The 53,066-nt window shown below is 37.6% G+C and overlaps 1 protein-coding gene and 1 long non-coding RNA gene across 2 annotated transcripts; both read right to left on the reverse strand.

Annotated features, from left to right (window-relative positions):
- Positions 1 to 10,828: 10,828 nt before the first annotated feature.
- Positions 10,829 to 16,108, reverse strand: LOC134802257 (uncharacterized). Its single transcript, XR_010145822.1, has 2 exons — positions 14,336 to 16,108; positions 10,829 to 11,580 (listed from the first exon to the last, which is right to left on the reverse strand). It is a non-coding gene; the product is annotated as an uncharacterized LOC134802257 (long non-coding RNA).
- Positions 16,109 to 17,743: 1,635 nt separating this feature from the next.
- Positions 17,744 to 43,276, reverse strand: LOC134802256 (uncharacterized). Its single transcript, XM_063774841.1, has 5 exons — positions 42,522 to 43,276; positions 36,972 to 37,142; positions 28,650 to 28,777; positions 23,594 to 23,753; positions 17,744 to 18,085 (listed from the first exon to the last, which is right to left on the reverse strand). The coding sequence occupies exons 1-5, from the start codon at positions 42,689 to 42,691 to the stop codon at positions 18,013 to 18,015; spliced, it is 702 nt and encodes a 233-aa protein (XP_063630911.1). The 5' UTR covers positions 42,692 to 43,276; the 3' UTR covers positions 17,744 to 18,012.
- Positions 43,277 to 53,066: the final 9,790 nt, after the last annotated feature.

Genomic DNA, 53,066 nt, shown 5'->3' on the forward strand with positions numbered 1-53,066 from the left:
ACTAATGCGGTGCTACGCGACGTAAGCGCCGACCGCCATATTCAACGTGGTTTGTCACATAGTACCCTGTAAAGGTATGATTCCAGGGATAAAAAATATGTTATAACGTTATCCAGCGTATAATGGAATTCTTAAAAGTTTTTCTTTATAATTACTACAAGTAAATTTGTTCATATTTGCATATTATTAAAAAGGTATTGAAAAGTAATTGAGTAATTTAATTACTAATTAATGTAATCACAATTGCAAATTACACAGAAAAATTAATTACATGAAATTAAATGTGACGTCCCACGGTCAAAGGTACCTTATGGCGGGTATGGAGTTATGCATACCCCAGTAATCTACAATAAATAAGCTATCGATAACACAAAAGATCAACCTTCTAGGTTGCGTAGTTACAGAGATATGATTTTTTGAAAATAATGTTGTGAAATGAGCAACTTTACGATAGAGAAGTTTTAAGTTTAGCCGCCTAAAAAACTATGTTCCTGAAGTAAGTTACATAGTTGACTACAAATAATAATGCCTTATATATCTGAGATTAAAAAAATATTGCGACTTGTTCTGTAATGCAAATAGAAACTTTTGATATCGACTGATTTATGTGTATACTAACCAATCTCTTGAAAATAAAGTTTTATTTCATTTTCACGATTGATTGCAATGAGCTCTCAAGATTTAAATTTTATCTATTAGAAAACGACACTGACAGACAGTTTAAGCAAAAAACAATACCGATTTAGAGGTGAAAATGTATTTTCTGACTTTTTCATATAAAATCACAAAATTGAATATTTTTACTTTTAATGTGACACACAATCAATTTTTCTGAGCACATATGAAAGAAATTCTGTCATTCAAATGAAATAAATCCTAAAACCCCAACTAAATACTATATTTAACCCCTTATGCCACTTTAAACTTACATAACAATAACAGTATTTGCTCCATACATTTACGAAAAGGTACCTTATGGAAATAAATCTAATAATACATCACTACAAAATATCAATCATATTATAGTTTATCTTTTATGAATAGAAAATATTAATTTACATTAAACTGCCCCCAATTTAATTAGTTCTTCGTCATAATAATCTTAAAAAAGACCAATAATTTGTATGTAATGAAAAGGTACCTTGTGGTCAAGTTACATGATGAGGCATGATGATGATGGAACAGTTAGGATAAACTAATAATATTTTGGGGTTAAGATGGTAAATCGTCTATTTCTTATCAATAATATATTTCGGTTGCTATTGAAGATAAGCGGCATTGAGGTTCAATGACCTCAGATATTCCATAAGGTAATGCGTCGGGTATTGGCATTTTTCAGCAAACCAATGGCTGATTTACTGCATGCGACCAAACCAAATGAAGATTATTCTAGTTAAGTAAGACTTGACGAGAGTAACTTTGGTATAATAGCAGTTTACTTGGATTTGTGATGTCGGTCTATGTACGGTTATAATATTTGCGAGGCGCCCCAACCAGAACTGAAATTATCAAATTAGTTTTGCAGAATGCTAATACAGTTCTCTACCAAACTTCTTTTCCCGTATTGACTAGTTTTTTTGGGAATTTTCAATCTTTTTTCCATAAGGTACCTTTTCTACTAAACTCTGAGACGACATTACTAGGCTTATAACTAACTTATAACAAAAATAAAAACAGGTAAACAAACGTTACGCATTAAGGTTTCAGATCACACAATAAAAAAAAATTGAGCATTTTTTCACCTCTTTACAAAACATTTAATATCTCCGAAACTAGAAACCCTCATAAGGTACCTTTTCCCGTGGAACGTCACAAATTTTATGTAATTAAATTACAAACATTTTAATTACATGTAATTAAATTACACGAGTAATTAATTACATGTAATTAAATTACACGAGTAATTAGTTACGCCCAACACTGGTTGGTGGCAAACAACCACACCGCTCGTCTGATGGTAAGCGGTTACCGTAGCCTATAAAGGCCTGTGACGTCAGTAACAGTGATGTCGACAAATGTCGCACCTGTCACGTTGGTGAAATAGGGCCCAGATGTACAGTAAAAATCATGTTAAAAGATAATACTAACTGTTACGAATAAATATTTATACTGTAAAAAATTATCCCACCAAAAACATTTTCATGTAAAATGTTGCTAAGACGAAACCATAAGCCTAAGACTCGCACTGTTAAAAAGTTATCAGATCTCTTGTCGAGCCAAGCTTCAAACTCTACAAGCCCCTTCACTAACTCTACACCTTAGTCAAAATATGTGGCTTGGCTGTTTTGCTACCGCCACATGGGCATAAGGTGAAAAACTTATTATAATCATTATTTTTAGGGTTCCGTACCTCAAAAGGAATAAAACTGAACCCTTATAGGATCACTCGTGTGTCTGGCTGTCCGTCTGTCACAGCCTATTTGCTCCGAAACTACTGGACTAATAAGTTGAAACTTGTCTATAACCCAAAAACATACATGTAAAGTAAATATGTAATATAAATTTAAATAAAGGGGTCACTTTTGAGATGAATGATAAATAGAAGAAAAAAAACTATATCTTTGTTATATATCAAATGAAGGGGCTCATTTTAGAATTAGAATCTCAAATATATTTTTTTCATAATTTTAAAATAAATAGTTTAGAAGTTATTTAAGAAAACAGGCAAAAAATTAACATTACCCTTATCTCCGAAACTACTGGGTCTTTTTATTATGAAAAAAATACACATATTAGCTCTTTACCTATAGATGTCAGGAAAACCTATTAGAAATGTGGAGCTAAGCGTGAGCAGGCCTATGGAACTCTCTGCGCGAGCTCGGATTAATACCTACGAATCTGCTCCCGTTCACGGTAGAAAAGCAAGCCAGTTGGTTGCCACACGCGCTCACGTACGCACGTCACCGCGCACCGCACTGTCAATTTTTACGATAGTTACACGGACGGCGGGATTCGGGAAATGAATTAGAGATGCACTAGATAAGAAATAGTAAAGATATGTGACGTTCCACGGCAAAAGGTACCATTGCCCCGACTGAATATTGGAGTGGCGATAATAATAAGCGTAAGCGCCAGCCGCCATAAGGTACCTTTTCCCGTGGAACGTCACATATCTTTACTATTTCATATCTAGTGAAGTCTAACGGCGCGATATCTTAAAGTTCGAATCGCGCGGGTAGTAGGTACCCACCTACTATTGAATTTCTTTAATTAAACATGTAATGTTTAATATGTGTGACAAATGTATAGATTTAGATATCTATCTATTTGAAATAGGTAGTAAATTTTTAATTTATTTTGGTAAATGTTTATTTTAACGACAGTAAGTTTACACCGGAAAGTGCCTACTCATTACCTTTATTCATAGGGTTTCTATTATTTTTCTTTACTATGTAACATTAATCTCTATCTGGTTTTAAATTACACGAAGTTTTAAAACTAATTCTTGCTGGGATTATTGCGCGGTTTATAAAACGGCGTAAACACTGCGGTTACTGCAGGGACATATGACCTTTTAAAATGACTATTTCGCAAACACTAAATCATAATTGGAATATTAGGTATAATTTAAGATTTAGCTTTCCTTTTATTTCACTCCTCTGTTTAAGTGGGTATTTATTTATCATTTCTAAGCGTCAGCAACCCTAGCGTTGTGCCGGTGCGCGCGGTGCGGGGAGCGGCGCGTTGAAGGTCACTCCATTGTATTTTTGTGTAGGTATCAAAACGGTAGGTACTTGCGTTTTGTTTGAGAGATAAGTATCTGTTCGTAAGAACTATTGTATAATCTGTGGCGTGAGTCGGACTTAAGTACTTAGTTTTTGATCCGATCCCTACGGGTTTTTAAAAGACATTTTACTCACTTTTCACTAAAAAAACATATTGTTAAAAATTGTGTAATGTACGGAACCCTTGGAACGCGAGTCCGACTTGCACTTGGGCGGTTTTTTTATTATACATACAATAGTTCTTGTAGAAACGAAACGGCCGAGCTACATACTTTGACTAAGGTGTAGAGCTAGTGAAGTTAGGGCTTGTAGAGTTAGAACCTTGGCAAGAGATCTGATAACTTTTTGACAGTGCGAGCCTTATGGTTTCGTCTGGGCAACATTTTACATCAAAATGTTTTTGGTGGGATTTCACTTCTTTTTGTAAGTTGCTTATGACAATCTTCCATCCCCTAATTTAAAGGGTTGGGGGTGATTTACTATTAAAAATCCTGAAATAAGTATCTGGGGGCATCTGTTACACAATGTACTTCTTACTGATTCCCCATATAAACCCTTCACCCCGTAAGGGTAAACTTTGGGGTTGAAATCTGCCTTCAGCCCGTAAGGGTAAACTTTAAGGTTGAAATCTATTCTATATCCTTCCCCATAACAATACCTATCTACATACCAAATTTCAACTAAATCGGTTCAGCGATTATTGATTCCCCATACAAGATTAAACCCCCTCATCATCCCCTTAGGGATTAAAAAATTCAAGTTTTTGAATTTATTTGTTGTTTGTGTACTAAAACTATCTTACATATCAAATTTCAGCTTCTTAGAGGACTTCAGGAAGTACCCTAAAGGTATTGATAATCATCAAGTGAGTGAGTCAGTGACGAAATCGAAGTTTTTAGATATGAATAAAATCTAAAGTATAAGAGCTATGCAATTGATATGCTTAATAAGTCCGAGAACTTTGTTTATCTAGTATAATCCAACCCCAAGTTATGAGGGTTCCAAAAAACGACGAAGCGCTTCGAGAAAAGGTAGATAGTGCCCTTGCGCTTTGCTCGTCTTGGCGGGGGCACTGCCGTGCCCCCAGATGTTAAAACATAATAATAATAAAGCTTTATGTTTAGTGACTTTAGTTACCTACTATTTTCGCGTAAACTAGACAATTTTTATATCTTTAGTTAATAAGGCCCAAAGGAATTATTTTTAACTTATTATAAATATCCTCTTGTTGTGAAGTACCAAATATTGTTATTTGTATATGTATAACTCTTAAGTTAAAAACAATAAAATCTGTTATTGTCTACTGTCAAAATTATTATTTTTTGCGGGATTAAGTAATACCCTGCTAGTGTTCAATAAGGCCCACAATAGGACTTTTATAAAAGGTATATTTTCCAAGAGTATCGTAATATTTTTATAACTATTTTGGTATAATGAAGAAACTTCAATAAATAAGATACCTATTTGAGTGAGTTTTTCATACTTAATATCCTGTTTATTAAAAAAAAAACATTTTAATTTAAGGTGGGCCGTATATAGACTTATACGGCCGACACGGAATATACAATAAGGTGAGGTCACTTACCTTATTGTATATTCAATATGTATACGTGTAATATTGAGCAGTTGGTTTATAATATACATAATATGATATTGACGTTGAATAGGACAGGACATGACAATAGGAACCAGAAATAGGTATAGTCGGTCAAACCAATTTGTCAGTAAATAAAAACAAAAAACTATATTCATCCTTTTCTTTTGGGTGCTAGTACTAGTGTAAGTCAAAGATAGTACATGATAGTATGATGATTCTCTCTATGTTTGAAATGAGACAGTCCTTTGACAAACTATGGTAAAAAATAGTTGTGAATATCATGTACATTTTTATTACAATTTCGAAATTCAAATGTTCTTCCTAATCAACTCGGCCACTAAACTAACTGATAACTTGGTATCCGATCCGCTAACTCGGCGAATGAATCGCCAATTCGCCAACTCTCCGAGCCGAGTCAACGCTATCACACTGCTACTAAGGCCATTCAAAAATAAACCTTAATTCGAGAGCCCGAAGGTTCTTATATGACAAACAATACATTATGACTTAAAACTTTATGGGAAACAAAGGGACCCCTTTAATTTCACGTAATGTCCGCATCTAATTTATATATGTCCACAGTAAACAAACAAATGAATGATAAGAAAAGACAGACAGTGCTGTGAGCGGCAGGTGGGGCGAGGCGAGGGGCGAGGTATAGGTAGGCTATGATAGGGTCTCGGGCGGCGCGCCGGCGACACTGACGGACCAGCGCGGCGTATGTATGAATTTCGCGCCTTTTTAAATATATTTTACTATTACAATGCAAGCTACACACCGAAATTTCTTATTTTCCATAATATGGCTGCGTAGATTATTTTATAGTAATAGACTTATTTTTACAGACTCTAATTCAATATTAGATATTATAGGACAAAAAACGCATATTAATTCTAAAGCATATATCTTATTCTTCTAAATTTTTAGCTTGCCTATTAACTTAAGAATTTAGATATGTTGTTGTGGATTTATTAAACTTTAATTCAATATCGACAAAATAATAAGCTAATTTGTAGTTTGACTAAGAAGCACGTTAAAAAAAATTCTAATAATTTTACATTATAAAGCGTCATACATATTATAAACGATGGAACTTAAACATTGCACTTTAATTCAATATTAAAAAATCATTACTAAAAATATATAAATACCTAATTTATATCTAACGCTCGTTCTAACTTTTCGTCATATTTTACAAATATGCTTAAAAATATGTCCCATGTCAGATAAGTATCACTTTTTCATCTTTAGAATTATCAAAACTTTTAGTGCAAAAATCCGGTCCCACTATTGGTCTAAAAAGCGCCTGCGCAATATACAGAGCAATCGTAGTCCGACGATTAAGTACGACGATTTCGTGGTGGTTTTGGGTCTACAACCTATAATACAACTATTTTGAAGAAAACTGCACTTTTAGAAAATAGACAAAGGTCTTACAAGTAAGTTAAAAAAAATTGCTGTCGTAAAACTCTGTCCGGATGGAATAAAATGCATATAAGTATTTATTAAAACTAGTTTTTAAATGTACTTTCTAGACTTCATTATAACAGACAGACACATAACGATTACATTATCCAATACTAGTGTATTTTCGACAGGAATAATCACTTTCCAGACCAGCATATGCCATAATACGACCAAACTATTTCGACAAAGACACCTCTTTTTTCCGGTTTTGCCCACCCCTTCACCTTAATTTTAGCAGTACTTAATGTTACTAGTAGGCAAGTCGTATAGATATATCAAGCGAAATCGCTTGACTTCTCGCTTACACATGGGACATGTCCCCTAGTGTACCTATCCCTGGCTTTAGGATTAGGCCTAGAAATGGCTTGTTAATTGAATTTAAAAGTAGTATGTGCAGAAAGAGCAAAGTCGTGGAATGTATGGGGCCCAATACATTCCACGACTCTTCTCTTTCCGAACAGACTGTGTGGGGTGTGGGGATTACTTTTATGAATAAAAGTAAAAATAAAATCAAACATCAAAGGAACATTTACTAATATAATATACTTAATAGTAGCATATAATCATATGACAAATAAAAATAGATTCTTTTCCTTAAGCAAATTAAAAATAGCGTTTTACAGTAATATGGCAACACCATGATTGCACCCCAAGATCTGATGACACGGACAGAGATCATTTTAAAAAGCAAATAATACCATAGACTATTAATAACCAGCGAAAGGCAACCTGTACCATAGATTACATAACTCAAAATCTAAGATAAGATTGTAGACATTATTGTCAACCAAAAAAAGTTGGTTTGGAACCCGACCGTAATAACTAGAGTTAGACCAAGAAAAGTCTGCAGCGATTCTGATAGCCCACGCAGTGCAAGTGTTATTGTAAACGTCAAACTTCTATGAAATTATGACGTATAAAATAACACTTGCACTGCGTGGATTATCAAAATCGCTGCAGACTTTTCTTTGTCTATAATATACCTATATACCTACCAACAAAAACTGAAACAATGTAGGGCAAAATATTGTAGCGTCAATTTCGACACCCGAAGTAGATGGCGCTGTATATGCGTAACTAGATTTTAAAACGTTAACATTTGACAACCCATTTGTCCCCGCTCCACGTGACCACCGCCATACATGAGGCCCCAGATGGGAATTATTTATACTTATGAACACATCTTGTGCCCGGCGGGGACAAATGGGAATGACAATCCAGTTAACACCAATCACGTATATCTCAGGACTGGCCTTACGGGCAATAAGAATGGGGCCAGTACAGCGGTGTGACACCGCTACAACGCGATTGGTTGATGAGTTCGCATCACGCGCGCGATTGGTCGCAGCTAGTTGCGTTAGACTGCACGATTGACTCGAATTCGTGAGTGACACCGCTGAACTAGTACCATTTTTAGTGCCCGTAAGGCCCGTCCTGAGATACGTCAATGGTTAACACAAAGTAGGTACAGCTCTATGTACTTTTGGTACAATGTCCTGTACATACTTTAGATAACTAGGAATTATTTGAATTCAGTTGTAGTGAAATCAATCAACAACAACACTCCTAACTGTACATCGGTGGATCTTATTATAGTATGAATTATCTCAGGTGATTTTTTCGGGCTCGGACCCTAATTTGTTAAACAAAAGGTATTGTTTCCTTTATGCAGTGGTTACACTACTTACTGCTAATAGCCCCGACATAAGTAACGGGAACAAGTCCGTTTAAAAAGCAAACTTACCATTTTAATTATATGGTTCAAATTCATGAAACAGCCCATTCGGAGATAACACGTTATATTATCTTCAAAAACAAGACCACACAGATTGTTCTCTGAACGAGCTGTTATATGAATTTGAACCTTAATACTATAACGATAGTTGCTTTTTAAACGACTTGGTTGCTTCGGCACGTGCTGTAGACCTCTCTTAAAAGAAACAAAGGCTTTTGTTTAACGGATTAGCACACGAGCCCGAAAAAATCATTTGAGAGAATTCATACTATACTGAAGGCATAATGTCCACCGATGTACAGTGAACAGTGTAGGCGATGGTACAGGCCGCCTTCCATTGTCACTTACTGATGAAGAGTAGGCCAATGAAAATATTACAAATATTGATACAAGTTTTAAAAAACAACATGTCTTTCATGTAACATAACTTTTCCTCCTATTCATTAAAACAACATAATACCTTAAAATTCTAGAATAACCTTAGTTTTCAATATAACTATAAAATGGTCGCTTCGACTGTATACTATTTCATATATGAGACAAAATCAGAGCGTTTGTGTCCCCCTTGTTAGGACAATTTTATTGATGAAATGTTTCGTCATTTTAATGATATTTAGTATCTGGTAGAGGTGCCTGACTACTGCCAAACGATCAGAAATATATGATTAAAATCTACCTACACTTTGTTAAAACTAGGCGTTCGTAACGCCCGTGATATTGACGAACATTTAGGGCCCCTGAGGGTCTATCGTCAACCACGTTCGACGTGTCGCCTCTCTGTCGCACTAGTATTCATTCATACGTAAGTGTGACAGGGAGGCAACACGTGCCGAAACCGAAGGTTCGGTTTAGACTCAGTTTCGACCGACACCGAAACCACATTTATGCCGAAACTTATATATACGTGTTAAAACCGTTGAAAAAATCTATGTCCTTCCTTTTTAGACATATTATGAACAAAGCAACACTTGTAATTCGTGCAAGTTTAGCGGTTTAACAAACTAGCCAAGTGCGAGTCGGACCACGCTTAATCTAATTAAAAAAGACTAATTAGAATTCATTTATCATTATAGAAGAGTAGCCTAACGCGATCCGAAAGTAAAATGTTGTAGGTAAGTAAGTTTCGGCGCGGCCGAAAGTTCGGAAATTTTTTGGCCGAAACCGAACCTTCGGCCGAAACATAATTTTTATTCCGAAACCGAAACTTCGGTCGTACACTCATTTAAATGTGCTGTGGTCGGGGACTTTCACGAAAGTTATAAAAGCGACCATTACGATTGAAAGCAAAGTCATTTTTATAAAACTTGTGCCAATTTTCAGCAGACGCCAAATGTTCATTAATTAATGCAGAGCAGATCCTTAATTATCTACATTTAACTATATTACCTTTCCATTTTCTCAATAAAACTTTTGACTAGCTAAAATCAAATATACAGTGCGACATGACTTAAAGGGACCATTTTGAACATGTTGTTAACAATATTAAATATTTAGTTCAAATGTCAGTATAGAATTCGATCATTTTGCAAAAAATATTATAAAAGTTTCAGTTCCTTTAAATACAAACATCTAATGTTTCTGATAATTAGGTGATGGGTCTCTATTGTTTCCCATAAAGTTTTATGTCATAATGTATTGTTTGTCCGCATTTTCGTTAGTCATAATCTGGTATTTCTCAGAAACGCGTAACTTTTCAGGATTGCCATAAAACAAACCTAACCTAACCTATCTATAGGATAACCTTACGAAAATCCTGAAAAGTTAACGATTTCAGAATTATGACTAATGATAATCTGACAATCATTACATTATGACTTTCAATAATTATGTCAAACAAAGGGATTCGTTAGGTGATATCCTAAAAGAATGTTTCTCACCCTTAGAGTACGGTCAAAGACACCTACCGAACACCTAGCCATTCAAAGATGGCATATCCTCGAGATGTTGGGATGGGTGCCGCAGTGACTGGGTGCCCTGGCAAAGGCGTGGAAACTTAAGACGCCGGTTCGAATCCGGCCTGGGCCACTGGAAGGCTGGGTCACTTTTAGTATATGACATCTATTACTGTTTGTAATTTTTTCAAAATTCTTTAAAAAAGTGTTGTGTCCGTAAGCGACCCTGAAAGAATGGTTCTTTAAATTTTCGTACATTTTGAAATTCAACTTTTCCAGTATCGCAAGGAAGCAACATTTGTTATTTAACATTTTTAAAATGTACTTATAGTTATTTTTTTATTTCATGGTCCTTTTAGTCTTGTCCCACTGTATAGACAAGCAGAGCGAAATAATCATACAATATTTTCTCAATAAAATTAATAATTACTTAGCACCAATAATTTAAAAAAGAACATACATAAAGTATGGGAAACTTAATTGAAACTAATTATTTTTCTTACTAGCAACACCTTAGCATAGACAACAAAAACCACTTTTAATCGCAACATTTTTAACATCCAAAAAACACCGTCGTACCAAAAGTTCTAACTATGGGACCGATTTATTTGGGCTGGCGATGAGACCATATATTTTAAGACCATACGTTTCTACTATAAGTATTCCGTCTAAATCTGGGCTATTAGACCGCGAAAACCGAAGTTCGCAATTTGCGGGCATCTTTCTCTTTTACTACAATTAAAGTGACAGAGAAAGAAAGATGCAATTTGCGAACTTCGATGTTCCCGATAGGCCCTCTGCGCCGATTTGACAATCGACTAAAGGCTTCTACAGACGTTGCAACAAATGCGAATAAATCATTACGCGAACTTAACTTTATATTATTGATGGCCAAAAGGTGTTATTTTTTGTTGACCATACGCTGCAGTGGATTTTATTTTAATAATGTTGCCAGCCTAAATAAATCAGTGCTCACCCCAATCTCACCTTATTTTACTAACTAGAAAGAGATAGACATTTTTCTTGACGAATTTTAAAAACACTAATTTTTAAATAGAATTTTTGTACTGAAAAACGGCCAATTCTATTCATTAACGGGTTTGCCATAGACAATGTTTTTTTGTTTTTAGCCTTTTTGAAAGGCGGCCAAGCGCGAGTCTGACTCTTATACAGGGTGGAAAGGCACGACGATCCTTCCCGGAAGTATTAGGTCGTTTAAGTGATACAGAGACTATTGGTAATGGTAAGAATCGTTAATTGAGTAAAAAATAAAAATTGCAAAAATACTACTTTTTAACTGTGGTGATAACCCTATAGCATGTGCACATGACGGCTAGATTAAGGATCTCCGTCGGGAAAGCTCGGGACTTTACACTTTTTTCCGATCGTTGACAGTATCGCAATGATGTATGAATGACGCATAAATGTCAAATAAATCAAATGCATGCAAAAATATTACAAACAATTTTATTACTTTCTTAGATAATTACTTTTTTCCAATATTTAATACTATCTTCTTTTCACATACGGTGTTCAAATGTACCTCCGTGTATTACAACGCCGCCGCAGCCCGTACCCGAGTATGTCGATGCACATGCGATATAGTGTATGCTCTTCGTCATTTATCCTCCGCAGAAAGCACCAATTAGCCTTTGTCTCATTTCGTCCGCAGTTTCACATTCCGTTTGGTTTGGTACACCATATCTTTTACACAGCCCCACAAATTTAAATAGCCACGAGCATCTAACATTTTTATTTGAAGAATATGACATTCAATAAGTATAGTTCAATGAAAATTTAATTTCAAACATCAGACGTCTTGTCTATTTCCTACCACGCAAGAAGGTTTGTTAGTTTGGTATTGAAGAAGTATTTATTCTTGATTTATTCTTAGTATTTCATTTTTGCAAGTTCATTTGGTGCAACTAACACAACCTACATGTAATTTTTTATTATTTTAAATAGTTTCCAATTATTCGAAAATAATTTTGTGAAACGTGTTAAGAAACTAAAACCTTTTTATCAGTCAAGGAAACCAGAGATATTTATTATGAAAGAGGTTGTTGTTGTTGTTATTATCATAACTACTTTATTTACAACTGAATAAATTCACATTCTATGTTCAAAGTGGCCTCCGTGCATAATAATGCAGGCTGCAGCCCGTGCGCGAGTATGTCGGTGTACCTTTGCTAATATTCGCTCTCGAACGTTTCTACGGCGCAGGCTGGCGAAAGCAATGGTTAACCTTTGCCTCATTTCTTCGGCGTTGTCACACTCCGTTTTGTACACTATATCCTTGATAGTCCCCCAAAGAAAAAAGTCTAGAGGCGTCAGATCCGGAGATCGTGGTGGCCAACGATGCGGTCCGAACCGGCCGATCCATCTATCTCCGAATTCGTCGTTCAGGGCTAGCCGCACTTCGTTAACAGAATGGGCCGGTGCACCATCTTGCTGGAACCATACTTCTCTACGCTCGGCCACTGGTAAATCGTCAAGGTAATTCTGCAACTCCGTATTCAACAGTTCCAAGTATCCAGCTCTGTTCAAAGTTGGAGGCAAAAAAACAGGTCCAATCAGTGTATCCCCGTGTATTGCAGCCCAGACGTTAACGGACCACCGATATTGGTGACCCGAATGTCGGTATTCGAACGGATTTTCTACTGCATACATATGTTCATTTCGCCTATTCCACATGCCGTTACGGGAAAACAAACTTTCATCGCTCCAAATAATGCGGCGGATGAACAGGCGATCTTCCTCCAGTTTATTTAAAAGCCAACGGCAGTATGCTGCTCGTACAGGGCAGTCCCTGGGCAGCAGAGCTTGAACTCGCTGAATGCTGTAAGGGTGAAGACGTGCACGTTTCAAGATTTTGAGTACTGCGGTATGAGTTAGGCGGAAATGTCGGGCTGCCTGCCTCGAACTAGCCCTTGGATTTTGCTCGAAATACCGCAGCACTCGCTCTTCAAGTCTTGGTGCAATGTGAACTACACCTCCTCCCCGTTGGTCGTTTTGGCCCGTTCGTGGTACTATGGGCTCATTATTTGCCACGCGATCAATGGCCCGTAAAATTGACATACGGCTAGTTGGGTGTGGTGGAGGATATCTTTGTCTGTAGCGTCGTAACGTCTCGGCGGCATTATAATTACACTCCCCGTATAACATAAGCAAATTTAGGTAATCGCGGGCTCCCAAGGGCATTTTGGAACTAGGTTTTATCGCGTAATTTGCAATTTGTGGCACATTTAATTTCAAACATCAGACGGTCTGTCTATTTCCTACCACGCAAGATGGTTTGTTAGTTAGGTATTTAAGAAGTATTTATTCTTGATTTATTCTTAGTATTTAATTTTTGCAAGTTCATTTGGTGCAACTAACACAACCTACTTGTTATTTTTAATTATTTTAGATAGTTTCCAATTATTCGAAAATAATTTTGTGAAACGTGTTAAGAAACTAAAACCTTTTTATCAGTCAAGGAAACCAGAGATATTTATAAGACGATTGCGTACTTTTGAGTGGTTGTCAATGTCACCATTTGAACTGTCGTTGTAAACAATGTTGTGGTTAGTATTATTAATATTAAGGAATAACATAACTATTTCATTCAAGTATTGAACAAGTGGAACCACTAAGAAAGCGAAAATCCTGCAATGATTCTTACCGTGCTGTAAGCAGACCTAAAAATGGTTAGATGGCAACAAATTAGCATAATTTCCTGTCGAATACTGATTGTTTACAAGTAAGTTCATTGACCCTGTCACCTGTTAGGGTTAGAACAAAGTAGTTTTTTGCGTGGATGTTTAAAAGGTCATAATTTAGAAACGGTTGCCCATATTAACATAGTTTCTATGGAGAAAATATAGAGCTTAGGCTAAACTATCTCCCATTTCCGGAAAGGATCGTCGTGCCTTTCCACCCTGTATAATACTTTTCTTTCTAAAATGTTGAAATGCTTAGCATATCGAACAATAACATTTTAATACAATGATATGCTAAGCGAAAATGGCCCAGTTTTTAATTATTTATCTCGCACAGGTAATGATAGATAACTTCAATGTAATCATAGAGTAATATAAGTAAAGAAAGAGTGGTAACTCCATACATCAGTTTTCTTACCAAAACGCGCGTTATTTCGTACGTCTAGCGTCAAGTAGCGGAATATATCAGTACTGCTAGATGACAATAGATGTCTCGGCGAATGAAAACTCTAATGCTCAACAATTTTCAGCTAATATTATATCCGGATTAACTGGAAGTCTATTTTCAACCCCATTTTGCTTATAATATTAGTTGTAAATAAATTGTTTTAGTAGTACATTTTTTGTCAGTAGCTACACTTGTGACATCTCGTCTCAAGGTAGGGGTACTGATAGTTCCACTACTTGACGTTAGATGTCGACTACGAAATAACGCGCGTCCTGACAAGAAAACTGATGTATGGAGTTACCACTCTTTCTTTACTTATGTTACTCTATGATGTAAGTAATACTCTCTACCCTTTGAACGCCATTCGTGCCCTATAGGGGTCTATCGCGCGCGGCACGCCATCGTGAACCTTGTCGGAATACACTATGGTTGATATTGGCCTGTAGCCGAGCGCGTCAGTTGACGTCTTTGACAGTCAAGGGGTTAACAAAGGATTTTTTTTACTAAGGGAAAGACTGCTGTCAATATAGGATCGTCTATAGACTCTATAGAGTTAGACCAAGAAAAGTCTGCAGCGATTATGATAGCCCACGCAGTGCCAGTGTTATTTTAATCGTCAAACTTCTATGAAATTATGACTTTTAACCTTTTGAACGCCACAGACGGCAATTGACGTCAACGCAAAATCGTGACAACGACGCCAAAGACGGCATTTGATGTTTTTCAATTAAAAGACACATCAAGATTGTTTACCTTATTTCTAATGCTAACAAAAACGAACTATAAATAACACTTGCACTGCGCAGGCTATCAAAATCGCTGCACATTTTTCTTGGTCTAACTTTAGCTTCCTTACGAACCTTACTGAATATTTCGTAACCGGCTTTCCCCACTGGTCTTTGATGTTTTTTAAATTTTCTTAGACTATACACCGTGTTTTTATTGAATTCCGTTAACTTCGGGGTATAGTTTAGTACGTTTATAAGAACTAAATGGCATAGTTAATTTTCAAAAAAAAATTTTTTTTTTGTTTACTTTTTTGTTTTTTTTTTTGTTTAAAAAGTAATTAAATGTAGCATATAGCGTTGTTGTAACTCGGGCATTACATTTAACTCAACCAAACAATTGAAATCTGTGACATATCAATGTCATTTCGTACATCAATCGACCGAGATTGTACTTAAGTTTAGTAGCAAATGTATGAACTCATTCTAAACACTAATCAATATGTAAGCCGGCCCTAAGGCAAGTGTACACGCTTGTAGAGGCCTTATAGGAAAAAAATAAATTATGGATTATCTCCGAAATGGACTTAATTAGAACATCGGTGTCTTTGAGAAAGTTACTTGATTTAAGCTCAGGAATGCACCCTTGAAATTAACGGAAATAAAAAAAAAACACGGTGTAGAACTCAGTCCCGATGAAATAGTTATTGTCTATGGCAAGCCCGTGGTCATCGAGCTAAACTACGATCACATTATGCCTTCAATCACAGATATTTGACCCTGCCACGGGTTTAATGCGTGCTGTCTTGAAAGTATGCTCTGCGGAATATTCCATATTTTTTTCAACTGTAAGGAATACATATAGTCTGACAAAAAAGAGTAGAAATTGAAAAGTGGCAATACTGTAGTGTCGTCCCTTTCAAATCAATATATATAAGAAAACGGGACGACACTACAGTATTGCCACTTTTTAATTTCTACTCTTTTTTGTCAGACTATAGAACTCATCTGTTTTTCATTGCTGAAACGAAAAGTAATCGGTGCTTTTGCAATCTCTCGCATATGGATTTGTTTATTTTTTAATTTAATTGAAAAAATAAAAAATACGTGTCATTATTTTTTGATAATTAGACGGACTAATTAGAGTTAGACCAAGACAAGTCTGCAACGATTTTGATAGCACACGCAGTGCAAGTGTTATCTTAAACGTCAAACTTCTATGAAATTATAACGTATAAATGACACTTGTGCTATCAAAATCGTTGCAGACTTGTCTTGGTCTAACTCTAACATTTTTTTGGAGACAAAGGCTTGTCTTCAACTTTTACATTCGATTTTTTAATTTAAACATATCTTGGACCCTTGGGTCGTATGACCGCCATATTGTTTCAAGTCAATTCTAGTTTTAATAAAAGTTTTAACAAACCAAGACAGCACGAACCAACCACAAATGCTTCAATTCCACATATCACTTCAACCATTTTTAAAACGTCCAAAAATCACACCGAAATCCTTAACACTAGGGAACAAAACATCGTTACAACTAAAACAAAGTTGAATGTGCGGTCGGCGAAACATATAATCAATGCAAGTTCGTACAAAACGTGAACTAGCTAAGTCGACGCCGAACGCACATTTAAGTTTGCGCAGCGATTCTTTTTTCGTAGTCTCTACGTTAGGGCATTTAAAAGAATGTAAACAAAATCATGTACAGTCAGCAGCAGAAGTTGCTAAGCGGGCGACGTGTTCAAAATGATCTTGACGCGACTTTATTGTTAAAAGAATAAGAGCGTGTCAAGGTAATTTTGAACACCACGCCCGTTTAGCAACTTTTGCTGCTGACTGTACTTTACCTATAAAGTAAGGACGCGATGCACGAAGAATTTCGTACATTGACCCGCCATTTTCTATGTCTGTCGCACGCGCATACTTATAGGGCTGTACCGCTCCCACAGTGGCTTTAACCGCCGGCGTCATGAGCGGGACAGCAATTCAATTAAGTGCGTGCGATAGAGATAGGAACAGGCAGGTCAATGTACGATATTCTTCGTGCATCGCGTCCTTAGTTTGATAAGAAATAATTGGCCGAATGACGGACCTTTATTAGTTTATAACTTTATATTCTTTTAAATACCTAAATGAAGACTATAATCTTCAAAACATCTAACCGAAAACGGAATCGCTAACTATATCTGTCCTCTTTCGACACGTGGTCTCCTGATATGGTAGATAGAGACGGCATTACATTTCAAATTTCACACTTTTATAATTTTACTATCATATTTTTATCAACTTTTGTATGCAACTAACTAGTCTCACAAAAAAGACAATGAACTAATAGAAAAAATGTATGTTCATGTTAACAGAGACTTAAGAGTCCACCCAAGCTAACTCTGCACCCACTTTGACATGATATGACAAATTGTGGAATAACCACAATAAACGACATATTTTTATATAAATCTGACCTTTCTGATGACACCTTCACACTTTGTCATTTCTGTGAGTGTGAGAGTTAGTTTGGTCTTAACTCTAGTCGATTTAAATGTCAAAAATCATTATTTTTCAGTAATAAAGTTGATAAAAATGCATTTTATCAAAAAAATATGTCTTTTATGAATTCTTCATATCGACGCTTGCAGCAAAGGGCCAACGAACCATTATAGGTTGTAGCACGTATACGTTAGAGTGAGACAGCGTTCGTGGGCCGTTGGTGAGTACCTTAAGCCGGACTGTTGTCTCTTTCACGCTTCCGGGGATCGTCTGGAGTGATGTGGGTCATATTCATGTGGCGCCTGCAACAAAATAGTAGTTCATGTTCAACACAAGGGATCAAAATTATATATTTCCGTCAAGGGCGTATGGTCAGCCAAGAAAACGGTTTACCACTTTTCGACTCTATCAATCAGATGATAGAGTCGAAAAGTGGTAAACCACTTTCTTGGCTGATTATACATTGAATCCTGAATGAAGCGATGGAGCGTAATGAGGGATTCAAGTGTTAACGCCCAAGACGAAATAATTTTGATACCGTGTGACACATACTGCTTTTCACATCAACTATGAGGAAATTGTTATGTTCCAAAATATGTATTATTTGACAAAAAAAAAATAGTATGTAAGAAAGAATAAAATCGTGTCCTAGAACAGAAAAGTACTACTTTGATCAAAGTGGCACTTTTCTTCCCTCCTAGCAGGGAAGAAAAGTGCCACTTTGATCCCTCCTAGCAGGGAAGAAAAGTGCCACTTTGATCCCTCCTAGCGGGAAAGAAAAAGCCCTTTTCCGAATAGGTGATGTGAAAAAGATTTTGCTAAAGGCGATGCGGTAGAGATAGGAACAGGCGAGTTACTGTACGAAATTCTTCGTGCTACTATCCTTACTTTAACACATTCAGTGCCGAAAACCCGACTATCGGGTATTTTTATGGTTTCGTTCCCAGACCGGACGACCCGATAGTCGGGATCGTGGTACACTGAGAGAAAAGGATAACAAAAACACACTTAGAATTACAAAAATAAACTTAATCCGGGGACAAGGAGAGTCAACTAAGAGGAACAAATTGACTTTTGCAATTTCTATTAGTTCTTGCAATTTCTATTATCTGTTTGTTGAAATTAGATTTAGGATTACTGAGCTGTTTGTAGAAATACATAAACTTTACAGAAATAGTGAAACGTCCATAATTATTACTAAACTTCATTTTCTCCCCCAGTACAGAACTGTTTTTTAATTCCTGGTGATGATTTTTCTCTCAGTGTATTACTGTTTTATATGACGAAATTGCTGTGGCCTGGCGCGGACGACTTGTTTGGCTGGGTGGCAATGAATGTGTTAAGGCGAGGTATGCCCGAGGAAAATTTTCAGATTCTGTCAAATTACCCCATTTCACACACAAGTACACTTCACGCACACTACCTCAGTTTACTGGGACAGGTCAGTGACCCATCCTGTTTTTTTAAAGATGCAAATGAGAGTATTTTGAGTTTCGTGTTAACCACTAGCCTCCTTTGAGGAAGAGAAACTCTAAAAAAGTTCCATTGAAAGAAGGAAGAGAAACAATATATTTTATCTTACTCTTCTTGTCTGTTCAAGTCACATGTGATGTATTTACATGTAAATTAACTAAAATAGAATTCATTAGATACGCGTACTAAATAAACCGAATAAATACAGAAGTCGTCAGATGAAAAACGTTATTTAGGTACTACTCTATTCAATAGGGCTTTCGATAAGGCGCAAAATTAATTCAATGACAATTTAATTGAAATCATATGTGTATTCCGATGATGTTATTATTATATAACTTACTTACGTTAGCTTAGCTTTAATCTGTATATATTTAGTTGTAGTACCTAGCTAATAAGAAAATTTTGCATGCCTTTTCAAGTGAAATGTAGGGGAGAGCGGGGACAAACGTAACGGCGGGTAGAAAGGAAAGTTACTATTGCTCTGTAAGTTTATCTAATAGTCAAAACACCACTCCGCTGCTATTAGGTGATAGACAGTGGCGCCCCCTTCACTTGCATTCAGTCGAAACGGGCGCCACGTGCTATTAGGTTGTGTGAGAAAACGCAACGTGATTTTTCTAATCAAAAGTACGTTTTTCGACTTTTAGTTATTTGATGTTTACGTTGTATTAAAATACTTAATTTTCTGAAAAATTGCATATCCCCTAGAGTGGCATTGTCCGGCTCCCGGTCTCTATGGTGGCGGGGAGCCGGGAGACGGACAGACATAACAAGCCGTTGAATGGCGGCGCCTCAGATTTAACGGTGGGTTGAAGTTGGGTGGCGCGGCCATTTTGGAAAAATATACGTCAAGTGGCGGGGCCTCCAGGGTGGTCATCGCGAATTTGGCGCGTGTTAGAAATATGACCATTTCTCAAAAAATATGTATGAATGATATATATTAACTATGTATTATTGAATTCAGCATAAAATGGTTTATTTGATTGTATACCAATGAATTACATTCTATTTTATGTGAATTATGCTGGACTTGATCAAATCTCATATTATTACCAAATTTTTTCTACTTTCATGTATAAAAATACGTATAATTAGGAAATAAAACAATTGATTGTAGAAAAAGCAGTTTTTATGACAAAACAATACATTTAATATGATTCACACAGTTCTAACAAACTTTATTTTACGCGGGAATTCGACCGTTAAGGAATACCATCCTTAATTGTTTATTGACGAATGCATCTTGCAAGAGTGAGCAAGCAAGGCATAGGGTTAACGGTTTTATTTTAGGTGCGAAATACGATGTCGCACAGAGGCCGGGAGACGGTCTCTGCCACTCACGGGCTTGTTATGACGGAACCGTCTCCCGGTTCGCCGCCAATTAGGGAAGTGTCCGGCTCCCGGCCTCTGCCAAGCTGGGGCATATTTAAAAAAATGGCCGCGTCATTTTTCCTACCCTTCAACCGGAGGCCCTGCCACCCGAAGGGATATTGATTATTGATTAGATTGATTGCAATTTATTTTCTCGAACACGTTCCGTTTCAAAGATATCTTTCATGTTTTCAGAAAAATGCGGTCGGGTACAAAAGTAACAAAGCCGTATAGGTACAAAAGTAACATTTACATCCCATACAATATATACCTATTGAATCTAATATGGGGTCACACGCTTAATGCGTCAATGATGATTTAAACGATGTATGCCATATTTATGAGTGAAGAAACTCTGAGCCTGAATTATCTGAGTAGGAAACATGTTTATAACAGAATAATTGATCTCATCACTTGAAATAAAAACAATTTCTAACGAGGACTTAATATTGATTTGTTTTCTTAAAATGCTAATGTTTATGTAGTTAAAATGCAAATATTAAAGTGCGTGATCAATAATAATTTACATAGTTATATAGTACTTTTTTGATTTGATATGTCATATTATATTAATTACAGCCCACTGTGTCTTGTTACTTTTGACCCACATGTGTTACTTTCTGCACGCCAACGGGGTCATAAGTAACAACAGACGATTTTTTTGTCACTCTAGTACTTACATACAAAATACACAATTATAAGGTTCATCAAGATGTTAATGTACAGAACATGCAATGAAGTTATATATGACTACATTAATTTCATCAAAATAATAACGGTTAGCCAGAAACTAAGGTCAAAGTACAAAGTGTTGCGTTTCTCCCCGCTCTCCCCTACGCATCCAAAATTACTGTCCACCTATGTTCATCACTACATTTTTGCAAACATATCGTTATCTTCGTCAATAAATAAAGTCCTGGCAGGGTGGAAATTTAATTTTGGCGGATTGTTTTTCTCTGCATCTGACTGTACAGCTACGCCAAATTTTTGGTAAACTTACAGTTATATGTTCAGAATCTGAATCTGTGTACTTATATAGTACGAAAATACTTAAGATATATGGACATTCCTCTGGTCCTAGAACTACGTCCAAAAGAGAGGTATGGCCACTGTGAATTACATCTCGCTTTGTGTGGTAGGACACAGCACAGCAGATGTCATTCCAGATCTAAAGCAGAGCTAAACCTTACAGAAATCTGCAGCCAAATAACACTAGATCCTACTCATAGTATTGTTCCTGCCGGTGAGTATGGTTGCCAGTTATCAACGAGGGTGCCGAGGGTTAGGCACGGCAACGCGCATGTACCTAACACCTCTGGAGTTGCAGGCTATATCAATAGGCTACGGAGACTGCTTACCATCAGACGGGTCGTATGCATGTTTGTCATCGACGAGGTATAATAAATAAAATTATATATGCACAGAATATAATTGAACTAAAAACTTTGTTTTATTTTATAGTAAATTTGGATAACAATCGATACATAGACAATCCCAGTAAACCAGTCTGCAGCCTGTAAGCCTCGTAGGCAAGTATATCTCACGCCTCACGAGCCGCAAAAACTCGCTACGACTGAGGCTAGACCATAGTCGTTTATTTATTCTTGATTTCATGAAGGTTTGCAGAACAGCACGTAACCGCATTATACATCTAGGCGGACCTCACAGCAACAAAATAGGTGTACCGCTTCAAGATTTTCAAGTAGTACACGAAATATTTACATATCGTTCCGTATTAATAGGTAATATTTGAAGATCAAAAGTTCTCTAACATAAATACAAGATCAAAAAATTGTCATCACAATCAGTTCATTGACGTTGACGTACAGAAGTCACATGGGTACGTTTTTAAAATGACGCAATATTAGGTAATACCAGCATAATGAAAATTAACTCCAATCAGTAAGTATGAGTTTTCAAACTTTTTTCATTTTAAGCGGGGTTTCAAGGAGCAAATTACTTAAATGATTTTGGAACCGTATTGTTTTAAGATAGTTTACTGCGTTTTTTAATAAGTATGCCCCGTAAACAACAACAAATCAAATTTAAGATGAGACTCGAGCTCTATGTGATGATAATTTAATTACCCTATTTTTTTAAATACAATTTGTCTACTGGTATACTTTTTCATATACGTATATGATTTAATGTCAAAATAATTGCAAAACCCAACTGTCAGTTTAGTGCGCCCTGCGATAGGACCGCCTTCGTTCAAGCCCAGCGGGCATCTGATCAAAGAAGTTGCGTGCACGGGACCGCTGATATCATGTTTTTGAACTTATTTATTTAATGTTAAATTAAAAAAAAAAGTAATCGCGGAATTCGCTCAAGCATAAAATTGCGCGTTATTAGAAGCAGTTTTCATATTTTTATCTTTTGTGCACAAATTGTTACGAATCTTTAAAGTCCGTTTTAGACCTATGTTCGTGATCGTTTTCTATCGAGCAAAAGTCAAAAACTTAGGATTCGAATCGCGGAAGTCACTAGAAAAAGCCCTCAAGATTGCTAATTGAATGTATGGCAGCCGTATTATGATCCAAAAAAGAGCTACGGCTTTTTAAAAACTTCGTTTTCTGAACCCACTGCACCTTAAATAGATATAGATACTAGTCATAAATGATAATAATGAACTTGCAAGGTATCTATGTATGTAACTACATATGTTTGTACGGGTCAAATCTTGCAAGTTAAATTTGACCCACTTCCCAACTTCCAATGAAGTTGAAAATTTGCACACATATGTGTGTCGGGTGACAATGCAATATTATGGTACCATCGAGCTGATCTGATGATGGAGACAGGAGGTGGCCATGGGAACTCTGTGATAAAACAACGCAACCTAATTGTGTGTGGGGTTGTTAGAATTGTCTCGATGAGTATTAGTTGCCTGTGGAAAGAAAAGTACAGTCAGCTCTAAAGCCACAATGAAATGAATGCCAAAATCTTATTTTGTAGTTATGTACCTTAATCCTCTTTCGCCTCTAAAGCACAGACTGCACATGCTGCACGCTTTCAGCTCGCTTTTCTCCTTGTCTATGGCGTTGTCTGTCTTGTCTCTGGTCTCGCCCTTGTCTTTGGTATTCCACGGCTTGCGCTCCGGCGTCTTGATGCGCGGCTTGGCGTCTGAAATTATAAATATACGAGTAGAATTTATCGATTTCCGTCACCTAAAGGTTGTGTGGAAGAGATCGCTTTTCAGCGATAAGACCGCCTGTTGTTTACCTCTACTTCTGTTGCTGTTTTCTGTCTGTATTGTTTTTTTTATTGAAGTGTGCAAAGAGTATTTGTATTAACTCACATTTATAGGCGGGTCCATCGCGAATTTATTTTATTACTTTTCCCCGTCTCTAAATTTGAGTTAATATGTGTTCAAAACGCGAAAGTTTTAGTATTTGTATTGTACAGTCGCCATCAGATATATCGGAGCGGCCAAGGTGCTCACAAGTATCCGAACACGCCTCTATTGTCAAGGAGTGCGTGTTCCGATATTTTTGAGCACCTTGGTCGCTCCGATATATCTGATGGCGACTGTATTGTGGATCCAACTGGATTAATGATATAATTATTTCGATTATAATGATAAGAGTTTCTGAATATGATATCCATCAGAGGGCCCTTCCTTATGTACATGGAGCATAAACACCCTTTAGGCATGGAACGCTACATACATTTTAATAGATAGAGTCAGACCAAGTTAAGTCTGCAGCGAATTTGATAGCACAGACTGTGCAAGTGTTATTTTAAACGTCAAACTCCTATGAAATTATGACGTTTACTTAACAGTCGGTGCTGTCAAAATCGCTGCCACCTTACCTTGTTCTGACTCTATGCTTTTTTGACGTGGTAACTTTTTACTGAATCGGACGACACGCTAGACCGGGCCGGGGCCGGACCGGAGCTTCCGGCGCTTCGTTTTCTATGGAAAGCACATCGTGATCACCGATCAGCTCAGCCGTCATAGAAAACGTCGGACGCCTCGGCCCGGGCCCGGCCCGGTCTAGCGTGAGTCATTCTTTATACTGAATTTACCAGTTAGGTATACTTATAAACCGTAGCTGCCCATATAACCATTTCCAGTCGCCGTTACGACGCGGTGTTGACACATCTTGTGTCGACACCGTCTGTTTCGGTCACAATTCCAGTCGCAGAGTCGTCGCCGTGTCGACACAGTTACCAGAAATGGGGAAGGGTCGACACATGACACAAAGTGACATAAAGTGTGGTCGCCGTGTGCACACATTGTTTCGGGTTTGCGACTACTTTATGCCAAAATCATTCGTTCATTCGTTCATTTTGTTCCTGTCAAATGGAAACTGTCAGATAGAAAAATACTTAAATAAAAATAAGTGACATTAATACGCCATCTCTAAAACGGATTACAAGACGTAATTATATATTGTTTGCATTTATATTACAATATGACTTAAATTATTATGGGGAATTAAACTGCTCGAGTGATTTGATAAACTAAGTGTAATATAATCAACGCGCCACCACATTGTTTTAGTTTAGCCGGAAATGAAATTGTTTACTTCTCAGTGCCTGTGTTCATAACTATTTTATTTGAAGCATTTTTAGTACTTCGATGCGTATACTATACTTAAATAACAGAAATAACGCTTTACATACTACGAAACTTGTTAATTATGATGTATAAATATGGTTTAAGGCTGAGAAATATTGCAGTCACAAAGTAGTTGCAATGTTTCGACTTTGTGTCGACTCTGTGTTGACACATGACACGCGCTGTCAAATGTTATAACAAAGTTACTGGTATGTTACTGTATTTGCAAAATGGCTCCTTGTGTTGATTTGTTTTCAGATATTCTCAAAGTGTAAAAATGCCGTGGTCAGAGATGGGCATTAATCGATTAACTGTTTATTCGACTAATTAATGGAATAAAAAAAGTTAATTCTCAAATTTTAATCGCGATTAGTTTAGTCGACCTAACATAGATTGAAATTGAATTAATCTGAATATTAATCGAATAAATTATCGATTAAATCTCGATTGAAAGTTGACAGGGGGCCATTTTTGTACGTAAAAATAATAGAAATGTCTTGCATGCAGATGGTAGCAAAACACTTTGTCATAAAAGTCGAGATGGGTGTCGATATATAGGTTTTAGGGGGCGCAGATTTCGAAAATGATAACCATTTTGGATTCCAAGATGGCGGCCATGCACTATGTCATAAAAGTCGTCATGGATGTCGTTTTATAGGGTTTAGGGGGCCCGGATTTAGAAAATGATGACCATTTTGAAATCCAAAATGGCGGCCATGCACTATGTCATAAAAGTCGTCATGGGTGTCGTTTTATAGGTTTTGGGGGGCGCAGATTTAGAAAATGATAACCATTTTGGATTCCAAAATGGCGGCCATGCACTATGCCATAAAAGTCGTCATGGGTGTCGTTTTATAGGTTTTAGGGGGCGCAGATTTCGAAAATGATAACCATTTTGGATTCCAAGATGGCGGCCATGCACTATGTCATAAAAGTCGTCATGTATGTCGTTTTATAGGTTTTAGGGGGCCCCGCTTTCGAAAATGATGACCATTTTGGAATCCAAAATGGCGGCCATGCACTATGTCATAAAAGTCGTCATGGGTGTCGTTTTATAGGTTTTGGGGGGCGCAGATTTCGAAAATCATAACATTTTCAATTTAAAAATGGCGGCAATGCACTATGTCATAAAAGTCGTCATGGATATCGTTTTATAGGTTTTAGGGGGCGCAGATTTCGAAAATGATGACTATTTTGGATTCCAAGATGGCGGCCATGCACTATGTCATAAAAGTCGTCATGGATGTCGTTTTATAGGTTTTAGGGGGCGCAGATTTCGAAAATGACGACTATTTTGGATTCCACTTTTATGACAAAATACGTAGCCGCCATCTTGGATTATAAAATGATCATCGTTTTCGAATTCTGCACTCCCTAAAACCTATAAATCGACATCCGTGACGACGCAAGTTATCTGTATTTTCAGATCTAACAAATTGCTACAGAATACAAAGGACAAAAAAGAAGCGAGGAGGTAATGAAACAAGCAAAAATACAGATGATTCCTCGACGCAATTGGGTGATTCTTAAATTGTGTCCAGATTTTTTTTGTCATAAAAGTTTATATTTTTCACATATTACTCTCACAAGTTCCGTGACATTTCGACCTTGTAATTTTTTAAGTAAATGTTTTTGTTTATCTATGAGGATCTCACTAGAATAGTATAATCACAGATCATATAAATCAAGGTATGTTTATATCAGATGAATGAAATAGTAACGCAAAAAAAAAATATATTTGTGTCTTATATTCCTGCCGAAGACTTTTATTTTACCTTTTCCTTCTACACAAGTTTGGCCAAGTAATAAGAATTTAGGGCTCTCAATTTTATTTTGACTTCTACAACAGTAAAGCTACGAGGCCATGTTTGGTATCGTTTTCGTATAAATTCGCAGTACCAAATTTAGTTAAGGTATCACATTGACACTATTCCGAAGTAAAAACATATAAACTTATTAAAATACTTTCTTTTAAACTCCTCTTCACGCTTAAACTGCTGAACAGTTTTAATTTAAATTTGGTACACATATATTTTGAGTCCCGAGACAGGATATAATAAGTTATCTCAAAAATCATCCTTTAAAGGTGTGAAATGAGGTGTAGGGGGGAATTCAGAATTGACTTCTTGAAGTTAATACTGTTTAAGTTTAGGTTTGAAGTCATGTTTTTTCATCATTTTTAACTAAATCAAAGATGTAGACCATCCCAAATTTCATATAAATCGGTTCAGCGGTTATTGATTTCCCGTACAAATTTCCACGCCACTTTTCACACCTTCAAAAGATGATTTTGGTTATAAGATCTATCCTATGTCCTGTTCCGGGACGCAAACTATTTCTATACCAAATTTCAACGAAATCGGTTCAGCGGTTAAGCGTCAAGAAGAGTTTCAAAAAAACCGGCCAAGTGCGAGTCGGACTCGCGTATTAAGGGTTCCGTACATTAAGTCCGACTCGCGCTTGACTGCACATTTCTAATAGGTTTTCCTGTCATCTATAGGTAAAGAACTATTTTGTGTATTCAGACGGACATACATACAGACGCACGAGTGATCCTATAAGGGTTCCGTTTTTTCCTTTTGAGGTACGGAACCCTAAAAAGATTTATTTTTATTTTGTGGAATGGTGTCAATGTGATATCTTAAATGGATTCAGCACCCCAGATTTATACGAAAACGATACCAAACACGGCCTAGCACCTTCACTGATATAGATATATCAAGATAAAATTGAGAGCCCTAAATAAACTTTCAAGAGCGGATATCTCAAAAACTATTCAACATATCGAAAAAATTGACGAATAAACTTGTAACAAATTAAATTAACTTTCATTTTGTATAAGTGGCCATGTCGCTGAGATGCATAGTTTCCGAGATATAATCGAAAAACGGGAAAATGGGACCTTCAAAGCCCCCTCTCTCCCCCCCGCTCAAGGGCTACGGCCGGGGACTTTTGATATGTTCACCTCCTAACTTGTCAAACCGAGTTACGGAGTCAAAAATTGTGTTCCGAGCATTTCCCTCTACAACTTTTGGAGCATTCGTTGCCTGACCTAAGTAGCTTATTGAATTTCTTTAAAAACTTTTCTGTAACAGGTTGACGGGTGTTGGGTGTTTATATGGTTTCGGTCGATTATTATCATTTGCATTGCCCATGATGACTTACTAGAATTACGAGCACACGAGACACTAATAGTAGTTTGACAAACCTTGGTTTTCAAGAGGTATTTTATATTGACATTTGCTGTCACAAATTTGCTGTCAGATTTAGTCGCAAACCGCACGCAAAGTCCACACAAATGTGTCGACACCTTGTTACGGAAAAGTGTAGACACGGCGACGACACTTTGTTTCGAAACAATTCTAGACACATTGTGTGGACTCTGTTACGACACATCTGACATTTAGTTACCACTTTGTGATTCTGCGACTGGAATGGTTATATGGGTGTCTCACCTTTAGTGATGATCACTATGTTGGGCACTACCCGCTCCCCCAGCATGCGGCTGAGGGGCGCGGCGGAGTCGCTGGAGGCGTCCGAGTCGGGCTCCGCCACGGGACGCTTCTTCACTCTCTTACGGAATCTGAGGACAACAACATTTACTTAACACACTTTTAATAACATAACAATTGGGGTAGAGGAGCGCGTGGGCTCCTCAAGGAGCTTGGTAAGCGGTTAAGGCGACGGTAGTGGTGGGTAAAATATCAGATTCTGTCAATTTACCCCATTTCACACACAAGCGCACTTCACGCACACTACCTCACTTTACTGGGACAGGTCAGCGACCCATCATGTTTTTTTAAGATTGGACTTTTAGTTTAGTATTGACCACTAGCCTCCTTTGAGGGTAAAAGCGTTCCATTGAAAGATGAAAGAGAAACAATGCATTTAATCTTGCTTTCCTTGTCTGTTCATGTCACACGTGACGTACCTATTTCATTCATTTGATTGTTGACTGTTTTACTACCTAATATTGCTTTGTCGAGATACGCGTTTTGTAAAATTAAAGCGAATAAAACAATATGTCATTAAGTCAGATGTAAAATGTTATTTACTACTCTATACGGTTTATCATAAGGTGCAAAATCCATTCAATAGGAATTTAAATAAATAAAGTTTCAGCAGGGTGGCAATTCCATTTTGGCGGATAAAGCGAAACAGAATAGTTCTATCGAACCTGCTTACAAATTTTCACGAGAATCAGTTGAGAAATGTGATCTGCAAAGGAGAACATACAAAAGCATTTTTGCCCAAGCTGAAACGGAGACCTTTGCTAACGCTCGGCCAATGATGGTTTAGGTACACCTATAAAAAATGGTTGTCCCTGCTGTAATTTTAATATCTTTATATTTCAACCGGTATAGTTTTACCTTCAAAAATAATCGGTATCGCTAAACAATAGCGGTACTAAACTACTTATACGTTCACGAAATCGGTATCTGCATAACTTGATTGTTAGTAAACTAGTGGCTCTGTGAGCTGTAGACCTCGCGAGCTGAGCTTAAAACTGAGTAAATGTATGGCTTCGTTGTTTAGAAGAATTTAGAGAATCTAATTTGACAATTAAAACCTTAACTATCGAACCTGCTTACAAAATTCGGGAATTGGTTTAGAAATGCGACCAGTAGAGTAGAACAGATGGACATACGAAACAATTTTTGGCTAACAGGCCAATTCAAACGTACACTGATATCAGAATGACGTCTAACTGATGTCATTTAGTTATCGTGCATTTCGCTGGTTCTTGTCCGTACATGTATTGGCGCAAGCGAGACGCACGATGACTACTAAATAACATGATAAAAATATCATTCCGATGTCAGTGTACGGTCGGTGCCCCAACTTAAGTATCCACGTCGCCATACTAATTGTATAGAAAAGTGGATAGAGTTAGACCAAGAAAAGTCTGCAGAGCACAGGCAGTGCCAATGTTATTTGTGCCAGTGTCAAAATCTCTGCAGACTTTTCTTGGTCTAACTCTACTTATGTTAGGGAACCAACATTACCTTTTAATTAGCCTGTAAACTGCAACTGAGAAGCTTCGTGCGCGTTTGGTTTGCCACTCTTTTCAGTCTTTGTTCCTCCTCGAGTCGCAATAGAAGGAGTTTCATGCTTTTAATTTTAGTCCAGTAAGAATTTAAATATCTAACTAATCTAAATTCTAAAGAGAATAGATTGTAAAGGGGACGTGCATGAACTATAGGGGGCAGCACAGGAGCCGTCAGATCTTTGGCGCGAAGCGTAGATGTGTAGTTTATGATTCCGATGTAGCCCACAAGATGGCAGAACCTACTATGCACAAGAAAACGTACCTACGAGAACGGTTGATGGTAGCACTTGCTTTGGCAATGTACAGCATGTGCACATATGTTTCCGATTCAGGCCACAAGATGGCAGGCCTTCCAACGCGCACGGTCCCTATAGGGGGCGTGCGTGAACTATAGGGGGCGGCATAGGAGCCGTCAGATTTTTGGCGTGAGGCGTAAATGTGACGTTTATGCTTCCGATGTAGCCCACAAGATGACAGAACCTATACTATGCATAAGGAAACGTACCTACAAGAACGGTAGATGGTAGAACTTGCTTTGGCAATGTACATGTTTCCGATTCAGACCACAAGATGGCAGACCCTCCAACGCGCACGGTCCCTATAGTAGAGGGTTATTGTCGTACTAAATTTTGTAGTCACTGTAAATCAGTGCTGTAAATTTACTGCCATCTTTCGATGCAGGATTAAAATGAAAATGAATAAAAAATATCAATAAATGTATATATGTATGGATAAATGTTTTTTTTTATTTTTAGAACGCCATATGATTTTGACCCATGTTCTTTTACTGATATGAGTAAAAATTGTTAAATATAAAATGGTGTCGCCATCTAGACGAGCATAGAGGCCAAAGGTATGGCGCCGTATATTCAAGAATCAAATTTTCTTTAAAGCGCAAAAAGCCATCATCTCTTGCAAAAATTAAACGAATACGCTTAGCCCGCGCTTTTCAAAATAAAATAATAAAATAAAAAACAACAATTGATACGAAATTTAAGTATAAAAAAATACAAAAAGTTGTGTAGCAGCATACAATTACTGGGGATGGAACCAGGGACCTCCCTATGCAAACAAAAAAAAGCGAACGTTTTCAAAATGCGCCATGATAGTTCTTACTAAAGCTGACGAAATTTAGCTACTCATTCTCAAGTAAAAACGAAATATCTAAATACCGCCAAAACCAGCGATACAAATTTTCTGAATTTTTGGACATTTAATCTATAAACATATATGAAAAGAAAAGACTCTTATGATATCGATACGATTATTTGTTTAAGCGCTAGGTATCACGACTCCGCCATTTTTAAAAATTTCCAAAAACCGGTTGACAAAAAAAAATTATTTAGTCATAGAATCTGGTCACAAAATTTCATGAGAATCGGTTAAGAATTGCGACCTGTAGAGGAGAACATCCGGAAATACAAAACTAAATATCTAAATACCGCCTAAACCAGCGATAATTTTTTTCTGCATTTTTTGATATTAACTCTGTAAACATGTCTCAAAAAGAAAAAACTCTTATGATATCGATACGACTATTTGTTTAGGCGACTGGTATCACGACTCCGCCATTTTTAAAAATTTCCAAAAACCGGATTGACAAAAAAAAAATTTAGTCATAGAATCTGGTCACAAAATTTCATGAGAATCAGTTAAGAATTGCGACCTGTAGAGGAGAACATCCGGACATACGAAAGCCAATTGCTCGAGTCAAAACGTAGACCTTCGCTACGCTTCGGTCAACTAACCTGGAAAATAATCTCAAAATCACCGCTACATTTATGTACAGTCACCTGCAATAATATGTTACGTCATTAGCGCCAACTTTGCCTCCAGGGAAAATTTGCCCAAAACGACAATTTTAAACAAATTCGTTAATGTAGAAAAATTGATAATAGTTATGGCCACCCTGCTGTTTTTAGTAGAAAATAGGTTATATTTCTGACAACGTATATGCCAAACTTGTGCATAACTTGACTTGGGAATTTTGAGCGAGTTGTCTAATATAGGGTATATTTCGGCGGGCAAAAAATTGATAAATAATGAATGCAAGTAGAAAAAATTGAGAACCCTTTGACAAATATTTCCGGGTTTCAGTTATAACACATGAATCATAGATTATGTCTATTGAGATTTAAACTAAAAAGGCCTAAATGCACAAAAGTATTAGCGGTGGGCAAAGTAATCCGGTAATTTGGCATCCATACCAACATTGCCCACCACCAAAAACGGATTAGGGTTGTCAGTTTCATCTAATTTACCCAACTTCGCAAGTAAAAGAAGGTTATGTTTGTACACTAAAATAAGTTTATAAATATATACTGTATTTAATTTGTCTTATTATCCTTTATTTAGATGTTTTATCCCGTTAACGAATGAGAACACAACAAAAATCATATTTTTGGCCATTAAACTATTGTAACAGATTTTCTCAAAAGTGACAACCCTAGCCTTTGTAAAATGCTTAGGCGAGCCTTATTTGGAAATGGGCAAAAACAGGTAGGCAACATTGCCCAGCAAATTTATTTAAAAGTTTTTACACTTATCGCTAAGTTATTAACAGGGAATGGTAGGATTGCCCAAAACCTTTAAGTGATCCTTAGACATCATCATCATACGAGCTGTATTAGAATACCAAATTGACGTGGGCAATGTTGGCGAAAACCCCGGATATTTATTTTTTATTTTTATTTGCCCGGCCTCTAAAACGCAAAAAAATGGGTAAAAACACGATAAAAAAAATTTTTCTTCACATAAACTGATGCGTTTGATCACAATGGACGTGCTGAGCAAAAAAAAGTCATATGATGTGATTTTTTTTGAGAAATTCATGTTAAAAAAAAAGCGGGCAAAGTTGGTGATAATGAGTAATGCGGTACCTACTCTTCGAAGGCCGCAAAAATATGTGACATGCTTTTATGGTTCTACAAATAAGATCGTGTCAGATATTTTTGCGGCCTTCGTTGTGTAACATAAATTGCAGGTGACTGTACATTTGGAATAATAATTTTATTTAGTTTCAACGAAAGTTTCAAGTTTAGTACGAAAATACTTCAGATATGCAATATGCATAAAATGTAGACCTAATCGAAATAAAACATTGCTTTTTATAGTAAATTTATAAAACATTCGATACATAGGTATACATAACAATAACCAGGCCACAGCGCTAATTGGCCTGTAAGCTTCATCTCGGTCTCCAAAGCCGCAAAAACTTGCTAGTACTTAGTGCTGGTCTAGCCGTTATTTTTTCTTGAAGATTTTCAGAGAACAGCACGTACATGCATTATACATATAGACGGAACGAACGGCATAATCATAATAATTTATTCGTCGCAATCCATGGTATTACAGATCTAGGTACAAGACTTTCAGGTATTACTTATACGAATTACATAACTCTTCCTGTTAATAGGCAATATTTTAAGATAAAAGTTCTATAATATAATACAAGATTACAATTGTCATCAAAATTCATTGACATACAGAAGTCAAATACGTTTTTAAAATGACGCAAAATGATACCAGCATAATAAAAATTGATCCCAATCAGTAAAGATGAGTCTTGAAACTTTTTTCATTTTAAGCCACTGACTTAATATTCTATTCTATATCAATGTTTTAAGCGAGTTTTGAAGGAACATAATACTTAAATTCGACTGTAATCGTATTGTTTTAAGATATTTTACTGTGGTTTTCAACAATAATGACCCGTAAATAACAGCAAATCACATTTAAATGAGACGCGAGCTGATATTTATGTACCCTATTTTTTGAAATACAATTTATCTACTGGTATGCTTTCTCGTGTGCGTATATGATTTAATCTCAATATAATTGTCAAAAGCAAGAAAATCAAGCTGTCATTTTCATTTGAAGAAGTACACGTGTGCTCCGGTGTAGCCCCAACGGGCATCTGACTTGAAGAAGAATTTTGAGTGATGTCGTCAATGTATGGAAATTGTTCGAAAGTTTACATTTGAGATTGAATTTCTGTGTTGTCTTTGCGGAGAAACTATTTATATTAAATATATTAAGATTATTAAGAAGTGTGTGTGTGTGGTGTGAGATTGCAAGATAGAATTAGGAACATAGTGATAAGGGAAAAGTGTGGACTGAATGTAGATGTAGTGACAAAAATTGAAAAAGGTATGTTGAGATGGTTTGGACACGTGGAAAGAATGAGTGAAAGAAGGCTAACAAAGAGAGTGTATAAGGGAGAAGTAGAAGTGGATGTTGGAAGGGGTAGACCTCGGCGGACTCTCTCTGATCAGATCGGGGAAATCCTGAAGTAAGGCCAGCGGGCTCAGCACGGTTCCATTTTTATCGACTATCACTATGCGCGTCCCTTTCGCACTTACATACTTGTTAGAACGTGACAGGCATGGTGACAAGGGATAAAAAGGCGACCGTGCTAAGCCGCCAGGTCAAGAGCAACCTAAACCGGCGAGCGTGTATATGAGGAATGTTATAAAAGTGAAGGAAGCGAAAGAGGTATGTCAGGATCGTAGCAGGTGGAAATCCGTGGTCTCTCTGCCTAAGTGCCTACCCCTCCGGGGAATAGGCGTGATTATATGTATGTATGTGTTAACAACGGGTCACTCACTCGACATGTTTCACTCCGTACCGAGGAGTATCATCAGGAGTTTGCGTTGACTACTTACGTTGCGTTGAAACTATTTATGTAGGTATTGATTTTTTCCAGTTTTTTATTTTATTTTTTTGTACGCCCGGTTCAAAAGTTAGTGAGGGTTTGTGTGACTCTTAACACATAAATTAGCATAATCAATAAAAAACACGCAATAACATCGTGACATCGTTTGTGAGTTCTTATGGTAAGCGGTTTCCATCACATATGGACTCTTGCAGCAGGGATGTCACATGCGCCTTACCGACCCTTTCAAAACCTTGTAACTATAGTTCAGTGGTCAGCAAATGTTTTAGCAAAAATTATGTTTTTAGGAATCTTAACACATTCACTGCCAGCGACCCGCTAGGTTCTCTGTTCCTAGGCGCTTTCCGCTACATACGGTTTTTCCCGTGGCGCTCATAGCGCGTAGCTCGCGCTGGCACTGAATGTGTTAAAGAGCCTAATGATGTCTTCAGTGCTCTAAGCCCTCTAAAGGCGGGATTCCACCAGTGTGCGGCACTGTGCGGCACAAGCATTTTTGTACTGAATATGCTTGTGCCGCAAAGTGCCGCACACTGGTGGAATCCCGCCTTAACCCTTTACCGCATGGATTTTTTATTCTCCCCGAATTAAATATATGTAATAAAACACTATAAATGTAACATAAAAAAAATTGTGAAAAAAATCTATATTCGACCCAATTAAAAATAATAGTAAATAACAATTTGTTCCAAATTTGGAACTTTATGTATTAGTGGCTAACCGGAGCCCGATTATTAAACGGGTCAAATTTGGAACTGTATGCAATATATGTATCCATACATATATTGCATACAGTTCACTTGCATAAGTTTAAAAAAAAACACTTACATTTTCAAAAACTATTTGTTATTTTTATACTTATAGGCTATGGTAGCCGCTTACCACCATACGGAACGTATGCTTGTTTGTCATTGACATAGTAAAATAATTTGATCGTTATTGGTTGTCCGTAGCTACCAGCTGTCACCCGTTATCTACAGATTTTTAACAATGCGGCTAACGTACCCAACTTAATAAAAATAAAATAAAGAAGTAGCTTGCCTGAGTGCATAAGGTTCCATATTTGGCAAACAGATAAGAAAATCACTAATGCATAATGTTCCATATTAGTCCAATCCTTCTAGCTTGTAACGCATAGTGTTCCATTTCGGGAACAAACTTTCACGACATCATACATAGTAATTTGAATATAAATGCTTACATGTTTTACCGTAAAATCTCGCGACATATATTTTTCTAATACTTAACGCTGGAAATTTATTCATTGCACTAAACATAACAGCGAAAAGCTAATTACAAAGTAGTCAGTCACACTTGCAAGTAAAATTGCCGGACGTCGGTGGAAATGATAACGTCATATGGACCACAAACTAGTTAGAAGCTGTATCGAGTACAGAAAACGTTCAGTAATATTCATAGTTTCTACCTCTTATAAGTTCAGTAAAACAGATGACGCTTATATCAATCCACGAGGATAATATCATTACGTTCCAAATTTGGACCCATATGCGGTAAAGGGTTAAGGGCGTCCGCTAGAAGGCGCGGGCGCGCGGGGATCGGACAAAAAATGCATAATTGTGTCGACCAACTGGCCGCCATGCTGTAGGACATCCTAAGTATCGATGGGTTCGATCTCCGTGAACTCGACCAAGGGTGCGAAACTCCTGACTTCGGGCAAACTCGGCTCCGTTCGGCTCAGCATTGCTCCGAGCAATAATTAGGGTTGACACTTGACACAACTTGACGTCCCTTTGCGTGCACGACCACAGATAAGATAAAGAATTGAATTTTGACAACCCTAAATAGCCGAAAGGGATAGTGCCCTATATTAGAAAGCGACGGCATGATTCGACCCTGAACCGCTGTCAAACTTCGGTTTTGTAGGAAGTTTCCTTTCTGTACGGTAGTCGGTAGCACTATTACTTATTCTGTGACGACGTTGGCGAAAGCTGAATTTGCACAAGACCAAGAACTGCCGTGCTCTTGTGTGGAGGCCAAAACTCATTTAGGGTAATCGCGCGAGCCAAATAAGACAATTCTATTGAGAAAATGTACCTCTTCCTCGGCCGCCTAGAGACCGCCGCTTTCTTTTTCTCCTCGTTGTTGTTGATGTTGACAGCCCTCGCCGGCGCCTCGGGCTCCAGCTCTGAGCTGCTGGATATGCTGCTCTTGTCGCACGCGAACAAGTCAGTCTCGTTGCTTAGTTCGTTGCTGTCGATTACGTCACTGTAACAAACTTGCACTCATTAGAGGTCCAATATTTGTTTACGTCTGTAGATTTGATGATTTTTATGATTTTTTCACCTCTGTTGCGATTTTCTGAGATATCGCTCTACCTCATAAACGCTGTACGTAATAAATGAATGTCTCCCGTTAGGCGGGTCCACACAGTCCGCGAGGAATTGCCGCGCGTAGTTACTCGGTCTGTGGCCACATTGCCTCGGGTGAGGCTCGTCTTTACCGACCGAGCAGCTTCGCGAGCTTCGCCTTTCGGAACAAGCTGCTTCACGCGGCAATTTCCTCGCGAGGCAGCTCGTTCGTGGAATCCTGGTCCTATTTCGGCCATTTTACTACCTCCTAAGGCCATACAAATGAAAAATTCAGAATTTGCCACTGAAATTTGAACCTTTAGTGCAGGGAAAATTGGAACAAAACAAATGCGACTCTGTTCCAATTGAATATGATTTAAATTTCATCAAACCTTGGGCCTTAGGAGGTTACTATTGCATGTGTACAGTTATCTGCAGAGATAGCTGACCCCCTGGAAACAAATTTCTATGCAGGGGGGATCAGTTATCTCAGCAGCTACACAACTTTTATATTTTCTACTCAGAATCATGACCTCAAGAGGAAAGTATTCCTAATTAGTACGGGAAGTAGTGTCATAAGGTGCAAATTTTGGTATCGGATTAATTCACTCAGCACAGATGTAATATACGTAAAACTAAGCTAATTGAGCCCGGTAGACATCCGCCACCCCATGGCAGGTAGGCAGGGGGGGCAGTCAAAGTAATTTGTAATGGATTCAAGCTTTCAACTCCTTTTTAACCCCGTTAGAGGATGAATTTTTAAAAACGCTGAAATTACTTTGCTTGTATTCTAAAAAAAGAAAGGCACTAATAGCAGACAAAGTAAATAGAAAGGACAACCGTAGGATAATATCAAGCATAAGCAAACAAATAAAAGAAAGCATAAGGAAAGATAGAAAAACACAAAGACTGAAAAAATTAGAAGATACAATTCAAAGAACAGGTGGAGCCAAGAAAGCTTTCAAAGAACTCAAAGAACAAGGCATGGAATGGATCCCGACACTAAAAACAGGCAAAAACAGGGGATCAAAACAAGTGACAAATCGTAAGGATATCCAGAAGCTTGCTACTGAGTACTACAGAACCCTCTACTCCAACAAAGATGTGAACCTAAACAAATGTGCCTATCAAATATCACCCGTCAGCCTTGAGGAAACACCACCCATACTTAAACAGGAAGTGGAGAAAGCCATCATGTCTCAAAAATTAGATAAAGCTCCCGGACCGGACAATATATATAATGAGCTAATGAGGGGCACGCTAGAAGAAATATGTCCAATCCTAACGGATTTTTTTAACAGCATTCTAACCTCAGGCATGGTTCCAGATCAGTGGGGGGACTCGTACATAATTCTTCTCCATAAAAAAGGAGACAAGGACGATATTGGAAACTACAGACCAATAAGTCTTATATCAAACGTCTACAAGGTCTTTGCAAAAATAATCCTAGAAAGAATCACACAAACACTGGATGAAAACCAACCACTTGAGCAGGCAGGATTCAGGAAAAACTTCAGTACCATTGACCACATCCACACAATCAAACAAGTAATGGAAAAATATAATGAATATCAGAAGCCCCTATACATTGCTTTCATTGATTATTCCAAAGCTTTTGATAGCCTGAATCACGAATACATATGGTATAGTCTAAGCGAACAAGGAGTGAGTAGCACCTACATAGAATTAATCAAAAACATTTACAAAAAGAGCAATAGTCGAATAAAACTCGAATCAAAAGGAGCCCCTTTTCCAATAAACCGAGGAGTCAGACAAGGCGACCCATTATCACCTAAGTTGTTCAATGCCGTACTGGAACATATCTTCAGACAACTGGACTGGGAAGCTTATGGCCTCAAGATCAATGGAAATAGTCTAAATCACCTAAGATTCGCAGACGACATAATCCTATTAGAAGAATGCCCAATTAAACTAAAACACATGATAGAGTCGCTAGCAGTTATGAGCAGTAGGGTAGGGCTAGAAATGAATGCGAGCAAAACAAAACTGATGACCAATACCAAAGAGATAAACATAGAAGCAAATGGAAACACCTATGAATATGTGAGTGAATATGTCTACTTGGGACAAATTATTTCCCCTAAAGACTCAATGGCCAAGGAAGTTAACAAAAGAATAGCTTGTGGATGGAAAAAGTACTGGTCTTTAAAAGAAATAATGAAAAACAAAGATATCAGTATGCACATTAAGAGAAAGACTTTCAACACCTGTATTCTACCATGCATAACCTATGGATGTGAGACATGGTCACTTACAGCCAAGGATAGAGAAAAATTGGCAAAATGTCAAAGGGCAATCGAGAGAAGTATCCTAGGAGTCAAGCTAAAGGACAAAATCTCAAATTCAGCGATAAGAAGTAAAACCAAGGTTATAGACATACTAAGTCGGATAGACCATCTAAAGTGGGGGTGGACAGGACACATGCTGAGATGCAAATTAGACAAATGGAGCAAACAAGTTACCCTATGGTACCCAAGAGACGGAAGAAGAAAACAAAAACATCCAAAAACAAGATGGGTAGATGAAATCCGCTTAACCTTGGGGCCTTACTGGTCCAGAGTTGCAGAAGACAGAGTACAGTGGAGAAGGTTGGAGGAGGCCTATGCCAAGAGGCACACCGAACTGCGGGACATTTTGTAGAAAACACGATAACATTTCAAAAAAAGCTTTTAAACCCAAGGATCGGAAACAAAAGGCTATATAGATAGATAGATAGATTCTAATAATATGCGCAGTTTCAAGCCCCACACTCGAAAAAAATTTTGATCTCCATACAAATTTTCAACCCCTATTTCGCCACCTTAGGGGATGAATTTTCAAAAACGCTGAAATTAGTTTTCTTGTATTTCAATAATATGTATATCTTTTAACGAAGTTTGAAATTCCTAGCTTAAAATAAAACATGAACCCCATACAAACTTTCATCCCCCTTTTAACCCCCTTAGGGGTTGAATTTTTCAAAATCGCTTCTATCTCTTGTACAAATTATAAATGTAACCTGGTGTGCAAAATTTCAACTTTCTAGCATTTGTAGTTTCGGCTGATAATAGTAATAAGTAGTTGAATAAAAAAAATAGCAAACCGATTTTGATTTGAGCGTCAATATTTTTTTTTTTTTCTATTAAACTGTACATTAAATGTCTCAAATATGAATTCCTCATGCCCGATTTATCTGGAAATGATACCAAACTCGAGGTGGTAGGTAAATAGAAGCCGATAGAAGGCGTGTAACTTTGGATGCCCCCCTGCCTAGCCACCAGGGGGTGGCGGATGGCTACCGGGCTGGATTGGCTTAGCTTTACGTATACTTCATCTGTGCCAAGTGAATTCATCTGATACCAAATTTTCAAGTCCCATACATTGGGTGACACTACTTCCCTCACTAAATTTACGAATTTATGATATACATACCAAAGAGAATAGAGTGTATAGAGGCGGATTGTCAAAGTAAATTATGTAGCCACTGTAAATTTACTGCCATCTTTCGACAGACAATTAACACTGTTAGAACGCCATTTGACTTTGATCCTTATTCTTTCACTGATATGGTGTTAACTTGTTAAATATTAATATTAACGCCATCTACTCAACACTAGGGCAAAGGTATGGTGCAATGTTTTCGAGCGATGGCGCCATAACCTTCAGCCTACTCTCGAGTAGATGGCGTTAATATTAATATTTAACAAGTTAACACAAATCAGTGAAAGAATAAGGATCAAAATCAAATGGCGTTCTAACAGTGTTAATCTTCTGTCGAAAGATGGCAGTAAATGTACTGTAGCTACATAATTTACCATGACAACTCTCTATTTCAAATTCTCTATGTAAATACGTATATCTACTATCCATAAATAAAATAAAATAAAATAAGCCTTTATTGCTGTGTAACATAATAATAATATAAGTATTAAGTTGCACTATGTTTCTTTTATACTACACTATATATTTTATATTATTTTACTATCCATAAATAGAAGTTAACATATAAATTAAATAGCATCGGTCACATATCGTCGTTCTCTATTTTTACTGTAAACAGGTTTATTATTATACTGTCTGATACCTAAATGCATTTTAATGTAAATGTGTCTATTTTTATGCGGAAACCTGTTTTTGTCTTGGATTTCTGATTTTATATTAGACAAGTTACTGTGTTGTGCATTTTAAAGCAAAATAAATGAAGAAATGAAATAGAATTTACAGTCAGAGCTAAGAATACTTATATTTCAAAATTTCAAATATATAAAACTGTCAAAATTATAACATCAATCAGCCAACATGATTTGTTGTCGTGAGGTGAAGTAGGTACGCATGCTGACCGTAGTGTTACAAACCGGTCTTGTTGAATTATGGATATATGCATGGTAACAAATTTAGAGTTAAGTTAAACTTAGAATAGTACTACATAACAGGTTGTGCTGTACTCTGTAGGTATAACGCATAAAGTACCTACTTATAAAAATAATTGAGAGCGCACTATTCGCCAACAAACTGTCTACAGTTTGGCGAAACTTTTGTATACCTAGACATAAGTATATTTTTTGAAATAAATAAATTAAAAAAAAAAAAAAATATGAGGAAACAATTCAATATTTTGCATCTAATTCTTTTTCTTTTTCATCTGTTTTTGAATAATAAAGAGAGCCTTTACAAGCTTGTGTGGTGAAAAAATAATTTTGACTCAACTACACAGACCACACTCTCAACAGTAATATCATTAATTCATTACTTAAAAACAAGACCGAAGTGATCCCATAAGTGTTTGTGAACAATGTTTTGCACGGAACACTGATAATACCATTCTTACTGACAGTGTCACGTTAGATCCTTGTTCACTGACAATTTTGTTCCTATTTCATTGAAATCAGCATTATATGCTATTTGATTAACACCAATTGCCATTACAGCCAATGTCAGAATTGAAGGTCAATCTTATTTATTGCATTATCAAATATGAATACAAATTGATAGTTGTTATTAACAAAAAATACAATTTCGATTCAAAATATAACATCCCTTCATTCCATCCAATTAAATACTCGAATTTATTTTTATAAGAAATAGTTTGACAGACAATAAGATATACTATTCTTTTCAATTATTTTTATTTCTACAAATATTACTCTTTTTGTAGCAATAAAAATGATTGTTGTGTATTGTTTGTAATCTAAAATAAACCAATTTTAGATCAATATGGTAAGTTAAATCATTCATTATTGACCAGTACACATGTTAAAATATATTGCACAGCAAGAGGAAAATAAAATAAAAATACCTTTGGTCCGAATCATCACTTTGAGTCCCCGTTTCCAGTTTTTTTATTTGAAATGTTATGTTAATTCTCTTATATATTTCCTCGGTGATATTTCGACATTTCTCGTACCTCTCGTCAAGGTTACCCCTCGAAATGTTGGGCCACACTTGTTTGGTATCTATTGCTGACATCCTTATAATTCTTATTGGAATCTTATGTGTTTACCACCAAATCCCTGTTTCAGGCTGTTTGAAAAGCTTCCACGGCCGAAATTGAGCAATACAGCCATGTTTCTCGTAGAAAACACAAGGCGGAGTGTTACGAAATATTGCAACGAACCACAATCTATGGTCGACGATTTTAGCGTGATTAAACCTCGAAATACCTGCTTCCGAAGCTGTGTAAGTAAAAACAGTGCGCAATAATGGTATTCTAGTCCACAAAACACTTAATCATTGGTCCACGGCCACAGAAATAGGAGAGTTGCAAACAAAGGATCGTCAATCAACAGTTTTATGGCACAATAACATGGTCATTGCTTTGGAATTGCGAGCTAAAATACCGTACATACAACTAAGACTAGATAAAATTATGGTTGGAGCACTCTTTAGGAGTTTATGTTAATAATAATTAAACAAATAACACTAAAAACTAAATAAACTACAATCGCCTTTGCGGCTTTTTTGATTTTTTGACGTTTAAAATTTAGTGTTGCTTGACGTTAATTGCTCATAATTTTTAATGAAACATCATTTTTTTCCCATAGACTATCATGTACTTTGTGATTTCTAGTCTGGCAACTTTATCTTCATATGGATGAGAATCATATGAGAATCGAGCCGAGCGGGCGATGGTAATCGATACAATCGTTTCCTTCTTTTCCATCTTAATTATCAAGTATGCAAGTATGACTTATTGTTATTGATTTCACTAAAATTTACTTCTTAATGTAAGTTTATGTGTGTTGTAAGATTGATGCTCAGAATAATGACGATTGATGCTCGTTTGATTGATTAGAAATCAACCAAGAAGAATCTTACCTAGATCTTACCACAAACATTTCCAATTCTTCTTCTAAATGACGTAAAATCAAAATAACACGACATTTCAAAGAATGAATGAAAAATAAAAATTCAATAAACATTTTACTTAATTTATATAAGAGCTCTAATGTTATTAATTAATTTTATATGGTGAGTGTTATATCAGGGAGTGACCGTATTATACTCCCAGAAACTTATTACTATTGTGTTGGTTTAGATCTTGAGATAGGTAAGTACTGCTTCTAAACTGTTGAAGTCTCCAACCCGCTCTGGACATCGCGGGGTCTATAGTCTCTTTCCGCTCTTATTTGCCCAATTTTATCGTATGTGATCGAATCGATGGAAATTATTATATCATCATCATCATAATGCCTACTATGGCTAGATTAAGGGCCTACGTCATTTGTCCGTACGTTCATCTATTTGCCTCTCTATCGCTCGATTGTGTAAGAGCGCGAGAGGCAGATAACGATATTTCGATTTTATAAATTTGCGGTAGGCCCTTAGCTTCCACCTTCCACCACTTAGAGTCGCACCAAGAAAAGTCTGCAGCGGATTTGATAGCCCACGCAGTGTGTTATTTATACGTCATAATTTCATAGAAGTTTGACGTTTAAAATGACACTTGCACTGCGTGGGCTATCAAATCGCTGCAGACTTTTCACGGTCTGACTCTATTTGTTTATACTTAATGTTTTATTTTACAGTATATTTTATTTAATGGTGCTTGTAAAATGCGATACTATATCTAGAAGTGAAACTAATACAGAGTCATATGATAACGTAGCTCCTTTTAACGTGCTACAGGATGCCTCAGGTAAACTAAAGGGATCTAGACACTGGCCACGCTAAATTTGCACAAACTTGGCAGTTAAGAATGCTCAAATATCCCTACAAGATCCATACTTGACGTAGAACTTGTCAGAAAACTTAGCGTGGTCCAAAATCTATATTTATTTTATACTAGCTTTTTCCCGCGACTTCGTTAGCGTGAAACCTTATGTCCTTCCCAGCCGGGCAAGCACATGATCGGCGCGACAGACTACCCGTCCCTGTTTAATAATTACAGTTAGAAAAAGACGAACACAAACTATCACTATACCAAATTTCATCTCAATTGTTTTTTTTTGTCGATGTGGCGCGCGCACAGCTCTTGTGAGCAAGGACCCCGCTAAGGATACGGGGCGAGCCTTGCTCATATGCATATCTGTCGCCAGTTTTCCCTTAGTCGCCTTATACGACACCCACGGGACGAGATGGGGTGGTGCTCAATTGGTTTAGAAGTTTGAGCGTGAAGAAGTAACAGACAGAGTTCCTTTTGCATAATATTAAGTATCGATTTTCGCCTATCTATCGCCGGCCATCCACACTTAATTCAGCCGAATGAACCGATTTCTTTTGATGTTACTGCCACGCTCCGGATCCGGATTTTATGCGCGCTTTAAAACTTTATGTCTCATCTTAGAATATCGGTTTAAACAGAACAATTAACTTAACCTTACCAGTTTTGGGTCTCAGTTTTGTTATATTTACTTACCGAAATATTTTTACATAGCACTTTATTGTAGATCGCGATTATCGAACGTCGGAAAGATCACACGTAAGCACGAGGAGACTGTGGCGTACTACGGTCCCGTCTAGGGCATCCATCAGCACAGCTACTCTTGACGAAGTCCTCAAGAAACTAAAACATAGAAATTTACAGCAGATTGCCACCTCCCCATTCGCATCTGCTAACCTGATTTTCGCCACAAGTTACGGTTACGGTAAAAAGGTAAAAAATTCTGGGGTGTCTACTACCAAACCCAAACACTTGAATAGACAAGCAGAAAATAAATACGCAAATGATAAGACACTCGATGCAACGACAGAATTGGATGTAACGGATTATTTAGACAATTTGAGAAATCAGGAAGCTAGAAATAAGCCACGAACAGTAAAAGAAGCAAAAAATGAAGAGATTGAGAAAAAAAAGAAATGTAAATTCAGAGTGAAAGATTTATTTAAATTTCTTCACCCCAAGAAGAAAAACCCACAAGTTGTTTCAGTGATAAATTTAAAGGAAATGAAAGGCGCGAAACAGGATACTAAAGTTACATCTACAGCTACAATTGCCACAAATAAGGATACGGATAAGCATGGATCAAAGAAAGTTAACGCAGCACAGAAGAAAAATCGACATAGACGAACCGTCGATCAAAACAACGATATGACAACGACGCAAAAATACTTAAATCAGAAATGGTTACCCAAATTTAAAAGGCGAGAACCGGTTCGAGTAGATAGCAAAATATACGAAAGTCTTTCAAACAAACTGTCTTATAAAGACTTCGTGGACGGATTCAAATATTATTTAAATTTCGAGAGAAATATGACGAGATCGAACTTTTCGGATTTGGTGCTGTATGAGGCGCACAAGCAACACAATGTTGATGATATTGGCAAGTTTATACTCGAGAAGATCCCGCAAATACCGAGCACTGAAAGTTATAACAAGGATTATAAGTTTGAGGACACGACCACTGAGTCATACTCAGGTAAATAGGGGCAGGGAAAGTTGATAAGTTTCTCTTTGGGTTAAATTTTGGGCATAATATTTTCAGAACGTTCCACACTTCTCGAATCGCGCGAGGAAGCCCTGAAATTTAATGATTTTAGGTAGTAAAGTTTTCGATGTCTTTGTCGAGGAACAAAAAAGCGACTAAATTCGGGAAACAAGGAGCGAAATTAACTATCGTACATGAACTGATCTGATCTGAAGCGAGCTTACAGTGTCGCTTTTACCATAACGGGAGATATGTGGTCTGGAGGGGACCTCCAGGGCCTAAGATATGTCTGATAGTACTCTGGTTAAAGGATTCCAAATTCTGTAGAGCCCGGTGGCCCCATTATGGGTTAGGACGGCCCTAGGACATACCGACTTCTGTAAGGAAATAGTTTCCAATATTTTTATTTCAACCTAATGATTGACTAATAATTGGGTCATTTTTAGAGTTCCGTACCCGAAGGCTAAAAACGGGACCCTATTACTAAGACTCCGTCTGTTTGTCTGTCCGTCTGTCTGTTCGTCCGTCTGTCTGTCTGTCACCAGGCTGTATCTCATGAACCGCGATAGCTAGGCAGTTGCAATTTTCACAGATGATGTATTTCTGTTGCCGCTATAACAACAAATACTAAAAATAGAATAAAATAAATATTTAAATGGGGCTCCCATACAACAAACGTGATGTTATCTTGGTTTCAGATGTGGGCTTAGAAAAATATGGTAACACACAAACAACAACTATTCCTAGAAACATTCGTCGTCTCGATTCCCTTAAGCGCCTGAATGGCGTTGACAAGCCATGGTGGCTTCATAAAAAAACAATTAGCTCGTATTTCGACTCGAAAACGAGAAATCCTAGAATCCGGAGAGGTTTCAAGCGTCGAACTCAAAACACCATCCGCTTTGAAACTAATACCGAATTCCCACATTCCCTCAAAAGTGATACAGCAGAAATGAAGGATGCCACCAAAAACGTAGCCTTCGCGAAAGTAACCTTAGTCGAAACTTCAAAAACTAAGAAACCCTTCAGAGGTTTTTTTGGAAAATTCAAAAAGCACAAGGCGAAACGTGATGCAAGTGGCATATTTAAAAAACTTCGGCACATGTTTTCGAGTGGCCTAGGCACGTCTGCCCAGCCCAAAATATTGACATTCACATATGGTTATCCTTCCAATCTTTACGACGCCATAAACATAAAGTATTCAACTCAGGGAATGACTGATGATGAATTAGACGACATTCTTGAATTTAACAAGCCGGCATCTCAAACTACTCCGCTTTCGTACATGGAGTATTACGACACGGAACCGAAGATCTCGATGTATTCTGGTAAGTTGGTAAATTCAGTGTAAAGGCCTGTGCCTGTCCAGACGGGAACAATTTTTCGCCAATCTGATTAAATTGTCCGAACAAATCAATTTGGCTATTTCACCAATTTTAGATTTATGGTGATATTTGAGCGCTCTAAATTTAAAGAATGCCCCCAAACGTGAATACTAGCGTCACAAATTGGTATTCTTGCGTCCGCACCCCATTTTATGGATACCTAAAGCCCCCTCCAGACTATGCGCGTGAATCGCGGGCGAAGCCGCGAACGCGAGTGTGTAGTCGATTTCGCTGTCTGCGAAAATCGACGCCACACTCGCGTTCGCGGCTTCGCGCCGCGATTCGTGCACGAGTGTGGAGGGGGCTTAATAGCGGTCGAATTCGGCGAGCCAAATTGGCGTTTGCATCCGCACGGCCTGATTTGATCGGACAATTTAATCAGATTAGCGAAAATTGTCCCCGTTTTGACAGGCCTTAAGTAATATCAGGGGGCCTAGCCAAGAAGACAATCGTACATCGACCAACGCCAATTAAACGGAAAGAAAAAATCTATCGGGATGACCCGGATGACGTGAAGCCCCCTCCAGACTATGTGCGTGAATCGCGCCGCGACGTCGCGGAGCGAACATATCGCGAAGTTGACGTATGACTCCACACTCGCACACTTCACGGCGATTTCGCAGTTTGGTTTGCGGCAAGATGGCGGAAAAGCATCAGCTGATCGAGTTTAACTGTTAGTTATCTATGGCATCATACGTGATTTAGCTGTTTTTCCATTTTGTTTTCTTGTGAAACCGTAAAATATAGCAGCTTAATATAATATAATCATAATACTCGTATAATTATCTTGCCACAAGAGCCGAAATAGTGTGTAATGTGGAGTCTTGCAAGTTCGCGCTTCGCGTCTCCTTTAGTCGCAGACAGCGAAATCGACTCCACACTCGCGTTCACGGCTTCGCCCGCGATTCACGCGGATAGTCTGGAGGGGGCTTTTGACGCGGGCCGAAATACCGACAAAAACGGAGAACAATGCGCGAAGGCGTGAACAATCTGCGAAATCGACGCCACACTCGCGTTTGCGGCTTCGCCCGCGATTCACGCGCATAGTCTGGAGGGGGCTTTACGGAAGCTACAAAAAGCCACATGACCACAGAATAAATAATAGTAGGTACTACCATAGAAAGGAAACTTCCTACAAAACCGAAGTTTGACAGCGGTTCAGGGTCGAATCATTCTGTCCCTTTCTAATATATGGCACTATGCCTTTCGGCTATTTAGGGTTGTCAAAATTCAAGCGATAATCTTATCGGTGGTCGTGCACGCAAAGGGACGTCAAGTTGTGTCAACCCTAAGGGTATGCCCGCACGAGCAATTTTGTCTCCGCAACTTTGTGTTTTGTCTCTGTCTCAAGTGTCGAAGTCAAGACAAAACACAAAGTTGCGGCGACAAAGTTGCTCGTGCGCGCCCACTCTAATAATTGCTCGGAGCAATGCTGAGCCGTACGGAGCCGAGTTTGCCCGAAGGGAGGAGTTTCGCACCCCTGACGTGACTATTTCCTTACATTATTTTAGTTTCCATCCATTGGCGTTTTCTATCAACGATTGTCAGCTTGGATAATCCTCCGGATCATCTTCTTATGGCATCTCAAGCATATCTTATACAGTCCGTATATAAAAATCAAGCAAATTATGACAAGTATGGTCAGCAGGATAATATTTGTATTGCTGACATGGAATGCCAAATCCTTCACTGTGGCATTTGCTTCGTTGTTGCCTCCCGACGCTGTCTGGGCGATAATTACCTCCTGTGGTTTAGATGTACCTGACCCCATCTTAACAATACTAGCGTCGCGTCATTATTAACGAATTTACACCATCTACGCCTTAAATACTGCATGAGTATACTTGCTTCATTGTAATTGTTCGATTTATAACAAAACAGTGTTTTTGATTTCAACTATAGTTCACATAGTATTAGTTTATTTAGTCCTCACATCTTAATTCAACCTCGCACTCGCGGAACGATACCGCTGCCTTAAAAGGCAGGGTCGCCATGTACGGACGGCGTTAATTATTAAACAACAGCTTCGATGAAGATTATAATTTATTCTGATCTAATTGGGCAAGATACATGTTTTTATATGCAATGCTTACGTACTAATTATATATTACACCATAGCCCCTAGAGTTCCTTTTCTTTCTAACAACTTGTTAGAAAGAAACGTAAATAAAAGTAAACAAAATCTACCCTCAACTGGCTCTTTATGCTAGTTGAGGGTAGATGAAAACATTACACGATCAAATAATGTAGGTTAAAGTCAGATCGTTTAGTGACAGATCCAGGAAGTTTTGTAATTGGTCGGTTAACCAATAAATGTTATAACTACCCGAAAATGTACAAATTGTTTGTTTACTTTTATTTAAATACCGAAAGATACAGACTATAGTCTATAACTTGGAGGTAGATTTATCAAACGCATCTCGTCATTATCGTTCATCAAATCATAATACGCTTGCTCAATATTAGTTAGGTACCTTATCTATTCCAGACGATTTTCACCCAGATCCAGATGTGCCCTTCGAGCTAACTACGCCGCAAATAACAGACAATATGCTTGCGAAAAAGCTACACAAGTTGCAAAAAGAATATGATTCCGTAGCTTCCAGGGCTTTTGAGTCTGAATACAAAGCTAATAGTAAAATAAATCCGCTACCGACGACGTCTGGTAGTTCATACAAGCTAAAAACTTTTAAAGAGCCTGAAGACTTAGGTATGTAATTCAATGGGTGCTTTTACTCGTAGTTTATTTGATTATAATGAGACACGATAAGAGATAATTATCCCATCGTCACAGAAGAAATAATAGTACTACCGTACAGAAAGGACACTTCCTACAAAATAGTACAAAACCGAAGTTTGACAGCAGTTCAGGGTCGAATCATGCTATCCCTTTCTAATATATGGCACTATCCCTTTCGGCTATTTAGCTTTGTCAAAATTCAAGCGATAATCTTATCGGTGGTCGTGCACGCAAAGGGACGTCAAGTTGTGTCAACCCTAAGGGTATGCCCGCACGAGCAACTTTGTGTTTTGTCTCTGTCGCACTCAAGTGTCGAAGTCAAGACATCGTTTCTCAAGTACACTTATTGCACTGTCCCTCGTGGCAGTTACTAAATTTAGGAGGTGTTACAAGCTCTTAAGTACTAGACTATATTTGAAAACCGATTTGATGTTTTCCGTGAGAAATTAGGATCCATTAAAAAACGGACTAAAAGTAGCTGACCCCGGCTACTCACGTAACTATAAGGCTAAGCGCGCACCACGATTTTAATTTTTGCGACACGATTTTAGAATCGCGCTGTAATATATTGCAGAAAATTCACTGCGCGCACTGCGATGAAAAAGTCGACGATTTGTTCATTCTCAACATGGATCTCGTACCAGTCGCTTGTCGTGAAACGTGTCTTCAATATGCAATCCCTGTATGACTTTGAGTATTTATACCACAAAGGTGATCTCCTTCTATTTCCATAATTAAACGGTCAACATCTAGCGTCTCATCTTGTGGTTCCATTGGAGAAGCAGGTTCCGATATGTTGACGCTTGGAGAGCCAAATGCCGACTGAGGTCCGGGGTGCGATTTTATTATCGCAGTGCGCGCGGGGCCATACAACTCCGTATGCTGCAATTCACTTTGCGACAATCGCGTCGCGAGCAGTCGCGGAAAAATGTGATAAATCACAATTTTAAAATCGCTGCGATTTTTTTGTCGCATATGCGTGCACTGCCATATAAACACATACGTTGCATTTTTGCGACAATATTATCGCACGACAAAAAATCGTAGTGCGCGCTAGGCCTAAATCGTAGCGATAAAACTGTGCAGTCCGATTTACGCAGTTTTATCTACCGTGTGTATGACAAATCGTTACGATAATCGACAACGATTTGTCATACACACGGCAGATAAAACTGCGTAGTTCGGACTGCACAGTTTAATCGTTACGATTTATCGTTACGTATGTAGCCGGCATAACACACTATCGCACCGCACCAAGGTCATTGTGGGACGCACCCATAAGTAAGAGGGAGAAAGAGATATCGCTTTCTTTCTCTTACTTATGGGTGCGTCCCACAATGACCTTGGTGCGGTGCGATAGTGTGTTAGCTACTTTATGGTTCAAACTACCTTTGGAAAAGTCACATAAATATGACCCATCACATCTAGACATGGAAATCAGAATAGTTATTTGTTTTACATGGGGGCGAAGTTGTTGTTTAACCGCTCGTGCTAATATTGATACCCGAGCAAGCGAAAGATTCCAAAATTGAACCACGAGCGTAGTGAGTGGTTCGAAAAATGGAATCTTGAGCGTTGCGAGGGTTTCAAAGCACGAGGGTTAAACAAAATGTGCCCCCGAGTGAAACACAACATTTTTCACCACACCAACCCGAAGCAAATATTAAATGTAAAATATCAAACCAAATCAAATTCAAATGAATATTATTAAATATTTATCATCCAAAATCATCATTTAAAAGTAAAATCTACCAGCAAACTGTTAGGTTTGAGGTTAGGACTCAGAGAATGATACACGCACACGGTCGGTTCCTAACTAACGTTTATTGGTCCGCGCGATGCGGTATACATGCATACGTATATAGGTAGGTACTAATAGATATAGACCCTGCATAACAGGCCATACGCTACAACTATAGCTAGATACAAATATTAATCCTAACACAAACATAAGAAAACAACTCAAAATTTGCTTTTGATTACCTAGTTTGGCTCACATGTGAATTACTGATAGCAAAGTGCAACTTTGCTATCCGTTTTTGAAGTGCATAGTAAGCCTTTCCGAGCTGGTGTGGTGAATAATATTTTATAGACATGTCGTGAGCACATACCTACCTAAATACAAAAACTATCTCCGGATTAAGGCATAGTTCGCCCAATTGTTTTAATACTGATACTGACTATTGGGGTCGGAATTTTTGAGAGAAAAATTCATTTGGCAAATGTCACGCGAAGGCTCTTTTTCAGGGCCCGTTTTAGCGGTAGCTGTAGTGCATTATCACCGGAGAAACACGAGCGTGCCTGATGAAGATGCAAGCGAGAATGATATGAATGCTGAGGAAAGCCGAGATTTGTAGGGAGGAGTTTTTACGTTGCGAATCATAGAAGGTAGGATCCTATAGAAGTGCTATACGCGTGCCTCCGTGAGGGACAAAACATACGCAATGCGACGCTACGATTGGTAGAATTTATTTGTTGCCCATCATAATCCTTACTAAATTTACGGTGGGGAATAAAAACAATGTGAGACTGTGACAAGGACAAACAATAATAGCTCTTTCGCTGCTACTCCTACTGAAAGATACATAAGACTATCCTGTTCGGTAATTTCCTCCCACCCCTCATGCCTGATCCAGTTATATACTAGATTCATGTTGCGAATGGTAGGTAGCTAATCATGGTCTAATAAAACATGGTCTTCTATTCCCAGAGTGACACGGGCCTACGTCACAATAACATTGCCACTTTATTTCAACATAACATGTTACATGGGTACATTATACCTATGGTTAATAAGTTTTTATAATTTTCATTTATATGTATTTTATCTTAAATTTTACAATAACACGTCA

The sequence above is a fragment of the Cydia splendana genome, chromosome 24 (genome assembly GCF_910591565.1).
Source record: "Cydia splendana chromosome 24, ilCydSple1.2, whole genome shotgun sequence".
NCBI classification, from domain to species: domain Eukaryota; kingdom Metazoa; phylum Arthropoda; class Insecta; order Lepidoptera; family Tortricidae; genus Cydia; species Cydia splendana.

Coding starts and splice junctions, on each gene's coding strand:
- LOC134802256 (XM_063774841.1), bottom strand. CDS start 42,691: ATGTCAGCAATAGATACCAAACAAGTGTGGCCCAACATTTCGAGGGGT. Junction 28,778..36,971: donor TCTAGGCGGCCGAGGAAGAG/GTACATTTTCTC, acceptor TGTTGTCCTCAG/ATTCCGTAAGAGAGTGAAGA. Junction 23,754..28,649: donor CATAGTGATCATCACTAAAG/GTGAGACACCCA, acceptor TTATAATTTCAG/ACGCCAAGCCGCGCATCAAG.